The 72,089-nt window shown below is 32.9% G+C and overlaps 1 protein-coding gene across 12 annotated transcripts; it reads left to right on the top strand.

Moving 5' to 3' along the window:
- Positions 1 to 17,391: 17,391 nt before the first annotated feature.
- TC2N (tandem C2 domains, nuclear) lies at positions 17,392 to 71,067 on the top strand. 12 transcript variants are annotated; one of them, XM_074289620.1, is made up of 13 exons: positions 17,392 to 17,551; positions 30,580 to 30,633; positions 31,099 to 31,200; positions 34,157 to 34,387; positions 43,722 to 43,889; positions 45,389 to 45,480; positions 46,770 to 46,845; positions 47,555 to 47,655; positions 48,473 to 48,589; positions 49,281 to 49,472; positions 52,191 to 52,305; positions 68,048 to 68,247; positions 70,266 to 71,067. In XM_074289620.1, exons 3-13 carry the CDS (start codon positions 31,155 to 31,157, stop codon positions 70,374 to 70,376), a joined length of 1,449 nt encoding a protein of 482 aa, XP_074145721.1. In that variant the 5' UTR covers positions 17,392 to 17,551; positions 30,580 to 30,633; positions 31,099 to 31,154; the 3' UTR covers positions 70,377 to 71,067. The 12 variants fall into 12 exon arrangements, with proteins under 12 accessions (XP_074145721.1, XP_074145724.1, XP_074145725.1 ...); XM_074289623.1 differs by having other exon boundaries at positions 17,407 to 17,551; positions 30,577 to 30,633; XM_074289624.1 differs by having other exon boundaries at positions 17,421 to 17,670.
- The last annotated feature ends 1,022 nt before the right edge of the window (positions 71,068 to 72,089 follow it).

Genomic DNA, 72,089 nt, shown 5'->3' with positions numbered 1-72,089 from the left:
TATTAATTAATATGGTTGACATATAGTGTAGTTTCCCTATTTTTTTCTTCTGAGAGCTCAGGTGTTTCTGCAACAAAATCATGAAAATCTGGCAATTCATTTATTATCAATTTTTTGTTGTTGTTCAGAGTTATGCTTAACTTTGTTGGGTATGCTACTTTAACCATAACCCTAGTTCTTTTGCTCTTTCATATAAGTGTTCTAAGATCTGCAGCCTTTTAATGTAGCCATTACTAGGACTTGTATGATTCTAATTGTTGCTCTGTTGTATTGGAATTTTTTTTTTTCGTTGTTGCTTGTGATATTTTTTCCTTGAAAAGGATATTTTGGGTTTTGAAATTTGACTATTATGTTCCTGTAGGTTTTCCTGATAGGATCTCTTCAGGTGGTGATCAGTGAATTTTTTTTTTTTTTCTATTTCTACTTTTTCCTCTTGTTCTAATACTTCAGGACAATTTTCTTTACTTATTTTTTTGTATTATTGTTTCTTTTTCTTTTTGGTTGTTGTTTGTTTTGTTTTGTTTTCATCATAACTTTCAAGTAGTCCAATTATCATGTTTTTTTCCTTTGATCTGTTCTCCAAATCTATTATTCTTAAGAAATGTCTTACATTCTCTTTTATTTTTCCATTCTTTATATTTTGTTTTATGGTTTCTTGGTATTTTATTACTTTGTTGGTTTCTCTTTATTCAATTCTAACTTTCAAAGAGTCATTTTCTTCCTTCAGACTCTGGATCTCTTCTTTTTAGTTGTTTGATTTTCTTTTAAAAATCTTATTTTTCTTGGATTGTTCTTTTTTTTTCTTTTTAGTTTTTTTTCTTATTTGTTTTTAGTTTTTCCTCAATCTCTCTCATTTGATTTTTAAAGGTTTTTTTTTTGTTTTTTTTTTTTGGAGTTTTTCTATGAATTCTTTTTGAGCAGGTGATCATTTAAGATTATTCTTTGAAGTAGAAGTAGAAGTTTTTTTTAACTTCAGTAGTCTTCTCTGAAGACAAACTTCAGTCTTTCCTATTCCCATACTAACTTTCTGTGGTTAGGTTCTTTCTCCTTTGCTTTCTCTTTCTCTCTTTTAATTTGTAACAGACTGCTAGTGTAATCACCTCTAATCCTAGGGCATAGGGGATGGTATTTCTGGCCTCAAATTCTCCTTCAGTTCTCCCCACTGGCCCAGAAACTGAAACCAAGAACCCCATCCTCCATAAGGATCCCTTAAAGGGTTCCTTAGAGGATCCCAGCTAGTATCTTCCCTGTTCCACTGCTTCTGTTCTCACTAGGCTGGTTCCTTCTCACCCAGGTCCTCATCTTGGTCTCGTGTCCCTCATTAGTAGAGGTTCCCTCAATCACCCATAACTTCTTAATTGCCAAATAAAATTGAAGGGGATTGTGGTCCCTTTAAGAAACTGTAATTTCTATTGATCTGTGATTCCTTTCAGATTCCCAGCCTCTTCTGGCTGAGGCATAGCCTCCCCAGACAAGTTGATTCAATTACAAATCCTGGTCAAAAGCATCCCTTTGAATTCCAATAGGAGATCCGGGCTTGGCCCAGCCCCACTCTGACTTGCTTGGGCTGCCTAGCCCCCACTAAGATAATATAAAAGAGCCAAACAAAAACCCTCTTTTTGCAGAGTTCCAAATATGTCAGATCCATGCTTGGGATGCCAATGGCCTCTGTCCACTGGAATATTCTTTTCCAGTGTTATCTTCTCTTTATCCTCACCTATTTCCCTAACCAGACTTTATACCTCTCTGTCAGGATTTCTAACCCTTACTTCCAATCCCCATAATAAACTCATTTGATCAATCTAGGTTTTCAGGTCTGTAAATTATTTTACAGAGAACCTCTGCTCTGCCAGAAGGGAGTCCCCAAAACTCCCTACCCTTATGCTGAATCACAAGGGGTTGCAGAGGAGCCAAACCTCTCCATTTGGTTCCCTGAATCCTGAATCTGTGACTAGACCTTATCATTTAATTCCCTGACCACTAGAAACGCTAATCTCATTTTGGTTCCCTAAATCTAAACCTTATCAAAATGATATTTTAACAGTAAATATTCTCTTGACAATTCCTGAAGAAACTCTTGTAATTTGGAATACAGCATTTCCATCTTTGTGATTATTCGTCTTCTGGCTCTTCTACTGAGGAAATGTTTTACTTCTGCCTCCTCTATTTGAGGTATATTTTATTATATCCCCTTTCTCTTCTCCCTCTCTGATCCCTTTTCCTTGGAGATCTTATCCATTCTTAAGGCTTCAATAATTCACTTCTATAGAAGTAACTCCCAAATATCTATCTCTAGCCTTAACATTTCTTTTTTTTTTTCTTCCTTTTCTCCTTTCCTATTTACAACTTCTATTGTACTTGTCCAACTTAATGTTCCATTGATAACTCCAATTCAATATCTGAAAATGAATCTATCATTTGCTCCTTATATCTTGTTCCTTTTAATCATTCCATTTTAATTAGTGACATTACCATTTTCCCAATCACTACATCTTGAAAACCTTAGTTGAGATTGTTTTTTTTTTTTTTCACTTCTCTCCCTTACCAGTCATAATCAATTAGTTGTTATATATTATGGATTGTATCTATACTATTTCTCAATATAGTCCTAGCCCAGGACCTCATGACCTCTCATGTAACTTATTGCAATAGCCAATAATTTCTCTTCCTAGCTCTTCTTTCTCCTCTCAAATCCCCTACATATCACTGCTGGAATAGTTTTTCTAGAATGCAGATTTGACCAGAGCATTTGCCCATGCCAAAAAGTTCAATGTTTTCCCATTGTCTATTTAATAAAAAATAAATTTCTTAGTTTTATATTAAATTTATATAACTATACATATAAATATATATTTTATATGATAATATAATAAATATAACAATAAACTATATAAATATATAATAATAAATATATATGAATATATAAATAATATAAAATATATATTATATAAAATAAATAAATTTCACCATTTCTCTCTCAATTTCTCCTTCACACATTCTGTGTTCTACTCAAACTGGACTACTCACTGTTCCCTGAATTTGTCCTATTTTTTCTCTTTCTGTCCCTTTGCTCACACTAGCTTCAACACTTTCCTATATATTGCTCTAATAATCTAAGCCTGCTAAAGACCTGACCTTCAGGTTCACTTCAACAGGTTCACTCCTCTATGAAGTCTTTCTTAATTTTCCTACCTGGACATGATCTCTATCTCCTTCATTGTTACCTAGCTTACAAATATTTTATCATTTGTATTACTCCTACTTGCCTATTGCATTCTAATTTTTGGATAGTTATTTGTAACTTTGTCTTATCTGTCATATTAGACTGTATACTAAGGGAAGGAGACTATATCTTATTTATAATGTGTTGCACATAAAACATGTTTTTCTAATTGAATTGAGTGGATTGGATTGGATGATCTATATTTAGTTTTATGTTTTAATGTTCTATTGGTCATTGTAATTAATATATACATCTTGGAATGGCTATATTCTCTTTGAATTTTCTGCCTCCCCCAAAGTTGACCTCAAGCTTCAGTGTAAGACTAAATTGCTAAACTTGGTGTTTGAACAAAAAATATTACCAGGATGTTGTAACGAGTGTTTTATGCAAAGAGATTTAAAACAATAGTACAAAGAAAGTTGTGCAAACTTCCTTCATTCATTTCAGGATAATAGGACTGCAGAAAGTAGAACAGGGAAGAGGGCAATTTCAATGGAAATTCAGCGATTTCCCAGTTGATTGTTTTCAAAGAGCTACCTGTTTCAGCAAAGTTTTGAATAAGGTTATTCTAAGAAGAGCTCAGTTAGGAGAGTCAAATCAGGTTAAACACAATTTTTGGAGGTGTTGCTCTCAGGATTTAATTTTCAATGAACAACTTGGTGATCCAGATTTCTGGTGATCCAGAAAATGGATTGTTGGTTCAATTCAATAAGCTTATGAATCTGGCATCATAACTAAGTTCTATAGGATATTAAAGAGAACTATAACTTCTGTCCTCAAGGAACTTAAATTTAGTTGAAGAAATAAGACACACTCAATAATAATTTACGTTTATATATGATGAGGTTTAGATTTAGGGAACCAAAATGAAATTAGGGTTTCTCATGGTCAGGGAATTAAATAAGGTCTAGTGGCAGGTTCAGGGTTCAGGGAACCAAATGGAGAGGTTTGGTTTCCCTGCAACCTCTTGGGATTTGGCGCAAGGGTAGGGAGTTTTGCACTGAGAATGCAGTTCTCAGTGGACAGAAAGTCCTGGTAGTTGAGTAAGCCACAGAGGTCCATCTGCAAAGACCTTAGTTGACTGAAGCTCATTATATTGCTTGTCTTGGTGAGAGTTGGGAAACCGGAGCAGATCAGATCCAATGGGGGCTGGGACAAGGCGGAATCTCCTATTGAAATTCAAAGGGATGCTTTTGACCAGGATTTGTGAATTCCTGACCTGGCATCCCTGACTGATCTGCCTCAGCCAGGAGGGGCTGGGAATCTGAAAGGAATCACAAATCAATAGGAAATAGTTTCTTAAAGGGACCTTGGCCTGCTTCATATAGACTTTAAGGTTTGCAAACTTTACAACCACTCATGAGGTAGGTATTTACTTTATTACCTTGCCTTACACATGAGGAAACTAAGAAGTTAAATGAATATGGTCATGTTCATGCAGCTAGCTTACAAGTATAATTAAGTACTGAAATCAATACTGCAATGCTTCATTAAGGGAGATCTAAATATAGTTTGGGAGATTTCATGGGTTGGTATTGTGAGATATCTCAAAATAATGGGTAGGCTTAGACTTTCTTCAAATCAAGAAGAAATTTTATTATGTTGCTTGCTAACAGCAGGCTAAATCCATAAGGGTTTCTAACAAGGGAAAGGGGTATTAGCAATTAACAAGAGGAAAGATAAGTTTCCTAGTGGAATCAGAATTAACCAGGAGGAAGATGACATTAAGGCATGGCCAGTTCAGTGAGCTAATGATTTAGGGAGTTAGTCATTGTGATGCTTAGCAAGTACACTAACCCTAAAAAATAGCTAGCCAGTTAGTGAAGTACATAAGATTCTTTTATAGGAGAAAAGGGGACTGACATCATAACTTGGTTTTCTAATTGGATATAGTTAAGTATCATAATGATTTTGTTAATGAGAGGTATTCACAAGGAACAAAAGGCCCCTTAAATTTGAGATAATCCTATTGGCTCTCTTCTCTGCTTGCCTCAGGGAGTAGTTTGACTTTCAGATTATTTACAATAATTCTGGCTTTCTAATGGTACCTATCTGCCTTTTTGGCAGTTGGAATAAATTGTTCTCCTTCCCTGCATTTCACTTGGGGAAGTCTTCACAAGCTTGGGATAGACACCTCCCTAACTTACCTTAGGGTTTGAGATCCACTGGTTACCCTCCCCTCAGGTTTAGCTCATCTGCCAAAATGGTTTACCAGGGTGTGCCACTATGCATGCTCCGGCTTTTAGAGGTACAGGTGAGAGTCAGATGGTTCATAATGGACACCAAAGGTGGAAAGAAAAGCATCCCTATAAAGGGCGAGGCAGACCTCATCTAGAGGTGATAGCCTTCCCTGAACACACCCTACAATCCATGATATCAAATGCCTTCAATGAAGATAAATAAAGCATCAAAGTCAGTTGCCCCACGGATAGTAAATTCTTCACCTTGAAGAAGCTACATACAAAGATTAAAGTGGAGGGAATGTTGGTGAATGATTTTTTGTTTGCAGATGATTGTTGCATTCCCTGCTATAGAAGCTGATGGAAAAAAAGTATGGATCAATTCTCGACTGCTTGTGCTAATTTCGGCTTAACAATTAATACCAAGAAAACATAGATGTTCCATCAACCAGCACCATACCATATGTTATGTCAGTTACAGCAAATGGAAATATTTTGATTGCTGTGGATAAGTTCACTTACCTTCGCAGTATACTTTCCAAGGATGTACACAATGATAATGAAGTTGATACATTGCTAGAACTAGTTCAGTGTTTGGGAGACTCCTAGGGAAAGTGTGGGAAAGAAGTATGAGACTGACTGCCAAACTGAAGGTCTACAGAGCTATTTTGCTGACCTTATTGTTGTATGCCTGTAAAACCTGGACAGTATACCAGTGCCATGCAAAGAAACTGAATTGTTCTCTTTTGAATTGTCTTAGGAAGATTCTGAAGATTACCTGAAAGGGTAAGATACCAGACACCGTATCCTACTAAACTGCCAAGATTCAAACTACTGCAGAAAATGAAACTCCACTGGCCTGGCCATATAGCTCAAATGTCAAAAATACACTTGCCAAAAAGATTTTTATGAAGAACTCACACAGGACAAGGGCTCTCAAGGTGGTGAGAAAAAGTGGTACTAAATCATGAGATGCACAAAGTCAGGGAACTCAGCCCAAATGTTCATAGGGTCTATTTGTGTCCAATCCATAGAAGAGCATTCCAAGTTCATATTGGTCTGATCAGTCACAAGAGGACACACTAACTTTACTCTAAATACTGATGCCACTTTGGTCCTTTTTGATAAGGAAGGACAATTGAACTAAATTGAACCTAACACCTGCCTAGCTATAGGAATCTCATCAACATTTTCATTTATATTATTGTAGTTATTGAGTATTTTGTTAGTTTGCTTTTGCTTCTTTCACCCTGTATGAATACATATAGATCTTGTCATGTTTTTCTGAATTCTTCAAATTCAACCTGTATTATTATTATTATTATTATTCAATCTGTATATATTCAGAGACAATAGTTTCTCAGTCATTTCTAAATCAATAGTGATACACTTTTGTTTCCAGCTCTTTGAGAAGGATACTTCCTTCCTTCCTTCTTCCCTTCCTTCTTTCCTCCCTCCTTCCCTCCCTCCCTTGGATAGTTTAGTCATGTTTCTAGTGCAATTCTAAATTGATAAGAATAGTGGTTAGAACCATTCACAGCTCCATCAGGTATCTTATTATCATGTCTTCTTCCCATAGATTTTCAACATTGGATGATATTTGCCAATTTGTAAAGTGTGAGAGTTGTTTTACTTTTTATTTCTGTCATTTTTTCTGTGGCCAACAATAAGTCAGTTAAACTCTGTCAAATTCAATTTCTTCATTTGCAAAATGAGGTGGACACAGTGGATCAGATGTCCTGTGAGATTTTCTGGGTACTGATCTAGGATTCTTTGAAGTTGTCTTATTCTAAGTTTTATTTTGGGGAGGTTAAATTCTTTTTAATTTTATGCAATTAAAATCATCATATTTGTCTTTAAGAATTCACTCTCTAAGAAATGCAAATTAAGACAACTCTGAGATACTACTACACACCTGTCAGATTGGCTAAGATGACAGGAAATGATAATGACCAATGTTGGAGGGAATGTGGGAAAACTGGGATACTGATACATTGTTGGTGGAGCTGTGAACAGATCCAGCTATTCTGGAGATTAGTTTGGAACTAGTATCAAAAAGTTATCAAACTGGGCTACCCTTTGTTCCAGCAGTATTTCTACTGGGATTATATCCCAAAAAGATCTTAAAGGAGGGAAAGGGACCCACATGTGCAAAAATGTTTGTGGCAGCCCTCTTTGTAATGGCAAGAAACTGGAAACTGAGTAGGTGTCCATTAATTGGAGAATTATAGTATATTATAATATATGAATGCTATGGGATATTATTACTCTGTAAAAAATGACCAGCAGGATGATTTCGGAGAGGCTTGGAGAGACCTACATGAACTGATGCTAAGTGAAATGAGCAGAAACATTTTACACAGCAACAATACTATATGATGATCAATTCTGATGGACAGGGCTCTCTTCAACAATGAGATGATTCAAACCAGTTCCAGTTGTTCAATGATGAAGAAAACCATCTACACCCAGAGAGAGAACAGTGGAAATATAGTATGGAACACAACATAGCATTTTCTCTCTCTCTTTGGTGTTATTTGCTTGCATTTTGTATTCTTTTTCAGTTTTTCTTTTTCTTTCTTCTTGATCTGATTTTTCTTGTGCAGCAAGATAACTGTATAAATATGTATCTATATATTGGATTTAACATGCATTTTAACATATTTAACATGTATTGGACTACCTGCCAATTAGGGGAGGGTGTGGGGGGAAGGAGGGAAAAAGTTGGAACAGAAGGTTTTGCAAGGGTCAATGTTGGAAAAATTACCCATGCATATATTTTGTAGATAAAAAACTTTAATTAAAAAAAAAATTCTCTTTCTAGCCAAAGTTGTAAAAAGTACCTTCTTTCATTATCCTCTAATTTTTTTTTATCTTTTACATTTTATACTTGTTTCCACTTTGAGATTATTATGATATATGACATAAAATATTGGTTTAAAATATATTTCTTCCAAATTGTTTTCTAGTTCTCCCAGTTCTTGTAAAAAAGATAGTCCTTTCTACAGTGGTTGTTTGATAAACTCGAACATCAGGCTACTATTTCCCATTGATTTTATTTCTTGCTTGTCTAGTTTTTTCTACTTAACTTCACTGTTTTTTAATCAGATAGCTTTAATGATGATTATTTAAATAATACAGCTTGAATCTGGTAAAATTATATCTCCTTTTTATTATTTCCTTCAAAGTTAGAAATGTTTAGCTCCTTTAAATGAATTTTGTTATTATTTTATAAAGCATCCCTTTGTCATTATTGTTATATATTAAAATATATAATATAATATGCAATTATATTATATGTTAGGATAGCACTAAGTTTATACATTATTTTAAAAAAGTATTATTTTAATTTATTGATATAACCCAAGAATTATTACTGAATCTCTCTCCAGTTATTTAAGTCTTCTTTTATTTCTATATAGTCATGTATAATTGTATTTATATAATCTTCACTGTGTCTTGGTAGGTTAATTCTGAGATGCTATGTACATTTAGTAAGCTATTTTAACTAGAATTTTTCTTGTTTGTTCCTGCATTTTATTATTTTTGTAAATTTATTTTATCCTGCTTTGTATCCTTTCCAAAACTAATTATCTCAATTACTTTTTCCATCCTTCTCTAGATTTTTAAAATATAAAATCAAATCATATGCTTGGTTGTTGTTAATTCTTGTCCAACTCTTTGTAACCCCATTTGGGGTTTTCTTGGCAAAGATACCAGAATGGTTTGCCATTTCCTTCTCCAGTTCATTTTACAGATGAGGAACTGAGGCAAACAGGTTTAAAGTAAATCGTACAGGCTTATATAGTTAGTGTCTGAGGCTAGATCTAAAGTTAGAAAGACGAGTCAGGAAGATGAAAAACTCATCTTTCAGACTTCAGGCCTGGTACTCTATCCACTGTGCCCCTTGATGAACAAACAAGGGTAATTATGTGTCTTCTTTGCTGATAATATTTTAAATTTTGTTTTAGGATGATATCAAATAATAGTAGGGAAGGATGGGCAAATTTGTTTCCCCTTCTTTTGCATCAAGGAAACAGTTTTTCTTCGTTGCAAACAATGCTAACTTAAGGTTTTCAAGTATGCTTTTTTATTGCATAAAGAGGGGTCCTTCCATGCCCATGCTTTTAGGATTTTTAACATAAATGAATATTATGTTTCAATCAAAAGTTTTTTCTGGATCTGTTGAAATAATTAAGTCCCTTTTTTGTTTTCACAGATTATATGGGTATGTTGTTTTCCTGCTGTTGAATCATTCTTGAATTTCTAGCATGAACCCAACTTAATCAATGTGAATTATTTTCTCAATTCACTATCATTTCATTGTGAAGGTTTTACTTAATTTTTTTTGTCAATATTCATTAGTGAGAAAGGGCTACAGTTTCCTTTTTCTGCTTTACTGAATGTCAAAACTAAATTTGTTTTATAAAAGTAGTTTGGTGGTGTACTTTTTAATCTTTAATTTTGAGAGTAATTTTATAGCATAGGTATTAATTGCCTCTAAAATGTTTGATGGAAATTACTTGCAAACTGTTCTCTAAAGTTTTTTATTTGATATTTAGTTTATAGCTTGTTTAGCATCTTTTTCTGAGATTGGGTTGCTTGATCCCTCTATTCTTCCTTTTACTTTTCCTTATAGGAGAATTTAATCCAATGTAATATTTTATATGTTTTGTGGATACTTGTCAGCTTCCTTTAAATGAATCTTCATTTCCACTCAGTTTATTACAATTGATTATATTTATTATTTATTTTGGTAATTTAATTTTCCTCTCTTTTTTCAATTATCCTGAAAGGCAATGTTAACCAATATTAGTTTTTCCAAAAAAAAATTTCCAGTTTTTACACTGGTTTATCAGTTCCAGTTTTTTTATTTTCAGGTTTTTATATTTCCTTTAATTTAAAAAAATTTCTTCTTTTCCATTTAAGTTTGATAATTTAATTTCTAGCTTTTAAACCTTAATAAATTGATTCCTTCTCCCTGCATTACCCCTTTGCTAATATATAAACATAAAATTTCTCACAGGGATTTAAAAAAAAAAAAAAACTAGTTCTGATTTGTTGTCTCATAGTTTTGATTACCTTAATTATAATTATTTATTATTTCTATTATTTCAATTTTTACTACATGCTATTTAGGTTGTCATTACTAAATATTTATTTAATTTGGCATTTTTTGCTTTTGTTTCTCTTAGTTGTTACAATTTTCATTGTTTTCTGATCTACAAAAGTCAATTTTATTATTTCAGCTTTTTGTTCATGATTTCTTTATGCCCTAATATATTATTAATTTTTTTACAAAGGATATATTAACAGTTGTTAATTATATATTTTATGTATGTGATAGGTGCATATAAATACATCCCTTTTAAAAGTTGCCTTAGTTCAAACCTTACTTTTACAACAACTTATTCAGCATTATAATTTTCTTTTAAAGTATTTTTCTGTTAGAATTAACCCAAACTGAAAAAAGCATATCAAAGACTACTATTATTATGCTATTACCCAATATTTTTGCTTTTTTTTTTTTAATATCTATTGTCACTTATTATACATATGATTCATTTTAGGAACTTTTCATTGTGAATGGTAAATTCAAACATAATATAGTTTCTCTTACCTTTTTTTTTTTTTTTTTTAAAGATTGTCAATCTTTTTTGTTGATTTATCTGAGGTAATGATAGAAACCCCTGTTTACAGAATTGTGTTCTCCAAATGTTTATTTTTACTTTATGTTTTTGCTTTAAATGTATTTCTTATGTATAGCATATTGTTAAGTTTTTAATGCATTCTTTATTTTATTTTTTCTTATAGGGGAATTTAGTCCATTAATATTTAGTCACAATTTTCAAGTTTGTGTTGTTTTTTTTTCTGTCACCCTCCTTTCATTTTATCCATCTTTTCCCCAGATTAGAGAAAACTGTAGTATTGAATTCTTCCTGTCTCTTTTCTCATTCTTCTATTTAAGTGATTTTAATTTGTGATATCTCATTTTCAGTACACCCACTTTCTAATGTTTACATTTTTAGGATACTTTAGAATATTCCTTAGAGATGTTAATTGTCAACAGAAGTGGCAGGATATAATGGGAAAGCTTCTGTAACCTTATTATGGGGACCTGTTCATGTTATATATTTTTTTCTTTTTGGCTTATCTTTTTTTGAAATCATTCTATCCTTCTTTTAGACCTTGTTCAGTCCTTTCTAAGCTATAGCCACTCATCCTCTTAGGGATGAGTTGTGTCTCAATCATTTCCTTCCAAGCATAATTTTTATCTCCATTTTGTAAAATCTTATCTTCTGAAAGATTTAACCTTCGCTATCTCTAACTCCTCTTCCCTAACTTTGCTAAACAGAGTTTATTCCAGAACCTTCTTTTATCTGTGGGACTGATTCACAAAACTGCAAGATAACTTTCTTTCTGCTAATGGTAATCTCTCCCACTGCTCCTTCTGCAACCTGCCCCTCAATGTTCTAGTCTTTCTTATGTGATTATATGCTTTAGGATAAATTAAAACCTTTCTTCTTGTGCCCTAATGAGAATTTTCCTACCCCCCCCCCCACTTCCCATTCCCTCACTCCAGAAGATGAAATTATTGTCTGTATTATTCCAGTGCATATCTATGAATAATGACATTTAATTTTCCCACTGGAATATGGATTCACATTTTCCATTGTTTTGAATTTTTCTTGTTACAGATTTTGTGCTTCAGATTTCTCCTTAGTCCATTTTCTCTTTTTATAATCTCTGTGTCACTCAGATATTCTTATTTTTTAAAAAGAAAATTAAACCAAAATAACTCCCCCACTCTTCCCTTCATGAGCCTTAGCCATAGAAAAATAAGATTTCATTTCTTAGACTTTCATTACAATGTAGAAGCATTTAATATTCTATTTGATAATTTTTACAATTAATATTTGCTCACCTCTAGGTGCTTTAGGAAAGAATAATTTGAATTCTGTTCTTTTGTTAAATGTCTAATTATTTTCTTTGATGTTTTGACACAATTTTTCAGGATGTTATTGTTGAAATTCTATATAGTTTCTCAAGATGTACCATCTACTTACATAAAGGAGGAGTTTTCTCTATGGTTTCAAAAACATGGTATTTATATGTTCTTTTTCATGTTTCCCCCCCCCCCTAAAGACTATAATGTTCAGATTACCTTTTTTGCATCTTCTTTTCACATTTAGTAGTCTTGTTTTTTAAGCTTTTTCTGAACTGAAAAATATATTCTATTATTTTTTTCTTCTGACTGTGGTCCTCTCCAAGTCCTCCATCTTCCTCCTTTTTTCTCCTCCTCCTCATCTTTCAGAATTTATTGTTATGCATAGTGTTTGCATAACAATATAACACATTTATTGCCCTTTCCTCCTTTTTCTTCTTCCATTCTTCTCTTGCAAATTTCGTGGTGAAAAAAAAAAATTCCTCCATAAATATAGCCTGAAAACTTTTCTGCAATTTCTAGTCTTAGAGATTTGCCAGGGGCACTGGTGGTTTAAAGATTTCCCCCAGGGTCTTACTGGGTATTGCCTCTTTTAAGGATCTGTTCCTTAAGAGCCCTCACTTCTGTCCCAGTTTCTTTGGCATTTTCAATTAATTATTTGTTCTAGTCAGTCCTTCTGTGCATTCTTGGAATTGTTCATTTTCATTTCAGGGAGCCATGCAAAATTTGTTGTAATGTCTTCTCTTCCTTCAATTTGACTTAATTTCCTTTTTGTTTTTCTGGGAAGTTCTTGTCCTTTGATATAACTCTTTTCTTTCAATGTGTATCCATTTCTTCTGCTCAGCCTTTTTTTTTTTTTTTTCCCCTGTTTGTATTAGCCCCCCTGCTGATTTTTATATGGTATTCTTGATGCAAATGTGATTCTTGCTACAGGTTCTTTGCTCACTAAACATATATAAGGACTTTCCAATCCTTTAATAATAAGGTAGCTTTAAGAATGATTCTGTTTTTGAGCTAGTAAATAGTACTTAGTAATAGTGAAAAAAAGGCATTTCTTTGTTCCTTTGTACTTTTCATTGGTTTTTCATTTTGAACATGAATGGTTAATGTCAATTAATATAATTATTTATATTTGCCATAGTTTATGAAGATTGTCTTTTTTTGTCCAGTGTGCAGCACGTTATGCACAGTTTGCTTATTAAGTGTTTATAAGATAGAACTGAACCTTATTTTTCTCATATAATTGAGACACCTTCCCCAATATTTCTTCCTTTAACTGTGATGAAGAGTTAATTCCTTGTCAAAGACAATCCTCTTTTTTTTTTTTTTTTTTTTTTTTTTTTTTTTTTTCCCTTGAGGCAATTGGAATTAAGTGACTTGCACGGGATCACACAGCCAGAAAGTCTTATGTGTCTGAGCCCAAATTTGAACTTGGGTCCTTCTGACTTCAGGGTTGGTGTTCTATCCACCGCACCAAATAGCTGCCCCCAAAGTCAACCCTCTTAAGGAAGACCCTTTATCTTATATCTCTTGACTTTTCCAGGAGATTGTTACTATTCTCATCTCTGCTTTCTCTTTTATTTTTAATCTCTCTTTATGTACTGGCTTCTTTCCTTCTATATAATGTGTTTGATTCCCTGCTTCTTCTTTTTAAAAAAATTCAATTCTATTAAATTATTTATTTTTAACATTAATATATATATATTTTTTTGAGCTCCCAATTCTGTCTCCCCTTTTAGCCACTCAGAAGGCAAGGACAATTTATGATGCCTCTGATGTAATATGTTTTTGTGGTCCCCTGACCTTGGGGGGCAATAAGTCAGTAGTCCTAAATCTTATAGCTTTGGAATCTGCCTCAGGAAACTTCCATATCCAATCTGTCTGATTCTGATCACTCCCACAGATCAAACTCAAGAGACAATAGTGAATAAGACCACTCCTCAATACCAATTACCACTGGTAATTTTGTCAGTAATAATCTGATCAACTGAGAACTACTCTTTCCTACCTATGAGCCATAGAATTGGCATATCTATGTTTGAAAGGTGTACAAAATATCTCCTTTGCTTCTATTTCTCTGCTGAAATTCTACTAGAATTCCAGTCAGCTTGTAATGGTATTATAATTACAATAAAACTTTGCCCCTTGACTTGGATGGTTTCAAGCCTAGAAATTCTTTTGAGACACCTGGCAATACCAGTCTGGGACCCCAAACCCTCTTTACCAATTTCAACATTTCTAATTTCTCTCTTTCCTTTTCTTTTGAAATCTTTTTTTTTTTTTGACATTATTTAATTGAAAATGATCTTTTTTGTGATTTTTTTTTCAAGTACAGCCAAAAAAAAAAAAAAAAAAATGGAAGAAGAGATTTAGGATCATAGCTACCTTAGATTTCAAGTGAGAATTTTTCTTTTATTTTTAGAAATAGGGAGGGGTAGCTAGGTGTCGAAATGGATAGAGCACCAGCCCTGAATTCAGGAGGACCCGAGTTCAAATCTGGTCTCAGACACTTAACACTTCCAAGCTGTGTGACCCCAGGCAAGTCACTTAACCTCAGCCTCAGGAAAAAAAAAAATAGGGAGACATTGGAATTATGCCAGTAGGGCTATGCAACTGTGTATATCTCTTGACCCAGTAATACCAGTACTAGATCTGTATTCCAAAGAGATAAAAGGAAAAACAAAAAGACCTTATTTGTACAAAAATATTGATAGCAGATTTTTTTGTGATGACAAAAAATTGGAAATCAAAGGGATGTCTATCAAGTGGGAAAAGGCTGAACAAGCTGTAATATATGATTGTGATGGAACACTATTGTGTTGTAAGAAATGATAAGGGATAGTTTCAAAAAAACCTGACAAGACTTAACATAAATGAATATGATGCAAAATATAGCAAGAAGAACCAGGATCTAATTGTATATAATAACAATAAGACTGTAATGATGATTGACTATGAAAGATTTAAAAAAATTTTTTCTTGACTCTCTTTTTTTTTTTTGCAGGATGGTTATTATGAAAATACATAATTGATGTCATAGATTGCCAAAGGGGTCTATGACACAAAAAATTAGGAGCCCCTGATCTAGTTCAAGCTCCTCATTTTACAGATGAGAAAACTAGGGTCCAGAGAGATCAAATGACTTGACTGAAGTCATACTCTTAGCACTTGATAGAGTTGGAATTCAACTCCCAGTCATTAAACTCCAAATTCAGCTTGTTTATATTATATCCTGCTGCTAGATTATACAATATTACACAAAATTACAGTACACACAATGACTACAATATCTTAAATGGAAATAATGTAAAACAATTGAAATTAGATATTGTGAAATTTTTAAAAAAGCTTAGCATTAGAAGAGAGACATTTGATAATTTTGAAACATTTCATATAATGTCAACTTTTTTTGAATCAATTGATTTGCTGAACTCTTTTCTCTTTTCCTGTTCTTAAAAATATTTAAGGGTTTGTTTTCTAGGAAAGAACAGGAAGAAATAAATGGGAAATAAGAATATGTAAAAACAAAAGATAATAGAATCATAGAATCAGAGTTAGATGGGCTACATAGATCAATCATTGCTTGACCAGGCATCCCTCTGTAACATACTAGTCAATCAACCTTTCCTTGAATATTGTTAGGCTTCACATCTGCAGTCATATCCATACCACCTGCCTTTTTATCATACCATCTCCTACCTTGACTACATAAGAAAGAAGTATAACACATCTGCTAGTCCCAGTAACATCTTATTTTGTTTTTCTCCAGACAAGAAAGGTACAAACAGAAGGGACAGACAGGAAGGGAAGGGATAAAGGTGAAATGGGAAAAAAATATATGTAAGAAGAAAAAGACGACAATGGAGTAGAGAATATAGGCAGGGTAATTGCTAATAAGATTGTTTTGTTTCAATCCATAAATCAATCATTTCAATTAATAGATTAGCACCTCCGAATTTAGAATTTGTCAGTTATGAAATTAATTCATCAAATATTTACTTAACACAATGCGTGTGAAATCTTATATTACCATTGAGGTTAGGCAAGATACAAATAAGTATAATATTCAATATCTGCTTTCCAGATATTTACAATGTAGATATAAGTTGTAAAAAGTTAATTTAAAATAACAACCCAAAGACTTTAACAAAGTAACATATGCTAAATGTCAAATGACTGATTCCAAAAGGGCTTTGGAAGTTTGCGGGACAGAGATTGTTTACCTGGTGTAGTTAGGAAAGTGTTAAAAAGATAGGAGAGACTGAAAGATCTTAGAAAGTGCATAGAATTTGGATTAGAGGTGAGAGTGAGACTAAGAGAAAGTGATAAGATCCTATCCATATTTCACTTTGAATTTAACAATTTACCCTTTTCAGATTAAAAACAAACAAAAACCAAACACACACCTTTCCCACCAGTTACTGCCAATTTATGTGAAAGTGATATAGAACATGTATTATGAAGTAACAGGAAATCTTGGTTTTGGAGCTTTAAAATCACGGTTCAGAGGTTACTAACTCTATGATTTTGTCCTCAAGCTACATCTTTTTAAACCTCAGTATCCACATCTTTAAAATGAAAGAGTTGGGTCATATGATTTGTAAAAGTCCATCCTATTTCAGATTATCCGATCAAAGATGTGTTGTATGGATTTGGGGGTAGGGATGCAAAATTGAGTAGAATCGATTTTAAATTATAAAGACCTAGTAGATCCTTTCCGGATTTTTCTACTAGGCTGGAACCTAACAATATCCTTTTTATATAATATATTTGACGGAAAAAGGGTATCCCGGTGGAAAAACCTCTACCCTTATCAAAGTGCGTACCGCACCGTGCTTCTGTGATCTTTACCCTCTTTTAGCGTCTAGTCCACTGAAACACAGTAAAAAAGCCCCTAGCTTTGTCTGCACTTCACCCCTTTGGGGGTAGACTCCGGCTGAAAGATGTAGAAGGTACAAAGGGCGCAGGCGCAACTTCAGGTAAGTAATTTAGTTGTTCTTCACTCACTCCTGGCCACACCTCCCTAGGGGTGGGGCTGGGAGGAGCCCTAGGGGCGGCGGTGGTGGTGGAGCTTTCAGCTCCTGGCTCAAGTAGGTGTAGTGAACTAGAGCGTCCAGGATGCAGCGGTGGAAGCGTCATCCTTTGGGATACGTTGAACGAAGCAGCTAACGAACCGAGGTCTGCCGGGACGCGCCAGCTCAGGTGAGAGAACTGGTGCAGGTGAAGCAGGAGAGGGAGAAGACATCTCTGAGAACTACGAAGCCTGAGTCTAGATCCGGGCTGGGTGCTTCTGCCTTTCAGGAGCATTTTCCTTGGATGAGGTGAGAAAAAGAGGAAGCGGCTCCCGCTCCCCCTCCCTCGCCCCCAGCCTTCTGGCTGGTGCTTCAGTCCGAGGGCTCTTCACTCACCACCCCCTTCCCCACTCCAGCTGGGCGGGGCTCTTGGTCTTTTCTCCGCCCTTCCTCGCAGTCTGGTCTGGTAGGTTTTACTCTGGTGATTTTGGCGGAGGAGTTTTAATCCCTCGGAGTTTAGCTGTCAGTCTCTAAACCTTGCTTCCTATGGTTAGGAGAGTTAACACTGAAAGGCATTTTCGAGATTCCCTTACAATGGAAGAAACTGAGGATCTGAGGGGAATAAAAAAATTGACTAAAAACCACACAGGTAATAAACAGAGCGGGCAAGGTTTGAATGCTGGATATCTGACTCCAGCTCTCCAGGTCACTTGGCCTTAGTCCCCAGGTAAGCTACCTTTCTTTTAGGCCTGGAGAAGGTGAATGACGCTGGCAATTGTGACAAGAGTAAGGAACCTGCTCACGGCTCTTCAAAGTTTGTTCTTTGGTAGTGTTCACTTTTTACCCTCTCTCTGATAACTTCTTCAGCATCCCCGATGCCTTGAGTAGCCCAATAGTCAAGGCGACTTCAGAGCTCAGCTTAGTACAATTCCCTGACTTTACTGATGAGGAAAATGAAACCCAGGATAGGGAAAGGGACTTTGTCAAGATCCCGCAGCTATCTGCTCAGCAGAGCTCATTTCTAGTTTATTCCCCTTTTCGATATACACTGATTGTAACCTCAAAAGTCGTGCTCCTCCTCAAGCATTTGGCCTCTTCCAAAGGGGATAGAAATGATTTATTTCCATGATAACAGTTTGCTCATAGCCAATATTATACATTTTTAGTAATTTGGTTCTGCTTTTTGAAAGGGATAAAGCTGCTAGTTTCCTTTTGTGTTTATCATTTTTAATTCTTAAGAAATGACTAGTATGTATAATACCCTTCTATGTAGAGTCCCAGAACAAAGACCAGGAAATCTGGCTTTCACTGTCCCGGGTTTGCTCCCCTACGCTTAAACTGCTTAAGCATTTTTAGTTGTTTTTTTACTCCATGTAGGCAGAGCATGATTAAAGTTAGGCACTTTACTAGACTGTTTTGGGAACCTTAAATACTAGTGGCAAAGTACTTCGAAGTAATAGAATTGGAATTTCAAAGAGAAGATTTAGTCCAATCTCTTTACTTCAGAGGAAATGAAAACTTTCTTCATCTTTTATCTTTTTTTTTGTTCTTGGTTTCAATAAGGAAACTGACCAACATATTAGTACTAAGAACAAAATAGCTTGAGCATTCTGAAAGTTTTTGTATTAAAATTTTGTATCTTAATAGCCTACATATGTCTTGAGTTTTGTTTTCCTAATCGCATTGCTGTGAATACTACTGTAGCCAAAATAATTAAATTACTAAATTAAAAAAAAAGATGTATAAGTCAGAAAATCCCTGTCATTTGTAGAAGTCCTAAGATAACTTATTCTTAAAATGATATTTCATGAAATTTTTTTTTATTTCAAATCTTATAGAAAAATAGATTTTAGCTTTAGGTTTCTGAGTAACATTTTACTGTATAGTATTTGTTTAGGAATTATGGGGAAAATGACAACATTTCATACTGCTATAAGAAACAGTATGTAGTAAGTTGAATTTTCTTTATTGTGCAATGACATTAATATGAAGGTGAAATTAATGAGTTTTTTTCTAAAATGCAAAGGAGTGTATTGTTATTACTTTATTGTATTATTGTAATAAAAGTGCTAATTTTGAAAATTGTGAAAATTCTAGAAGATCTCTTCTGGAGCCAGATTATGTTGTCACTGACACATTTGGAATGTGAATTATCCTGGCACTTTTATGGTAGCAAGGATAAAAGTGTTGAAAGGGCATTGTTTTACATAAACTAAACTAGTTTTACTTTTAGGTATAGACTAGGTAAAGTGAAGGATAAAATTTGTAATTGTTCCTAGTTTGTTCTCCTTCTTCCTTACCCTCTGCCATAAGGTGAGCCTTTGTTCAAACTTGTCTTGTTAGGAGAGGTGAATTTTGATTTTGTAAAGAAAGTAACTCTTCAATGAAACATAAATTGAGGTATGTAGGGCTAGTATTTTGTATAACTATGTGTATTCTTGTTGCTGGAATTAACACTTGTTGAATTGATGATGCTAATTCTGAAGTATTGGGTTTGTCCATCTCTTGATAGAAACATTATATAGTTACTTCTGAGCCATTATTAAATTCCATGAAATTGGCAGTTTCCTCTACCCCTTCCCTGCCTCCCCCCATTTTAACAAGTGTATAATAGCACATGAATTTTCTGAAATATAGCCAACATCTGTTATTGCTGACTGCTCAAATATTTTAAACAAAACTAAATTGGACTTAAAAGGCAGGAGATATTAGATTAGATCAATGGTTCCCATTTAGTGGACCAGTGATGGTCATAATTTTTAGTGGCATTATATGTAGTAACTAATTGTAAAGAATATTGTGAGTAGTGTATTAAATTATTCTGGAGGCTCCCAATACATTTTTTTTTTTTTTGGTTGTTGTTGAAGGGGATTTGTAGGAATAAAAAAACAGCAGAAACCATTGTATTAAATAATGACTTCTTAGTTACTTCTCCCTAGTTCAACTCTATAGTTGAACAATAAGTGTTTCATTGTATTTCTTAAAAGTGGAAGCCTTTTCACTGTAATTGAACTATTTGCTATTAGATCTTCACACTTGTGACTTCTTTATAAGTGTATACAGATCATTAAATAATGTTTTTATTTGTAATCTGCAATTAAACTTGAAAATAAAGAACTTTTGATCCCATTGGAATTTTTGTACCCAGAATTATGTGTTCTTTGAACTGTGCAATTCACAGTAGTATTTTGAATTTAGTTTCTTCCAGGGTAAATATGAAGTTATTAACTTAATTTGAACAAATTTGACATCATTGAAGGATAGCAAGAGGTACCTTGAATATGATTTCTTGCTTAGTCTGTAATAAATTGGACATGGTTTTATAAATAAATGAACACATTTATAAAATTTGATATGTAATTAGAGGTTGTTATGATTACTGTTATTGAGATTTCTAATTCAGTTACACTGAGTATAGAATGATTAAGTACACTTTAGATTATTGATATATCTCTTTTAGCTAATCTGACATATAAAATAATATCTCAAGGTTGTTTTGTTTTAATTTGCAGCTCTCTAATTAATCTTAGGGTAATTTTTCATATGACCATAAATTGTTTTCTTTTCTTTTCCTTCCTTCCTTCCTTCCCTCCTTCCTTCCTTCCCTCCTTCCCTCCCTCCCTCCTTCCCTCCCTCCCTCCCTCCCTCCCTCCCTCCCTCCCTCCCTCCCTTCCTTCCTTCCTTCCTTCCTTCCTTCCTTCCTTCCTTCCTTCCTTCCTTCCTTCCTTCCTTCCTTCCTTCCTTCCTTCCTTCCTTCCTTCCTTCCTTCCTTCCTTCCTTCCTTCCTTCCTCCCTCCCTCCCTCCCTCCCTCCCTCCCTCCCTCCCTCCCTCCCTCCCTCCCTCCCTCCCTCCCTCCCTCCCTCCCTCCCTCCCTCCCTTCCTTCCTTCCTTCCTTCCTTCCTTCCTTCCTTCCTTCCTTCCTTCCTTCCTTCCTTCCTTCCTTCCTTCCTTCCTTCCTTCCTTCCTTCCTTCCTTCCTTCCTTCCTTCCTTCCTTTCTTTCTTCTTTTCCTGAGGCAATTGGGGTTAAGTGACTTGCCCAGGGTCACACAGCTAGTATCTGAAGTCAGATTTAAACTGTCAGGTCCTCCTGATTTCAGGGCTAGTGCTCTATCCAGTGCACCACCTAGCTGCTCCTTGTTTTCAATTTTTTATCCGAAAACTGATTGTTCATATTCTTTGACCATTTGTCAATTGGGGAATAATTGTATTCTTACAGATTTTACAATAGTTTTTCACATATTATGAGAGCTGAGAAACTGTCTAAAAAATTTTTCTGTTTTCCTTTTTATCTTGGCTATATTTCTTTCATTTGAACATTTTTAATTTAATGTAATCAAACTGATCAATTTTACATCTCATTCTGTTCTCTATCCTGTTTATTTGTAAATTGTTCACCTATCTATGTCTATTAAGTTAAGAAACTTAACTTATTAGTTCTTCAAATTTTCTTGTAATCTCTCTCTTTCTATGTCATGTATCCATTTTGACTTTAACTTGGCAAAAGGTGTAAAATATTGGTCTAAGGTGAATATCTGTTATATTACTGTCCATTTTTCCTAACTTTTTTTTTAACCAAATAATGAAATATTACCCCCTGAACTTAGCCTTTACACTTTACACTGTATATCATTTGCTGATATAAATTGTATGTCTACTCTGTTCCACTGATCTACTTTTCTGTTTCATAGCCATTGCCAGGTAGTTTTGATAATTACTACATTACAATCTTCTACTAAAAGTGATCTCTTAATTACCAAATCTAATTACCTTTTATTGATCTCCATCATTCTTTATCTCTCTAAGACATTTGAAACTATCAATTACTGTCTCCTGTGTGTCTGACCATTTTTCAGTCTCATTTGATGATTCTTCATTTATTTTTATTTTTATTTTTTACCTACTAACTCTGTTTGTCCCCCACTGTTATGTTTGGAGTCCATTTCTCTCTGTATAGACAATATTGTTTCACTAGGTGATCTTATCAGCTTCTAAAGAGTTAATTATCATCTCTATGCAAATGATTCTTAGATCTATGTATCTCACTCTAGCCTGTGTCCTGAGCTACAATCTCCCATTACAATTTGCCTTTTAACTATATTGGAGTTCCCTTTTCTAAACTTCCCTCTTATGATGAGGACATCCAATTTTATAGCCTTGATGTCATACATGAATGGATGAAAAAGCATTTATTAAATCCTTCTTACAGAACAGGACCTGTCTTGCTCCCAAGGAGTTTGCAAGCTTACATTCCAATGAAGGAAGACTATATGCAAAAGGGAATGGAAAAAAATGTTTGAGGTAGGAGGAGAGGTATAGGGAGAGACAGACAGTCAGACAGATAGCATGGCAGGGAGAGGAGGAAGGAAGTTGGAAGAGAGGGAAAGGAAGAAAAAAAGAGGAAGAGGGAGAAAGTGAGGGAGGCAGAAGAAGGATTTGTTTTGAAATCTAGAAAGTCAGGAACAGTATTGGGAGGAAAGTGAAAAGGAGAGCCCTTTTGCAAACTAGAGACTTCAGAAAGAACTCAAAAATGGGCAAAGGAATGGGAGTGGGCTTTGGGAGCCATATTCTAGCATTAGCAAGCAGTAAGTTATAGGATGTTCTAGGACAAGGGAATCGCAAGCACTAAGGGGAATTTCAGGATGAGATAGCAGAAGAGCCATGATTTTGAAGTCTATAAGATAATGTAGGGGGCTGTGTAGAGAATGAGCACACATTTTAATTGGGGGAGACTACACATAAAAGAAAGAAGTCCCACTTGGTAGGTGATAAGATCCAGATACCCATAAATTACTTGAATAGTTATTATGGCAATGCCAAGGGACTGTAGGACATAGTAGGCCAGATAAAAAGTCCAGGGAGATCTTTTAGAAATTAATCAAGAAAAGCCCACACCTAGGGAGGGAAAAAGGAAAGGTGAATACAGGATCCCAGATAATAACTCTTTCTGCCAATTAAAATTTGCCAGGTTGTCAGATTTTGTTTTTACTTTCATAATATCTCTGGCATAATTCCATTTGTTTCCATTTGCACAACCATAATAACTCTTGTTAAAACTTTTATTATTTGTAATTTTGACTTTTTCCATGGTCTTCTAACTGTCCACCTTGTCTCAAGTTTTTCTCCTTTCCCATTTGTTGTCCATCAAAATGATTTTCTTTATCTCTTTTTAAATTTTTCTTTATTTTTCATTGTAATGTTTTATTTTATTTTTTCAAATACACGCAAAGATACTTTTCAATATTCACCTTCACAAAATCTTATGTTCCAAATTTTTCTCATTTTCCTCCCTCCCCTACCTCAAGACAGCAAGCAATCTAATCTAAGTTGAATGTGTGAAATTTTAAAAACATTTCCATAGTTGTCATGCTGAGCAAAAAATAAATCAAAAGAAAAAAACAAGCAAACAAAAAATGGTGACAATTCTATGCTTTGATCCATATTGAGTCTTCATAGTTCTTTTTCTGGATGTGGGTGACACTTTCCAACCCAAGTCTATTGGAATTGCTTTGAATCACCTCATTGTTGAAAAGAGCCAAGGGCAACACAGGTAGTCTTCACATAATCTTGTTGTTACTATCTACAATGTTCTTTTGGTTCTGCTCACTTCACTTACCATCAGTTCATCTAAGTCTTTTCTAGGCTTTTTTGAAATTAGCATACTTGTAATTTCTTATAGAATAGTAATATTTCATTACATTCATAAACCATAACTTATTCAGCCATTTCCCAACTGATGGCCATCTACTCATTTTCCAGTTCCTTGCCATTACAGAAAGGGCTGCTGAAAAAATTTTGCTCATGTGGGTCTTTTTCCTTTTTTTGTCTCTTTGGGATATAGACCTAGTGGAGGCTTTGCTGGATCAAAGGGTATGCACAGTTTTATAGCCCTTTGGACATAGTTCCAAATTGCTCTCCAGAATGGTTGGATCATTAGTTTTTCCACATCTCCTCCAACATTCATCATGTTCTTTTCCTGTTATTTTAGCCAATCCGAGAGGTATGAGGTTGTATCTCAGAGTTGTTTTAATTTGCATTTCTCTAAAGAATAATGATTTATAACATTTTTTCATATAACTAGAAATGGCTGTAATTTCTTTGCCTGAAAATTGTTCATATCCTCTGACCATTTAGCAGTTGGAAAGTGGCTTGTACAAAGTAATTTTCTTAATATGCAGTTCTGAATGTTATCTCCTTTCTCAGTGAGCCCCAGTGGCTTGTTATTGTTTCCAGGCTCAAAATTAACTCTTTTGTTTGGTATTTAAAATTCTTTATAACCTGCCCCATTCCTACCTTTCCAGTTTTGTATTTTGCTTGCTCTTACACAATCTATGATCCAGCAACTTTGGCCTATTTGGAATTCTTTCAACATAATATGGCATTTGCAATCCAAGTGTGATTGTTATTCTCTATATGCCTAAAATGCTCTGCCTCCAAACCTCTACCTCTTAGTTTGTCTTGTTTTTTCAAGATTCAACTCAGATTCTACCTTCTTTAAGAAGCCTTTCCTACTGACCTCTGGTCTCTACTGATGCTAATGTTTTTCCCTCTCAGATTGCCTTCAGATTACTTCTTATATAACTTGTATGTATCTAGTGATTTGCATGTTACCTCCTCCATTGTAATGTAAGCTTTGTCATCATAGAAGTTATTTCTGCCTTTGTCTCCCCAACATTTAAGGGGGAGAGAAAGGGGAAGGGAAGAAGCATTTATATAGTACTTGCTAAAAAGCAGACACTTTGCTAAGTACTTTGCACAATGACTGTACTGTGGGTAATGAAGATGTGCATCCTGGAGGCTGCCAGTATGAGAGAGAATGACTAAATCTCCATTAGTTAGTTTTGAAGATATATCCAGTTCTGGCTACATACTCAGTGGGAAGAAACTTTCCCAATTCATGTGGTTGGAGAATACATAAATGTTTTCTCCTAGAAACAGATGTTTGGTATTTCACATATGGTTGCTTCCATGTGGTAAGCTGGCCATACACCAAAGCCTGGTTACACTTGCTTCCCAGATTTCACCTGAGTATGTGTCCATAAAATGTCACATCTCTTCCCCTCCTCCTTTCATTTATCTTTCTGTTTGAATAAGATATGCATTTCCATAACTATATTCTATTTATAGTCTATCCCATATTATCAGTGATTCTTATCTAGTCAAATATGCTTCATTGTATTATGGTCTTTAGTTTACTTTCCTTATTATTTGTATACATAAATAAATCTGTCTCCATATTCTTATTTGCATATAGACTTTTGAGGTCAGTGGTTTTATTGCTGGTTCCTTGTCTTCTGGGGATTTCCAGGAATCTATTATTTTATTTTATTTTATTTTTTTACCTTTCTTCATTGTAGGCACTTACTTTGTTATTGGATTTGTGGGTATTCTCTCTCCTCTCCCTTTCTCCCTTCTTTCTTTTTGATTAAAAATTTAAGACTCTCAGCTAGATATAATTTTATTAGATCTGATTAGGTACCTTCCATTTTTGACCAAGAACTCAATATGGGATGGTTCAGAAGTCTAAATCTCAGTCACAGATATATCTTTTGAATCAACTAAATAAACTTTGCCCTTTCGAAGTCCTTGCTTTTCAGTTTTGTGTTAATGGTTTTTAATACTTAATGCTTTCTTGATTTTTCTGGTAATTTCATTTGTGAACATAGAAGTCAGAAGAAGTAAACAAGTCTTATTGATTCTATACCTACTAAACATTTGCCCTCTTTTCTCTATTCTCATGTCTAGTTTAGACCCATCATCACTTTTTGTCTGAAATATTAAAGTAGCTGACTAATTGGTCTCTTTTTTCCTCTTCAGTTAATCGATGCAATGGCCAAATTAACAAATTTATAGCCAGATCTGACAATATCAGAACCTTACTCAAGAAGCTCTGGTAATTCTTTATTATCTCTAGGATAAAGTACTGATTTTTTCATTAGTCTTTTAAAGTCCTTCATTGTCTAACTCCATCCTATCTTTTGAGATGTACTGGACCTTATTCTTCTTTACTCACTCTATTCTAATCAAATTTTTTTTTTTTTTTTTGCTATTGTCCATACATGACTTTAAATTTCTATTTCCATACCTTTATATAGAATGCCCCCTTGCCTCTTTTGTAATAAAAACATTCTTTAGAGGAAATAATGGTAGCCAATTAGTTCCATGTAATATATTATAAATTTGGTTTATTGGCATGGAGGTATCAGATGGCTGATGGGAGTTTTTTTCTTGCTAGTATTTGAATGATGCTGTTAGCTTACTGATGTTCTTTGGTTTGAACAAAGCTGATAACTGGCAAAGCCATTACTTCTTTGTTTTGGGAACTAATTTGCACAATGATGCTTCACTTATGTATATATTTCATTGATTCTGAACAAGTTTTTGTTTGTTTTTGCTTCTTTACTCCCTAAAAAGTTATATATTTCTTTCCTCATGAGATAATTAAAGATATTGGGGTGTTGGGAAAAAAATTAAGATTGAAAATCCTTGAAGAAATATCTTTATGGTTCACAGTGGAAAGAAAAAGGTGGAAGAATTGATGGGGCTTTTAGGGAAGTAATAAAAACTTAGAAAATCTTCAAAACCAATATGCATTGAAGGAGCTATAGCAAATTTTCTGTGTTGATTTCCTGGGGACATTTATATCTCACAGATATCCCTGGAAGAAAACAAAAGCAAAAATAATACTTACCTGGTTCCTTTAAGTGATGGGGGTCTACTATGATGATGGCCACATGAATGATGGCCACAAGATGCATTATGGAGAAAGAATTTAAAAAAAAAACTGACAAATGATTGGATGTGAAAGTTGATGGAGAAAGAAAAGTTGAGGTTTCGAACTTAGATTAATGAAAAGTAGTAGTAAATCAAAAGAGATAGGACAATTAAGAAGAGGAGTTTTTGGCAGAAAGTCAATGATTTTAAAAAACCCAAACTTAATTGACTTTGAAATTCTTATGAAGATATTTGGAAATGGCCAGTAGATAGTGAGATATGAGAGTGAACTTTAGAAGAAAGATGGGCTGGATATTCATTCATACATACATGTATATACAAGTGTGTACATATACATGCATATATATATGTACACACACATGAATATGTTTCTATATATGGGGAGAGAGAGAGGAAAGATGTAGGAGTTGTTAATATAGAGATGATAGTAATGAAAAAATAGAGAGGGAAGAGAAGAAGCTCAAGGATGGAGCCATGTATATCTGTCAATAAAAAATGAGACAAAAATGATGAATCAGTTTATGACAGTAAAGAGAAATCAGACTAATAGGAAGAGGACTTGGGGAAAAAAAATGTGTCAAAAGAACCTAGGGAGAAGAGATCATATAGAGCATTTATTAATCTTTTTTTTTTTTTTTTTTAATGTCATGGGCCTCCTTTGGTAAACTGTTTTGCCTTTGCAGCTCTTCTCAGAATAACATTTTCTAGAAGCAGAAAATAAGGATTATAATTTTATTGAAATACAGCTATAAAAAACAAATGTTAAAGACTCCAGTTTAAGAATTTTCTATTCTAGGAAGAAGGGATAATCAAAAGTGTTAAAAGTTGCAGAAAGGTCAAGGATAAACACTGAGAAAAGACTGTTGGATTTGGCAAATAAAAGCTCATTAGTAACTTTGGAAATTGTCCATTTTTGGAATTACTTTGGTCTCTTTTTTTTTTTTTTGAGGTTTTAAGGCTTCAGTTTTCTTTTGAGATTAAGGGGTCAGAGGATTTAGTAACATATGTAGTATATTTTTAGTCAAGACAGTCTAGGAAACCAGAAATGGCAATATTGAATTAAGTAATTTTTTTTTGGGAACACAATTTTATAAAATTAATCCTGATCTTAAGAAACTTGGGACTCATCTCTATTTTAATTAATTTGCTTTTAACAATTTCTTTTTTTAAGAATCTAAAATTTAAAATTGTGTTCCCAAAAAATGATGTTAAAATGTAATTATAATAAAACCACAGAAATTGTGCTTACTTCCAATCTTCTGCATAATATCATTGGGAAAGGGAGTACCTGTAGGGGATAGGTAAGCTTTCCAGGACAACAAAAATTAAATCACTTACCCAACCTGTATGTTTCTGAAATAGGACTTAGACCCAAATCTTGATTGAGACAAACTCTCAATCCATTATGCCCTGCAATCTCAATAGCATAGGGATTTTTTTTGTTTGTTTGTTTGTTTTGTTTTGTTTTGTTTTTAGGAAGGGTGGCTATGGAGTTAGAAGAGAGTGATTACATTAAGTCAAAATATGTCATAGCATTGTGGTGTCATTTAGCTTACTTGAATTCATTTATACCTGCTCACTTGAAAAGATGGCTCTGGGTATTCTATTTTTCTTGTCAGCTATTAGGCAAATCCTAGCAAAGTGAACACTCAGCTCTTGAGGTTTTTTATGTTCTTACTCCCTTAATTTTCCTTTATCTTAACTACTTTTCCCTCTGCCCTGGTGTATGGAATACACATAACCCTGCTTATACACATCTCCAAGGACATTGTTTTTATGTTGGATGGGGATAGGAGGAGAAAGAAAAAATGCCATACAAGGAAATGGCACACCTGGTTGCTGGGGGTAGGGAGCCAACTAGTTGCTTTCTTGCCTCAGGGACAGGTGTGTGTGTGTGTGTGTGTGTGTGTGTGTGTGTGTGTGTGTGGTGTTTCAGAGTTGGGAAAACAGTCTCTCATGCAATTTAACCCCTTGATCAGTTCTTCATCTTTCTACATGTGACCGTTAGATTGTGTGAAGGGAAAGTTCTCTTTTAAGATTCCATTCTAATAAAGCATGGCATTTCTAGCTAATTAAAATTGTGACAGCATTTGACTGGAAGGATATTAATTTATTGTTGATGACATGAACTACTGAAACTAGCATATTATGCAAAACCCTCAAAACAAAATTATTGATCTCCATGCTTTGCTTATACCTTCTGTTAAAAATGATCACCCATCAGAAGAAAGTACTTTCTGATAAAAAAGATATCAGTAAATTTAATGAAGATTAACTTTATACTACTTTTACTTTAGAACTTAAACCCCTGCCTAAGATCTGAGTCTTCTGTCAGGATAGAGATAAAATTTGTTATTTAATTCTTATAGGGAATCCTATGATGAAACACTCTATCAGTTGAGGTTGGTGCCTTCTCTATAACTTACTCATGGTCTCTGTTTCTGTCTGTCTGTCTATCTGTTTCTCTCTCCCCTTCCCCCTTCTCTCTCTCTCTCTCTCCCCCCTTCTCTCTCTCTCTCTCTCTCTCTCTCTCTCTCTCTCTCTCTCTCTTTCTCTCTCTTTCTCTCTCTTCTTTTTAAATACTATTTTATTTTTCTAAATACATGCAAAGATAATTTTCAACATTCAACTTTGCAAAACCTTGTGTTCAATTTTTCTTCATCTCTCCCCTCTCATTTCTCAAAACAACAAGCAATAAGATATAGATTAAACTTGGGCAATTCTTCTAAACATATTTCCATATGCATCATGCTATGCAAGAAAAATCAGATTAAAAGGGAAAAATACAAGAAGGGAAAACAAGAATATAAACAACAATAACAAAAAAAACCAAAAAGGTGAAAATACTGTGCTTTGATCTACTTTCAAGTCTTCATAGTTCTCTCTGGATGTGGATGGCACTTTCCATCTAATTCTATTAGTGTTGCTTTGAATCACCTCATTGTTGAAAAGAGCCAAGTGCATTACACAATCTTGTAGTCTTTCCAGGCTTTTCTAAAATTAGCCTGCTCATTATTTCTTATAGAATAATAATATTCCATTACATTAATGTATCATAATTTATTCAACCATTCAATTGCTGATCATCCACTCAATTTCCAGTTTCTTGACACTACAAAAAGGGCTGTTACAAACATTTTTGCACTTGTGAGCTCTTTTCCCTTTTTAACGATCTCATTACGATACAGACCCAGTAGAAACACTGCTGGATCAAATGGTGTGCACAAATGGTGTGTCTGTTAGGGAAAATTTAGTTTGCTACCATATAATGGTGGAATAATTTTCTTTGTATTAGAGAAATCTTGCCCTAGACATCTGAATTAACCAGTTAATGAAAACATCAACAAGTGAAAGGTAGGCAGCAGAGAGAAGGAAAAAAGAACTGGCAGTAGCTGATCTGAAAAATACTTGATCATTCCTCTTCAACTGTTTATCAAGTCTTATTTGTCAATGAGCTTTAAAAATATTTATTTTTCTTCAGCAGAATGGGCATAATTGACTTAACTTCAAGAAAAGGAAGCATTGGTTTTTTTCTCTGGTAAGTTTTATTTCTGATATCTAGATTTATTGTGTAGGAAAAAGGGTCCATTTTCATGTATTTTAATTAGCACCTTATTATCTTTCCAACTTGATTATGGGAGTGTATTTAGGTTCAAATATTAAATCAAATATTAAAAAATGAGATCAGAATTTTTCCCATTTTTTCAGTTTTAATATTAAGATAACATTTTGATGACTTCCAGTAAGTGAATTTACCAGTAATTTATTAGAAAGAAAAGCTTATGGAATTATATAAGGGACACAAAGAGAGTGATGTTATATATACTTTCTATCTTCCCCTATTGAATGCAAACTTATTACAAGGAGGGATTGTTTTATTCTTTGTACTTGTATCCTCAAATGTTTAGTATAGTCCTTGGCACATAATTGTCACTTAATAAATACTTGTTGATGGATTGATTAATTAATGTTAAATATTGTTATTTTTTATTTCTACCAACAGATAAATTTATATTTGGAAACTTGTTTTTATTGCTATGATATTGGATTTTAAAAGTAATGGCCACAGAATTTGTAAAAAGCTGCTGCAGAGGCTGTTTCTATGGTAAGATAAAAAAGCATAACTGTGAATTATATATGATTATATCTATTATTATTAAGCAAAATACTAATTATTACGAATCCTAATTGTTATATAATAGTAAATACTTAACTAAGATTATTGGTAAGCTAATTAATATAGTCCTGACTTTCAAAGACTTGAATTAAGGACAGAGATGAGAGTGTCAAAGAAATCACTTTGGCAATTAATGTGACTAGCAAAGAAGCTCTGTTCCTGGTGTCCCTAGTTACAGTGTGGAAGGATTTTTCCATAGAAACAATGTCATAAATTGTATCGATAATGCATAGTACTATAGTTCAGTGTCCTTTTTATAGTTTAAAAAGCTTTTGTGGCTTAGGTTGAGAAACCCTATGTCATTTCCTTTCTCAGACAAAGTATCCTACTTCTTGATTCATAAACTATGCATGGATTATTCATGGATTACTTTTGGGGAGGAAATTAAGAAAAAAATGAATCTTTTATTCTAATTTATTTCAAGTTACTGTAACTATATGTACAATGTGCCACTTATAGTAATTTTTTTCCCTATGGGAAAATGTTTCTGAGTAGTTAAACTAGAAATGTCTAATATAAATTAATTTATAATCTCAGACATTATGAGCCACATAGAATTGGCATTTACTTATTTTATGTATATATTTTTTCTTTTTAGTCTAAAGCCATGACTTTGAAACAGTTTGCAATACTGGAACCCTTCATTTTGTTTATTTATTTATTTTTTTGTGAGGCAGTTGGGGATAAGTGACCTTCTCAGGGTCACACAGGTAGTAAGTGTCAAATGTTTGAGTCTGAATCCATTGTGCCACCTAGTTGCCCCTGGAATTATTTCTTTTTAAAAATAAGTTTTAGTTGATATTTTATGTTTGCTTCATGACCACAATTATCCCAAATATACTTCCCCTTCCCTCTTCTTGGAGAACCATTCCATATGACAACGTTTTTTAAAGAGAAAAAACTGATCAATATATTGAAAAATACCCTAAACATGTTCAATGTCTGAAGACCTTCCATATTCACAAAAGGTAAGATTGGAGTAATTTCTCATATCTCCTCATTCAGGTTCTGCTTAATCTTTATAAAGTTATTGGATTTATTTTTGACTTTTTTTGTTGTTGTTCTTTCTATGAACACTGTTTAGTCATGGCATAAATTTTTTTTGACTCTTGCTTATTTTAATTTGTATTGATTCATATAGATCTTTTCATGCTTTTTGTATTCACATAATTTCTTGTTATTTTATTACATTCATGTAGCCACATTTTGTTTAACCATTACCCAATAAATGGGATTCTACTTTGTTTCCAGTTCTTATCTATCATAAAAAATGCTGCTGTAATTATTTTGGAATATGTGGGGACTTTCTTCTTATGGATGACTTCCTTGGGATATAAGAAGTTTCTGATTCAAATAATGACGTTTCTGGTTCAAAGTGTATAGACATCTTAGTCAGTTCATATACATATTTTTTTCCCACAATGGTTGTACCATTTCAATGTTCTACCAAAAATGTATTAGTGTGCTTATCCTTCCACAACCCTTCCAACATTGATTATTGCATATTTTTAACATTTTAAATTAAAAAACCTGTTTTTAGGAGATGAGGTGCTTGGCTCACAAATAGCTCCAAAAGAGCAGCTGAAGTCATAGTTGTCTCTTCCTTTTCGTTTCCAACTCAGTGAGTTGTAGACTTTTAGGGTACTTTCGGAACTATCTCATCCAACCAATAACTATAGCATATAATAATAATAGTAACATTTACATAGTATTCTAAGATTTTTAAGGTGCTTTACATATAATATCTCAATGGATCCAAATAACAACCCTGGGAGGTAGATGCGATTGTTATCCTTATATAAGGTGATCATATTTCCTGAACTAGGAATTGGGATATACAATCTGACCCTTCCATTTATAAATGGGATGAGATTTTTAAGTTGGAATAGTATGAGGGAAAAAATTGATTGCAATATCCTTACTTCTTCTAATGAAGATGAGCAGATTATTAGGAGGCAATATGAAACAACTATAAAAAAGAAAAGTAGTGAGTTACAGTGGGAAGTGGAAAAAAGGTAGAGTATTTCTACTTTGGAATAATTTGGATTTTGATAATATGTGAAAGATCTATAAGTCAACATAGAGGAATTTCTTTACCAATTTCTCTAGATGTAATAGTAGGAGTATGTATTTAGGGAGTTGTTTGAAGCTGAACAACAGATAGATTAAGTCACTTGCTCAGGGCTTCCACAGCTGGTATCAGAGATGAAATTTGAACTTGTCTTCTCATCTTTAAACTTAGCACCTTATTCACTATGCCTTTTATTTTATTTTATTTTATTTTTTTACAAATATCAAAAAGGTTTATTCTCTTTTACAATTAAATTCTGACCTTGAATGATTACGGAATGATAATTCACATTCAAAACATACTTGAAGGTTTACAAAGTACTTTTTTACAACTTTGTGAGGTAAATACTACAAATAATTTTACTATCTCTAATGTTATATGTAAGAATTTTTTTTGTAGTGAGTGCTTACTTTATTTTATTTGTTTTGCATCTATTTTCTTTTTCTTTTTTTTATTTAGAATTTTTTTCACAGTATATATGCATGAGTAATTATTTTTTTATAATATTATCCCTTGTATTCATTTTTCCAAATTATCCCCCTCCCTCCCTCCATTCCCTCCCCCCGATGACAGGCAATCCCATACATTTTACATGTGTTACAATAAAACCTAGATACAATATATGTGTGTAAATACCATTTTCTTGTTGCTCATTAAGTATTAGATTCCGAAGGTATAAGTAACCTGGGTAGATAGACAGTAGTGCTAACAATTTACATTCACTTCTATGCCTTTTATTCTTAATGTAATGCTGTGTTGTTATTATATTTCTTGTGTTTTATTTTTATTATTAACATTATTATTTCTATACAGCTTCCACAGAAAAAGACTCTAAAGTAGCAACTCCAGAAGGACAAAATGTTACATGTCTACCTCCAATGTCTTCAGTGTCTGTTAAATGTCAAGTTGGCTGTCCAGAAGATTATCTCCTTTCCAAAATTCCCCCTGATGGCAAAGAAGTGCCCTTTGTTGTGCCCAGATTTAAATTATCGTATATTCAACCAAAGACCCAAGCAACTCCCTTACATATGGAGGAACTTCAAGGTAAGGGGTAAAATGACACAGGTTAAAAGGCCACATGTACAATATTTTAGTGTTGATATTACTTTTATTTTTGCATTCTTAGGATTGTTGATCTAGATCTTGTAAGATCCTGAAAGACTATTTAGTTCAACCTTCTTACTTTACATATGAAGAAACTGAGACCCAAAGAGGTTATTGCTTGCTTATTCCTACAGATTGTAAGCTTCCTAGGTGGGATTTGAACATAAGTTGTATGATTACAAAATCAGTGCTATTTTCACTATACTACACTCCTTCATTTATTGTAAATCTTTTACAATTAAATTTTACTGAAAGAACTTATCACATGTGAATATTGAACCACTGTCAAGTAATATTTGAAAGATCCTAGAAAATGAGAGTAGTACTATCAAATTGGAAGAGTGCAAATTTCCTAATTTTCAAAAAAAAGGAAAAAAGAACAGAATCACTTTATTAGGTCAGTGAACTTGATTTATGCTCTTGCAACAATTCTAGAGTAGATTCCTCAAATGATGAATATTTAAAAAGAATGAAATGATTCCCAAGAGCCAGCATAGCTTTATATCAAACTTTTACCTTTTTATGTGTGTGTGAGGAGATTACTAAATTAATAGATGAGAATGTGGTCTCTAATTTGCCTGCTTTTTTAGCAAGGCTTTTGATAAATTATCTGATATTTTTCTTTTTTCTTTTTTTTCCTTTCTTTTTTGCTGAGGCATTTGGGGTTAAGTAACTTGCCCAGGGTCACACAGCTAGGAAATGTTAAGTGTCCTGAGGCCATTTGAACTCAGGTCCTCCTGATTTCAGGGCTGGTACTCTATCCACTGCGCCACCTAGCTGCCCCATCTGACATTGCTTGAGGAGAGAATATAGCAATGTGAACTAGATAATGATATAACTAAAATGGATTCAAATGGACTTGCTTTTTTCAATGAGGTGATTCGAGGCAATCCCAATAAATTTGGGATGAAAAGTACCACCCGCATCTAGAAAGAGAACTATGGAGATTGAATGTGGATCAAAACATAGTATTTTTGTCTTTTTTTTTTTTAATTGTTTGTTTGCTTGTTCTTTTTTTCTTACTCATTTTTTTTTTCTTTTTTTCTTTTGATCTGATATTTCTTGCACAGCATGGTGAATATGGAAATATGTTTAGAAGAATTGCACATATTTAACCTGTGTTGGATTATTTGCTGTTCAAGGAAGGGTATTGGGGGGAAAGGAGGGAGAAAAATGTGGGTACAAGGTTTTGCAAAGGTGAATATTGCAAACTATTTTTGTACATATTTGGAAAAGTAAAAAGCTATCAAAAATAAATTCAGATTCAGAAATATTTAGATGGCTTAAATCAGAAAGTAGTTACATGTTCTACATCAACATGGCAGGTGGTCTCACCTTAGGAAAATGCTTTACCCTATGTTGTATAACTTTATCAAATTGATTTAGATAAAGGCATCAATGGTATATTCATTAAATTTTCAGATAATACAAATCTTGGAGGGATAGCTAATACTCTAGATAACAGAATAAACATCCAAAAATATCTTGACAGCCTTGAATCTAGGTTGAATCTAATAAAATGACATTCTATAAGGATAAATTGAGCAGTAGATCACAAGTATTTATTATGCACCTACTATGTTTCAGGGATTTTGCTAGGCATTAGAAATACAAAGAGAAAAAAAATTAATCCCTTCTCTCAGGGATCTTATAGTTGGGTACAAAAAAATCTTGAACTTAACAAATATAACATTAGAGAAACATTTTTAGATAGAATTTATTGTAAAAATGATTTGTTGATTTTAGTGGACTTCAAAGCTGGATATAAGATAGCAGTGTCGTGTGACACTTGTTGTGTATTGGTAGACATAGTTTCTGAGAATAAGTAGGCAGTGAGTACAGTGTACGCTGCCCTTTCCAGACCTCATCTGAAGTATTGCTTATCAATGTCCTTATTAAACTATAGCCACCAAGTGATGGGGATTTAGAGGAGGGCAGTGAGGATGCTGAATGGCCTGAGACATTGGTTGAAGGAACTGGTGGTATTAAGTTTGAAAAGGAAAGAAATCAAGGGACAATTGATAGCTGCTTTTAGGTATTTGAAGAGTTGTCATGTAGTAGAAGGATTAGACTTGTTCTAGTTGATCTCACAGTCAAATTGAGAGAGCAATGAATGGAGGTTGCAAAGTGGCAAATATAGGCTTGATGTCAGGAAAACATTTGAACAAGTAGAGCTGTTTCCTTATAGAAAGTCATAACAGAGCATCTCTGTATATAGTTGGTGTATTGTACAAAATATGGAATGGTTGTACTATTCCTGTTTTTTACAGTTGAAAAAGCTAAAGCTCAGAGGATAAGCTATTTAGTTCAACATCACTGTTGGTAATAAGTGAGTGGTCAGAAATGGCTGTAGCTGGATGCTGTACTCTTTCCCTCAGGCTTGGTGTAGTGCTCCAGAGCTTTCCACATGCAAGATATCCAGTTCTGATGATGTATATCAATTCCTCTGTTCCTGAATTCTCTGACCTGGCACTGGTAGTTCAAGACTTTGCAGCATTGATGCTTCTAGGTTGCAACCCTAGTAGACTTTTGCTCCTGAAGGACTGTAGCAAAACTGGTTGTTGAGGCTTGAACCAAAGGATTTGTGGCATTTGTGGCAAGTAAACTGAGAGCTCGGGGTACTTTCAGATAACTATTTTAACTCACAAGTCCCTCCTATGTGTTGGGACAGAATCTTCATATGATTTTGCTTTTAATTTTCAGAAGTCTGAAAATAAACATATAAAACTCTGTGGTCAATATGTTTGGGTTGTTCTCCTATATATAAAGTTCAATAGATTGTAAACTTCTTTAAGTTAGGGACCATATCAATCTTTTTATCTCCATCAATACTTTTTGCATGTAGTAGATACTTAGGTGATTGAATTGCATTAAAATTATGACTGCTATGGTGTCATAGAAAATAGAGGCATATCCTTACAGGATTTTGGTTTAAATCCTGCTTTTAACAGTTTGCAGTGTCAAGTTTCTTAACCTCTCATTGCCTCAGGCAACTCTATAAAACTAAGTTGAAAGTGAGTTTCTGACCTCCATTAGTAAAGGGAATTTTTTTTACTAAGAATTTCTCTTATTGATGAAGATTGTTGGTTCCTAAGTTTTCTTTTCTTTTTTTTTCTGGGTCATGAAATTAATGATGATCAACTAATCATAATTATTTATTTACATTTATAAGTAATTTAGAATTGTCTTCCATCATAACAGAAAATTCTACAACCATATTCCGTTATAAAGTTGTCAGGCCAGTATAATTCACTGGTGCCTAAAAGTGCATTATATCCAAACTCTATCCCAAAGTCAGGATAACCTGACTTTGCCAATTCTGAATCAATTTCTTAGCTCTGCTCCCTATTTTGAAACTTTCTTTTTTTTTCTTTCTTAACTTGGGCTGTTAAATATTAGAGAGATGTCAATTACTTTCTGTAAATATTTCACTGATAAGCAGTGAAATAAGCAGAATCATGTTGTTAGCATTTATAATCATCTGGCTGCTTCTGAAACACACAAGAAAAAAGATAAATGAGGAAGCTTAAAGTGATTTACATTTATAGGTCAAATTTTGCAAGATAAAATTCATTATCCCATTATTTTATCTATTCCTCTTTGAAAAAGGGGAAATCAGGCTAACTTGCTTTTTAATTTCTAAGCTTCACTTCTTGAAGTCTCCTTCATTATTTATTTATTTATTTTTGGGCATAGTACGAAAGAGTTGCATCATATATTATTTCATTTTGTTTATTCAAATTCAGCTATGTACACTAAAGGAAAACAAAGAGACAGAGAAAATTAACAATTTAAATGGTGGGTTGTTATTCCACTCAATAAAATTGTGCTTTAGAATGAGAAGAGAGAGATGAATCACTGTTTCTTCAATCTGTGGGGCACTGTGTAATTCTAATATCTTATCTTCCTACTTGTAGTGTAGTCATTTTGCTTAGGCTAGTATGAAGGACAACCTATATACAATTTCTGCTGATCTCTAGAAGATCCCTGTTTGGGTAACTTTGTGTAATGTTTGGACTAGCTTTCTGGAGGTTCTGCGGGTGGGCTTTGGTCTCAACAGGATAAACACCATGAGAATGATCAAGAATAGAGTCTAGAGCCTTATTCTGGTTCAGTCTCAGGCAGGAGAGCCACCAGGAGGATGGTCAAAAATGGAATGTCTCATTTTCAGTCATGCTCAGCCCTTAAATACCTTAGTACAATTATATCACTACAGCATACTGAATATGTATGAACTAGAGAACCATCATCTCATCAATTCCACTGAGTTAACACTTTGTTTCAAGTATACTTCTCCAGAGTTCCTGCCCTCTACACCTTTCTATTTCCTTAGTGTAACTAGGACATAGTTATGTGGTGATATAATCTCTTAATATAACCTGATTTGTGTATGAAGCCTGTTCAATGGTACTTTCCCCACTAATTATAAATTTTCCTGTTAAGTATTTTTAAACATCTGTATTTGCATTCTGCTTTTTACTTCTTGGAAGTCACTTCTTGTCATTTCACTTCTTGGAAGTCTTATTCAGGTTTTTTCCTGATAAAATTTATGTTCAGTTTTTTCTATAACAACTATCTCGCTATTCTTTGCTCTCTGATACAGATTGCCTTCTTTAAAAGAGACTAAGTTCCCTTTGTAGCTACAACAATCAGAGATACTACAGGAATCCTTTTCTCTGTGTATTATTAAGTACCAACTTAGCACTTAGTAAGAACCTAACATATATCCTTTTTTTTTTTTCTTTTTCTTTTCTTTTTTGGCTGAGGGAATTGGGGTTAAATGACTTGCCCAGGATCACACAGCTAGGAAGCTAATAAATGTCTGAGATTAGATTTGACTTCAAGGCTGGTGTTCTATCCATTGCACCACCAATTGCCCTGTGATGTATACTTTTAAGGGAGATTTAAACTATTTTCTTTTTTAAATTTGTTATTTATCTTAAAATTTTTCTTTTAAAATTTTTGAGTTCCAAATTTTCTCCCTCTATCTGACTCCTTCCCCTATTGACTGAGGCCAGCAATATGTCAATTATATATGTGAAAGTATGCAAAACATATTTCCATATTGGCTATGCTTTTTTTAAAAAGCAAGAAAAATAAAGTAAATGAGAAAATTATACTTCAATTTGCACTCAGAGTTTATCACTTCTCTTTCTGGAGGAATATAACATTTTTTCATCATGAGATCTTTGGAATTGTTTTGGATCATTGTATTGATCAGAGTAGCCAAGTCTTTCATAGCTGCTCATTGTGACATTGCTGTTACTGGGCACAATGATTTCCTAGATCTTTTTGCTTCATTTTTTTTTAATCAGTCAAATAGGTCTTTAGTAAATCTTAGTTTTTAGTAAAACTACTCTCATAATTTCTTATAGCAGAATATTACTCCATCACAATGATATGCTACATCTTGTTCAGCCATTCCCAAATGATGAATATCTCTTAGATTTTTAATTTTTTGTCACTATAAAAGGAGCTGCTATAAATACTTTTGGAATATGTCCTTTTTCTTTTATCTCTTTGGAATACAGATTTAGTTGTGATATCACAGAGTCAAAGAGTGTACTCAATTTTATTGCCCTTTGTTCAGAGTTCCAAATTGTTTCTCAGAATGGTTGGAGAACACTACTCCACCAGCAGTTCATTAGTGTCCCTATTTTCTCCTCATCCTCTCCATCATTTATAATTTCTAATAGATATGAAGTGGTACATAAGAGTTGTTTTAATTTGTATTTCTCTAATCAATACTGATTTAGAGCATTTTTTTATGAATATAGATAGCTTTGATTTCTTCTGAAAATTCCTGTTTTTGTCTTCGTTTTTTAGTAGTTTTTAGTAATGTCTGACTTTTGTGACCTTTTTTTGGGCGGGGTTTCTTGACAAAGATACTGGAGTGGCTTGTCCAGATCATTTTACAGATAAAGAAACAGGGTCAAACATGGTTAAGTGACTTGTCCAGGGTCACATAATTATAAGTGTCTGAGGCCAAATTTGAACTTAAGAAGGTGAGTCTTTTTGACTTTAAGTCCACCACTCTTATTTACTATGCCAGCTAGCTGCCCCTTATATGCTTTGACAACTTATTATTTGGGGAATGGCTTTTATTTTTATAAATAAAATTCACTTTCATACTCAGTATGTATTTGAGAAATGAAGCCATTATCAAAGAAACTTGCTACAAAGACTTTTTGATGTTACTTTATGGTCTTTGTTACCATTTAGCAAAATGTAGTTTACCTGATTATCTCTTTTAATTAGATCTATTTTTGCTTTTGCTTTGTCTGAGATCATGATTACTATTTTTTTTTTTAAGTTTAGCTGAAACATATTAGACTGTGACAGCCCTTTATTTTTAACTCTGTTTCGAGTGTATCTCTTGTAAATAACATTGTTGGATTCTGGTTTCTAAGTCATTCTGCTATTTGCTTCAGTTTCCCATCCCATTCACAGGCACAGTTATGATTACAAATGGTGTTTTCCCCTTCATCCCATTTTCCTTTATTTTTTCTTTTTTCTCTCTTTTTATCTTGACCCATTTCAAAAGTCTACTTTGGTTTTAACTACTATTTCCTTTAATTTGTCCTTTTTTTTTTTTTTTTTTTTTTTAATCATTCCTGCCCTCTCACTGCTTACTTTTATCTCTTCCTCCCATTTTCCTATTGGCTGTTACATTTTTATACACTACTAAGTGTGTAAAACTCTTTGAACCAATACTGACAAAAGTGAGGTGCAAACATTACCTGCCAGTCCTCTGCATTTCCTCTTCCAATGTAAAAGCTTTTCCTCTTTTGTCTGAAAAATTTCCCCATTCTCCTTCTCTTCACCTACTTCCAGTTCATCCCTCTCTTTTACCCTTTCATTTTTTAGATCATTTCAACATAATCAACATGTCATCTAAATCAACTCCTTTTAATTGCCTTAATAGTGATAAAATTCTTGTTACATGAACCATCTTCCCATGTAGGAATGCAAATAGTTTAACTTTATTGATGACCTTATGATCACTTTTTCATATTTAACATTTTACCCTTTTGTTAGGTTTTATGTTTGAATGTCAAATATTCGGTCTAGCTCTGATTCTTCTTCTTCTTCTTTTTTTTTTTTTTTTAAATCAGGTACTCTTGAAAGTCCTCTATTTTATTAAATATTTATTTCTCTCCCTCCCCGCCAAGGATTATACTCATTTCACTGGATAGGTGATTCTTGGTTGTAATACTAGTTCCTTTGCCTTCTGGAATTTCATAGTCTCATCTCTCTACTTCTTTAACATGGAAGCTGCTAAATCTTGTATGATGCTGTCTATGGATCCATGATATTTAAATGGTTTATTTCTAAATGCTTGAATCATTTTTCTTTGACTTGGAAGCTCTGGAATTTGATTATAATATTCCTGGGAGTTTTCAGTATGTGCTCTCTTTCAGGAGGTTAGTGATGAATTCTTACTGTTTGGATCTAAGGTATAAGGACAGTTTTCCATGGGGAATGATGTCTAGTTTCTTTTTTTGATCATCACTTTTAGATAGTCCAGTAATCCTTAAATTATCTCTCTTTCATCTATTTTCCAAGTCAGTTGTTTCCCAAAGGAGATATTTCACATTTTCTTCTATATTTTCATTCTTTCAATTTTGTTTCATTATTTTTTGATGTCTCATGGAACCAGTAGCTTCTATTTGGCCAAATCTGATTCTTAAAGATTTATTTTCTCAGTGAGCTTTTATGCATCTTTTTCCATTTGACCAGTTTTGTTTTTATTTTTTTAAGCTTTTTTATTTTCAAAACATATACATAGATAATTTTCAGCATTCAACCCTGCCAAACTTTGTGTTCCAAATTTTTTTCTCTCTCCCTTCTTTTCACCCCTTCCTCTAGACAGCAAGTAATCCAACACATGTTAAACATGTGCAATTCTTCTATACATATTTCTACAATTATCAAGCTGCACAAGAAAAATCCTAATTTTGTTTTTAAAGGAGTTCTTTTTTTTTAATGCATCTTTGTGCCTTTTTTCTATTAGGCTCATTTTGGGAGTGGTGATGGTGGTATTATTTTCTTAAGTATTTTTTGGGTGCTTTTTAAAAAAACTCAACTGTTGACTCTCTTTTCATGATTTTCTTGTATCACTCTCATTTCTTTATTCTATTTTCTTCTCTACCACTCTTGTATCTTTCTATAAATCTTCTCAAAATGTTAGGCTTGGGTCCAATTAGCATTTTCCCTTGAAGCTTTTTTTGGTAACTTTTCATATTGTTAACTTCTTCTGAGTTTATGTCTTGGTCCTCCCTGCTACTGTAATAGCTTTTTATGTTTAAATTTTGTTTTTGTTGTTTGCTTATTTTTCCAGCCTATTTCTTGATTTTGAACTTTTTGTTATACAAAGATGGGTTCTTCTCATAGTGGAGTGGAGAAGTACTATCCCAGGTTTCAGGCTTTTTTGTGCTGTTATTTTTAGAGCTAGTTCTGGTGGACTGTAAGTTTTCAGTGCTTTTAAGATGGTGTGGTTGTTTTTCTGATCTGTTCTCTTGTTTTTACTTAAGAAGATCTCTTGATCCTCTGCAGGCACAAACACTAAGGCAATCTTTGTTTTGGAACTGTGACCAAAACCCCAGCTTCCTTGTGACCAACATCAATCATTTCTCAATACTGGAAATGTGACTTAGAACTGCACATGGAGTTGCTGTAATAGAATTGCTAGTCAATGATAATTGTACAGAGTGCCAGCAAAGGGGCTGCTATAGTCTCTTTCTGAGAGGTTGTCTGACTCCCTCATTATCTTTGGGGAAACTGCTCTTACCATTATTATAATGGTGTGTATAGGCTCCTAAGCTTTCTTAGGTTGGAAAAATGCCTCTTTGACTTTTTGTTGACTTAGCCACTCCAAAATTTTGACTTGTAGCAGTATTTTAAAATTGTAGGGGAATATTGAGAAAGTTTAGCTGAATTACTTCTAATCTGTCATCTTGAGTCCGTCCTCTTCTAATCTTTATTTTTAAGAGTAATTTTGACTAGATCTATTTTTTTAAAGCAACCTTATGGACTTTAGAACCTAACTCTCAGACAAAACACAATTCCTGATACTTTTCTATTACTTTGTTCCTCTAGAGAAATGAATTATTACTTCTCCAACTGTGATGGAAGTCAAATGTTTAAACTTAAACTAGTTATGAGAAAATTCCTGAATTTGTCTTTTCCATACTTGTTTCATCTTTAGAACTACTTAATAATGTTTGGTGAAATGTGCCTATATTGTATATTTAATGGATGTTATGTTTTTCAGGTTCTGCCAGAGCCTCCTTTAGAGATCGAAAAACAGAACTTTGTAGTTCACCCTTGGATGGATCTAATTGTGACATATATAATCCAGTTTTCATGCCTCAGCATGTATCGCCTGACTTAAACAGGCGATTTCCTCCGAACAGTGAAGCTCTGAGGCTGTATGGGTCAGGTAAGAAGTAGTGTTCTACTGTCTTTACACTCTTCCCTCAGCATATACAGAAGCAAAAGTTAAGCACAATACTATATAATAACATTCATGTCACTGAAAATAAAGCTTAACAAGTTGTTGTTTGGATATAATGAAAATGGATACTTTTTATTTAGCAATTTAGTATTGTAAGCATGGTAGTGTGGAAAATACTGATGACTTTGCTGCCAAAGACCCTGGATTCTAAGACTAGCTCTGCCACTTACTAATATTATTTGTTACTTTTGGCAAATCATTTAACTGGGATTTTCTTCTGTAAAATGAAAGGAGTTGGACTAGATGACCTCCAATGTTCCTTCTAGTATGAAATTCATGATCCTGTGATATTCTTTATGGATAAGGCATGTACTAGGAACAAAATTCAATTTCCTCTAAATTTTCTTTGAGAGAAAGAATGCTTTCTTTAATATTATAGTATATTAATTTACAAATCCTCCTATGAAAATGTTATTTTCTTTTTCCTTATGGAAGAAGAATGTTGTATAACTTTTAATAGTAGAAATACCATCTGTTATATTTTGATAACTCTACAAACCTTTTGATTAGTGTAAACAAAGGAAGTAAATATTACATAATAGATGGTAGAAATTTTCCATTTCATTTTTTGTATATGTGAATGTCTGTAAACCTTTGTTGCTTAATTTCTTAAGCTTGCCTAATTACCTAACTTGTTTTTAAGCATATGTCTATAATCTAATTGCAATAATAGCATACTGTAGTGCTTTTAAGGTTTACAAAATGCTTTATACACATACAATGTTTTAATGTCCAAAAATCTAATAATATAATTATTTAATCTTAAAAGACTTTGAGTCAGGAGAATTTTAAATTTTTTAAAATCTTTTTAATCTTGCTTCTGATATGTACTAGTTTTGTGTCCATGACAAGTCATTTAACTTTATTGGATCTCAGTTTGACATGCAGTTTTCTTTTGTGTAATCTGACTTTAATTTTGACCATTGTTCTGAATGGTCAGGATTTTGTTTGCAAAGAAATATCGCATTAAAAATTGATTCTGAATTGGTAACAGTGTTTTCCTATCAATGTAAAAAGGATTTCATTTTATTAGTTTGCCAGATACAGTAACCTTTTGATTCTCATTGAAAAAAAAGTATTCATATTATTCAGATATGAAGCTTCTGATTAATATTATAAGTGTTTGGTATCTTATATTTTTTATAACTCCCCTGGTACACATGGTGAAATGAATATCTGCTAAGGTTTATGTCGAGTTAATTGGGAGAATCATATATAGTTCATGTTATTTTTTACTTCTTTATTCTTTGTATATCTGATTTAATTAAATAATCTAACCAAACTCAAACTATACTAACCTTATTTTTGATAGAAAATAACTTTTTCAGAAGGTATGGTTTTCTATCAAGAAAGTAATATAGAAGCCCATTTTTCCTTCGTGAAGTAAACAAAATTCCAAATGTGTTCTTTATTTCTTTTTACAGTTTGTGATTTAAGGAGCCCCAAAATGCCTGGGTCCCCTGGACTAAGCAAATCTATGTTTGATCTTACAGGTTCATCACAGCGATTCATGCAAGTAAGTTGTTAAAATACATTTGCAAATACTTATTTACATATTAAAATACATCTATTAATTGATTTTTAGACTAAAGAATTAGAGGAATTAATACAGCTTAGTAAAGTGCAATGAGAACAGTAAATTATGATGGAATCCCTCTTAGATTTATTTGCTTCAGCACTTGATAGCATCATTTCAAGAATTTTTCAATTGACAATTATAAGTATTTTTATTTTTCTTGGATCTCCTATTTCTTATTTGGTACATACTTAGGGAAACTTAAGTTGCCTGGAATTTAAACTTTGAGATGAAATTTCTTATTTAAGTTTTCTTTTTTAATGTAACTACAACTAAACCAAAAAAAATCATTTTATTGAATATGAAGTATCTCTACTTGGTGCCAATTGAGATAGCAAGAAAAATATTGTTAGTGCATAGCAAACATTTAAATAATTTTATTTTCACATATTTTGCATATAGATATAACTTTCTAAGGCTATGTGTCAGAGAAGGTAATGATATATATTCTTAAAAGAAATTAGGTACTGGAAGCTCTTAATAAAAGGTCACTGGTTTAGTCCAAAAAATAACAATCTCACACATTTATTTGGAATAAGAAAAAACCCAGTTCATTATCTTAAAGTAATTGAATTTTATGAATAGCTGAGTTTTAAGGTACTGTTATATTCTAGAAAAAGTTTTATTTTTTTCTACAACATTTATTACATGTAATTATACCTTTAGCATATTTATTTCTTCTTATAATATTACTGAGCTGAGCATAAAAAATGTTTTCATCATTTGACAAAAATGGAAAACTGTTTTCAAGCACTGAACTTGGAGTCAGAAGAAATAAAGGTCAAATCATCTGCTACTTTTATGACCATGAGAAAGCTATTTAACCTCTCTGAATCTTGTTTTCTTCAATATTAAAATGGACCAATAATACATGCCTTATTACCTCAGGGTTGCTGTGATGATTGCATGAAATCAGGTATGCAAAAAGGGCTTCATAAACATTAAGGTGCTGTGTAAATATCATCTGTTATTAATAAGTTCTTCTGCAACAATATAAATAGCATTTTAGGTGAAGAGATTTCCCTCTGAACCACATTTAAGTTCCAAAACTGAATGATAACTTTGATGGAGTGATTCTTAAATATCTACAACTATGAAATTTTGACTTTTGACCTCACAAATTAGTTTATTTGCAGAATGGAACTGGAAGTAGCTATCATATTTTAAATGAGAGCTTTTTAAAAAATGTGACAAGAGGTTTTTGAATAATGAAAACATTTTCATTTTAGAGATATGATTCAATGTCCAGTGTACCAAGCAGTTCATCTTCAAGGAAGAATTCTCAGGGCAGTACTCGAAGCCTGGGTAAAGTATAGAATTTTATTGCATTTGTCACTGAGTCAATTTCAAAGTAGTAATTAAAAACTGCTTGTGATATGGTGAAGATTGAGTGGGAGGGAAAGTTTTATATGTTCATAAAACATTGGAAGTATCACCAAGGTGATAGGTGATATTAGGAAGTTCAGTTGGCCTATGGAGTCTGGATTTCTGCTTTTAGTCATACAATATCATCACACAAATTTCTGTGTTGCTTGTGTTAAGTTTTTAATTGAGGTTCCTGAACCTTACGTTGCAATGTGGCAGAAATATTCATTTGAAAGTTCTTTCTTGGTTCTAATTTATATACCCACCACTGTATTTTAAGATCTGCCTGTATATTTCCTTAGTTTTTTAATACCTTGGAAACTAATCCTATATTATGAATTAAATTTTTTTGAGTGACAGCTTTTTTTTTTTCTTGTTTAAACAACTGAAATATCAAGACAATACGATAAAGCAACACACATTTAAGTGTTTGCATTGGGGTTACAAAGGAAAGAGAGAGGCATTTTTGTTTGTAAATTAAAAAAAAAATAGGCTCTGCCCTTCAGGACCTTATATTTCAACAGGGGGAAAACATGCATGGTAATATTTGTTGAAGTCCAGAAAATCAAACTGGGTAAAATGAGAGTTTATATAGAATTTACTTTTAGATGTCATTAGTACAAATGTTATTTGTACCTTCTCACTTCAGATACAATCACATTATCAGGAGATGAAAGAGATTTTGGAAGACTGAACATAAAATTATTCTATAATTCTTCAGTAGATCAGATTTGGATCACAATTCTACAGGTAATTCATTATAGTTGTTTTCCTGACTTTGTTACAAAATGAATTATCAAATTCTACACATTATCTTCTTACAGTTTACTATTAAACAAATAACAAGACTCCTATTCATGGGAGTTACCTTTTTTTGTAATATGTTACAAAAGTACTCAATCAAATTTGTATATTGTTTTCATTTTATCATATTTATTCACTGTGATATATTGCCAGTCTGTAGGAGCATTATGGTGTAGTACATAGACTGCTAAGCCTGGAATCAGGAAAACTTGGGTTTTCTGACATTTAGTAGCCCTGTGACTCTTGGAATATTATTTAACTTTAGTTAACTACCTAGAATTTCTCTACAAGGCATGTAGCCAGATTTAATCTGTTGATCTGTTGAAAACTGTTGGTTTACATTTGTATCTTATGAAGGCAACTAGGTAGCTAAGTGGTACAATGGCTAGAATGCTAGAGTTCAAATCTAGCCTCAGACACTTAGTAACTGTGTGACCTTGGGCAAGTCACTTAGCCTACCTGTCTCAGTTTCTTCATCTTTAAAATAAACTGGAAAAGTAAATGCTAACTGCTTCAGTATTTTTGCCAAGAAAATACCAAATAAATTTACAAAGAGTTGGGAATAATTGACAACAAACAAAGGCAATTGATATATACTCACTTCCTTATTATTTTAATTTGGAAGAATTAAGAAATTTCATTGTTTAGCTTAATTTAAAATTTTTCTTACAGCTTATATGTATATAACAATTAAGATGCTAAATATGAACTATATATTTATAGTCTTAATGACTACTAAAACACTCCTTTTTGAATGTTTTAGTGCAAAGATTTGAGTTGGTCTTCCAGCTATGGAGAAAATCCTACTATTTCTATAAAAGGAATATTAACTTTGCCCAAACCAATACATTTCAAATCTTCAGCCAAAGAAGGATCCAGTGTAAGTGACCAGTGTGTTTCTATATGAATTTCATTGTTTCTTTCTTGTTTTCTTCAGTTGTGTCTGTAATGGACTATGGAAATAAGTGAAAGAGTAATATGTAACCCATATGAGTTAAATGCTATTCTGAAGCTCAGAATCTTATATTTTAAATAATAAATATAAAGGTATCCTGGGAAAAATATGTTGTATAAAACCATTTTGCAGCTTTTTATTTGAAAGTGCTATGGAAATGCAAACTACTATTACATATGAGCAAGTTAGTAAAGAAGTCAATTGTCATGATTGTTTGACTATAAAAGATTAATATCTAGACCACCCCCTAAATCTGTATAATTTGTATAATCTGTAGTTTTTCTATCCATAAATCTCATTAAAAAAATTACTGATGTTTCATTCGGTTGTCTTTGAAGATGCAGTGTGGTTTAGTAGGACCATTTGCCTAGGAGTTATAACATCTACTTTCTAATTTTAGCTCTGTTACTTGGTAGCAGAATGACATTAGCTTCTTTCAACCTTAGTTTCCTCATTTTTATTAAAAAATATTTGAACAAAAAAAAATGAAAAGAAATTAACTATTTAAATTCATATCTGTGAAGATTAAAACAACAGAATATTTGTGATAGTTGTTTGTACTTGTAAAATCCTTTTCAAAAATAGTTTAATTGCTTTGATTTTTTACTTTTCCTAGGTTATTGAATTTATGGAGACTTTTGTATTTGCTATTAAACTCCAAAGCCTGAAAACTGTTAGGCTGGTATTTAAGATCCAAACCCAGACTCCCAGGAAGAAAACCATTGGAGAATGTTCATTATCTCTCAGAGAGCTTAATATTCAGGAAAAGGATTACTGTTTGGATATAACACCTCCCTCAAAAGTTTCAGTGAGTAATGACATTATATAACTTGAAAAGTATTTTGTACGTCATGGATTTTGTAGGAGCAAATAAATGAATAATAGACAACCAGGATTTTAAATATTCTTCCTGTTAAATAAGCTTACCTATTTAAGGATGAATGCTTTACATGAAGCACCATTAAAGTTTTTTTTTTTTTATTGTCTCATATTTTAGGAGACAGGAATCTATCCAATAAATTTTATTATAGTAACAGACAACAGCTGGTTGCTTAAGGAAAGCAAGAATCATAAATGCCAGTCCAAATCAGAGATTGCTCTGCAGCTATCTTAGGCATGTTGTTCTCATTGCCAGAAAGTAACATACCTGTCCACAAATTTGGTACAATAAAATAATTCCTGGCCTCATAAATGATCTTCCCATAAATAATACTAATTACTTTTAAGAACTACTACTTGCTTTCATTAACTTGACAGCCAGATGTTGGTTATAAACTTTTACTTATCTGTAAGGATTTAATTCAAGAGTTACCATGTAGACATATTATTGATTTCTATGAGAGTCTCCCAAGGTTAAAACTTGGACTATTTATTTAGCATTTATACTCCATCTGTCTGCAAAAAGAATCAATGTATAATTTAAAAGTTTATAATTTAAAAGACAATACAAAATGAGATATTTTGAGATATAGGTAGAACATAGGCCATATAAAGGAAATAAGAGTAATAGGTTTTTGTGTACTGAATTATGTTTCTTGGAAGTGAAGGCACTACCACCTTTCCCCTCCTTTTTCTATTCTACATTGTACATAAACTCATTTTGGGGCATTTTTTTCCCCATGGAATTATGCTTAAACCTTTATTTTACTTATGTATTTTATTTATTACCTGATCTCTCTTTTAAAAAAGGAATATTTATTGAATAACAACATAGATAAAACTTATTCAATACTTTTACAAAAGTCAGAGCCAAGATTCAAATGGATCATTCCTTTTTCATATTGTTTTAAAGGCTGAAACTTAACACAAATCACAAGTTAGTAAAGTTTGTCTTTCTGGGTTTAGTGTTTATCGTTTGGATTCTTTGTTTTTGGTAATCCAATGTAATTCAGTGGGAAATTTAAATCTATCTGTGCTATATAGTTAACATGTTTATTCAATGGTAAGTCATAAATATCAGATCTCTCAAATGAAGATAGGTAAATGCTGAACTTCAGAAAATTTATGACAATTTTCATAATGTTCAGGTGTTGGTTAAAATGGGAACCATATGCTTTAAGTACTAGATATGCGCAAAAGAAACACTTGTAATTCTCTTATGAAAGTTTGAGCCAGACTTATATTAATGTCTAGACAGAAGACGCAGTAATTGTTCCATGGGCTGAAAGGAGTTTTCTTCTGAAAAATATCTTAGACCTTAATCTCCTTACCTCAGGTCTAGAGGCTACTCTAAATCATCTTCTACTCATCTGTCAGGATGATTTTCAAGAAGTGGAGGTCTGATCAGATCATCTCTATTTAAGAAATTTTAGTGACTCCCAGTTTTCTAGAGCAAATATAAATGCATCAGTTTAGTTCTTTCAAACTCAGTATTTTGGCAGATCATTGAGAATCATCATTACAAATATCAGCTATCATTGTACAGTATATGGATAAAGAAAGTGTAAGGAATTGAGAACAAACTTCTGATACTCTAACATAGCTTGGATGTTTTTCTTAACTTCCTTTTGAATGATACTTTATTTCTGAGCTCTTTGCCTTTGCACTGATTGTTCTTATTGCCTAATTTCATTAGGGTTAGGGTTAGATTCTCTAATTTTTTAAAAAATTCAGTTCAAGAGCCACCATCTACATGTTCCAAAATTGTTATTACCTTCCCCTTCAGTTCACCTTATCTCTAAATACTAAAATAGATGTTATTTCAACAAAAATAAAAGATAATCAAGATAACCTTAGATAGATAAACCAATTATTTATTAAGCATTTACTTTGTGCCAAGAATTGTGCTAAGTTCTGGGTATACAAACTAAAAGACAGTTCTTTCCTCAGGCAGCTTACATTCTAATAAATTAAGAAAATACATAAAAATGAGCTAAGAAAAATGAGAGTAGGCTATCTATGTTGGACAACAAGGTGAAGAAGTCATCTGAGGTGTTGGGGGCTGGTCTGGATTTTAAGTGAGGATGAATGGCATGGAAACTCATTTCAACTATACTCTCTAAATGCAAGAAAATTACTACTCCTTCATTTTTCCATTATTGCCTTTTTTTTTCTTCATTGAGTTTCCTACATTTTTATAAGAAATTTCTTATATTAGTAGTGTTTTAGCTTTTATAGTCTTTTATTCAAATCTATTCATCTATCAAGTAGTGTCTTGAATTTCCTACCTTGTCAGTATATTCTCTCCTTGATGTATTCTTTGAGGGTGGGTGGGGGGAGTGGAGAAATGGTTATTTAAATTTTCTAGGTATTTGGATTCTGACCCCTTTAATTAGCCATATGTATACTTTGAAAATTCCAAGATGTACACTTAGAAAATATTGGATTCTACAAACACACATACCCATCCACCATTATCATTTGGGTATGTGTGTTTGTAGAATCCATGAAATTTAACTGCATAATCACAAGCAACTTTGGTTTTGAAAACTTACAGAAGACAATATTTTCTAAGTGTACATCTTGGAATTTTCAAAGTACACATATGCCGTAATCCTAACTATAAAGTAACTGTTTTATTACTCAGGTGTGTCATGCGGAACTTGAAGTAGGAACCTGTTTTCAAGCTGTCAACAGCAGGATTCAGTTACAAATTCTTGAGGCACAACATCTTCCAAGCTCATCTACTCCTCTAACTTTGAGTAAGTTCAATAACAGTGGGTAAAAGAATACTTAAAAAAAACAAACTACTAATAAGAGACTTTTCTGATTCCTAATATCTAGGATAAAAAGCTATTGTCATATGATCCTTTTTTAATGCAAAGATTGTTCCTTTAATTTTTGCATTTGTAATTTAAAAATATGAACTTTTTATATTTTGATAATGATTCTCTCAGATTTTATCCTTTTTGACCACCCCTCCCTCTAGGATTTGACACTATCTTGAAGAATAGGTAATACGAAAAATATTCATCTTATACCTTCTATATTTTTTTTCTACTCTGTCTTTAGCTGAAGGGAATTTTATTAATTTGAAAGTTTTACCAATATCTGCAACTTGAAGTGTGAAAAATTGAGCCATTTTGTTTCCCAATCAGAATCCCTCTAATATCCAAATTATTCAAAGTATTCTTAAACTAGTCTCTCAATTTATCATGAGTCTTTCTAATTCTTAATCTCATATTTCACCATTTTCTTTCTGTTTCTTCATCATATCTCTTGGATTCATTATTTCTTTTGTATGTTTCCACAGCTAATAATAACTAATAGTTAACATTTATATAGCATTTTAGCATTAGTAAAAAGTTTTACAAATATTAAGTTATTTTATCTTCACCTTTGGAGGTAGGTACTATTATTATACCCATTTTACAGATGAAGAAAATGAGGCAGAAAGTGGTTAAATGACTTACCCATGGTCACACAGCTAATTGGTATCAGAGGCCAGGATTGAATTCAGATCTTTTCTTTTTGATTCAAAGTCTAGCCCTTTCTTCCCTTGTTAGTCAACACTAAATCTTAGTTTTTCATCCTTTCAGAATAATAACTTGAATTTATATAGTACTTTTTAGTTTATAAAATATTTTTCTATGCTGTAGCACCTTTGAAGCTCAAAAGAATTTTTATAAAGCAGGCAAGACAAGTAATATTATCATTCTCATTTCACAGACAAGGGCATTAGAATTCACAAATGTCTTAAAGTCATAGAGGGGTTTCTAGAATAAGATTATAGCTACAAAATTCATAGTCTACTAATTTATTTTTTATTTTCCAAATCCTTGTCTCTTGTTCGTATACAGATAAAGATAATTCCTTTGATTTTTTTTTTTTTTTTTGGTTTGGAAAAATGACTTTAGAAAAATAATTAAAATTTTTCCATCTCAACTTTGTCAACAAGCAGACACAACATCATGAGACATATGCGAAATCTAGGTTTATTATAAGAGAAATGAAGATGTATGTGGAACCCAGAGCTCACAGTCCTTATAGAAGTTTACATATTTATGACAGAGCAAGAAAAGAAAGAAAAAATAGGAATGGGCTTGCTATGGGAGAGAAAGGTACAGTAAAAATTGGAAAAGGGACAAAACTACTCTTGATGGGAAGGAACAAGTTTATGGCAAAAGCCATATATATATATATATATATTTTTTTTTTCCATTGGGAACTGCAAGAATATTTCGTTATAAGGGTCCACTTATCTACAAAGGACTTAGTTGCACAAGCATTTTCCTTGTCTGGCATAGACTGACTGGTGCTTGTCTTGTCTCCCAAGGACATGCAAGGAATATGGGATTCCTTGCTTGGGATGCAAACATCAAATTATGTCAGTTGGGAGTGGTGCTGCTGCTGCTGCTTTATCCTTGACACATTTAGGGTATCCTGCATGTTCTGGATCTAGTGTTTCTGAAAAACATGGCAACTTAAAAAAAGATAAGTTCAGAGACCTCTTAAAAACTTTAAAGTTCTTATACTGAATGCCATATCTTATATATTATATCTTCTCTAGCATCTAGTTAGTAGTACATATGGAATAATGTTTTCAGTAAAAAAAAAAAGTCAAAATACTAGTAACTAATCCCTTCTCCCAAAGAATATTGATCTTGAATAATAATGCTTAAAGAAAAGCAATTTAATTAAATGAGAAGGTGGGGGTAGTTGTAGATTATGAAGATTTTGAAGGAGACTTGAGCACTTTAATATGCCAAAGTTTAATTAAAAACATAATAGTTGAGGCAAATAACCCAAGGGAGAAGATTAAACTTGAAGCGAGGAATACCTGATTTCAAATTCTTTACCCTCTGCCTCAGTTTCCTCATCTGTAAAAATTGAGATAATAGTGGTGTCTACTTTCTAGGATTGAGGTAATTCTAAAATGAGATAATATTTATTTTCAAAAGTAAAAAAAAAAATTGATTGCCTTTTACTCAATTCAAATGGGTTGCTAACCTTGTTCTTATGCATTTTTATGGGCAGGATGGTATAGTAGCAAGAGAACTGGGACTTGAAGGCAGAAGTAGTTTGGCCCTGGTTCTGCCATTGTACATTTTTGAACAGATTGTTTAAATTCTGAAAACTACAGTTTCTTTGTAAGTAAAATGGGTGTGATAATCCTTGGTCTGCCTTCTTTATAGTACTGTTTGTGGATTATATGAGATAAACAATGTAAAAGTACTCTTTAACCATAAAGTAAAAAATAAATATCAGCTGTTTTATTATCATTATGCTTATTAGGTACAATTATGTGTTTTGTCTTTTGCTGAGAGGAACAGTACATTGGCAAAATGGCAGAAATGAAAAGTATGGAGAAGAAAGAAAGATTTTACCCCCTTTAATTTGGCAAGGTTTTGGAAGAGAATAAGTTACAGAACAATTGCTGGTCTTTATTGGTAGAGGGAATTACTTCACTGGGAGTTTTCTTTGCCAATGAAATCATAGATCTGGACAGAAAAGGCTAACTTTGGCTCTATATAAGGGACATTTTTCTGAAAATTAGAGCTAAAAGTGCAATTGGCTGTCTCAGGAGATAATGAGTTCATCATCACTAGAGGCAGCAGCATTCTAGTAAATATTGAATGGTTAGTTCTCTAAAATGACATGGCATTCTTAAGTTTAATCTGCATTATTGACATTTTCTCCATTATTTTTAAAATCTCAATAAAGAAAAACAGTTTTTCCCTGATTTGTTGCATTTATCAATTGTTACATTAAAAAATTAGCAATCAGCTCTTCCTAAGTGGGTTGAGATGGCATTTTGGATAGACTATTGGATTAGTTCCTTCTAGCTCTAAATCTACGAACCCATCCTGTTCAGATATGGTTTTGATGAAAAGAATCTTTCCAATGCTCAAGATTCTCCTACTTTGTGAAATCTCTTTTCTATATCAGGATGTATGTAGAAGTGTAGATAGTCTCCACATTATAATTGCTCTACTTATTAAGTCATCTGTGAGGAAACCAAAGTTGACCTGATTGACTTGCTATCTGTCCTGCAATTACTGTTCCTCTCAGCACCCCTCAGAACTGGACCTGCAGAGATTGCCTCATCTTTTTGAGGCAATATATTCACCCAACTTTGAAACTCTTGTCTGGGGATGAGTTATTTTGATAGTTTGGTGGGTAAGTAAAAATGCAATTAAATCATTAATATCCAGCTGGCCATGGACCATGTTATGTTGCTTATGTTTTCTATCAGAAAGCCATAAGGCTTTCTTGGGCAACTTTTCTCTGCATATCACCCTTTTCGCTAGGCAAAATAGAAAATTAATATCATTATTACAGGAGTTGGTATGTTAATTGACTTCCCTTTGGCTCTACTCAATTCTTGTGATTCTAGATCAAAAGTCCTTCCCTAGTGACTATGTATTATATTTTATTAATATGTAAACTTAAGAACTATCTCACTTTTGTATATGTCCTCAGTAGTACTCATCACAGTTTCTTACATATTACAGTAAAGGCAATTATCAGCAATAATAATAATGATAATATTTAGGTTGTGCTTGCTACATGCCAGGCATTTTGTGGAGCACTGTGCAATCATAACCTCACTTGATCCTCTCAACACTCCTGGGCAAATTGAGGATTAAGTAACTGGACTCAAAATCATACAGCAGGTAAATATCTAAGGCTAGATTTGAACTGACTCTTTCTCCTGTGTCTGATGTCATCCTGGACCAGAAGAAAAAAGGAGATTCCTTTTTTTTCTCACTGGTATCACTCAACAAGCATTCTTTTTAAAGTTTGCTCCATCTTGTCTACATCACCTGATCCAGGTCTTTGTTGCAGTAATTTGCCAGTATCCTAGGGCCACTTTTTTGCTTTCTTAAGGAGTTTATTACTTATTTCTCAATTTTCTTTACCTCAACCATTGTTGTCAGACTCATACTTCAATATGCATGTTAATTTTCTGTTAAAAATGTATTTTATTGATTTTTTTCTTTTATATTTGTCTCAGTCTCTCTCCTGATTAATTTCCCCTTGTAAAGAACAAATAAACAATTAAGCAAAAACATTTGATGCAGAAATCTTGTCTGATAAAATAATGTATAATACTCTGAAAAATATGACACTTCTTTGCTATGGGGAAATAGCTATGTTTTTTTTTAGATCTCTTTTCCAGAACCTTAATCAGATTTTCCATTACTCAGATTTCAACTTTATTTTACTGATCTTTTAATTAGCATAATTGTAGTCATCATTCTATTTGTTCTGCTTATTTCATTTTGCAGTAATTCAAAAATTTTCAAATATTTATTCCTTATGTTCTTGTTTTTTTTTTTTTTTAATTTACATTCATAGTTTAAAAAAAATTCCCATCAACAAGTAGGGGTAATAATAGTTAAAGAGTTAAGTTAGAAGTTATTAGCTACCACATATAGTGCTGTTATTTGGAATATATTGGAGATTTATTTTTGTCTATTTTTTGGGGGTTATGTGCCAAATCAATGGATTACTGGGTCAAAGCAATAGATAATTTAGTTAATCTTTCTGGCATAATTCCAAATTAAAATTCAGAATAGATTAGATTTCCCCCCCCCCCCCCCCCCTGGGGGTGACTCGGCAGGCACCAGGGGGTGTGGCCTCAGCTACCTCCTGAGAATAGTTAAGAGACTGACAAGTGGGTGGATACGGCCCAAGGCAACACACACTGCCTAGCTTAGCTGGAGGGAGTGGAACTCAGCTCCAGGAAGTCCCAGAGAAGCGGAACCTTTGAACTAGGGACCGCGGTTTCTGGCAGACACTTCCAGTTTGAGCGCAGGGGCTTCTCACGTCACCTGCTGCAAACATCCACTCCCCACCCGGACACATAGCCTGGGCTTCTTGCTGTCTTCACTATTCTACGCCCTCGAAGCACAGTAGTGCTAATCACCTCTGAGACACTCCCAGGGAGGGGGTGTGGAACTCTCTCCCAGAGCTCTCTCTTAGCGCGGGCGCAGGGGCCGCTGCATCCATCCGGTCTGGGAGGAAGCTGGTAAAGAAGTAAATAATTTCCTACCCCAGGGACAGACCCCAAAACATTTTTTAAGTATGAGCAAAAAAGCTAGAAAAACTATAGATACCTTCTATACAGAGAAAGAGCGGGTATCCAACCCCGAGGAAGTTAACAGCAAAGATTCAGAAGATAACAACCTAAAGGGGAACGATTCCTGCCCCCCATCACATAACTCTCTCCTAGAAGAAGCTCTTAAGAAATTGAGGGAGATCGAAGAAAAATGGGGCAAGGAAAGAGAAGTTATGATAGAGAATAACAACGTCCTGAAATTGGAGTTGGAAAAAATAAAGAATTCACAGGAGATGCAGGGAAACAAAATTAGTGAATTAGAAAAGGTTAAAAAAACACAGGAAAGTAGGATTTCTGAATTGGAAAAGATAAAAAAGTCTCAAGAAAATAGAATTTCTGAATTGGAAAAAGAAAATAATTCTCAAAAAAAAAAAATTAGGGAAATGGAAAAAAATTCAATAGAGCAAAATAATTCATTTAAAAACGAAATTGGACATTTACAAAAAGAACTAAAAACTGTGAAAGAAGAAAATAACTCCTTAAAAGTCAGGATGGAACAAATAGAAATGAATGATTCACAGAGAACCCAAGAATCAGTCAAACAAAACAAAAAAAATGAGAAGCTGGAGAACAACGTCAAATACTTACTGGGAAAATCTATAGACCTGGAAAATAGATCTAGGAGAGATAATCTGCGGATTATTGGACTTCCAGAAAACTATGACCAAAAAAAGAGCCTAGATTCTATTTTACAGGAAATTATCAAAGAGAACTGTCCAGAGATAATAGAAACAGAAGGGAAAGTAGATGTGGAAAGAATTCATCGAACTCCTTCTAAAATAGACCCTAAAAAAAGAACACCACGGAATATTGTGGCTAAGCTGCAGAATTACCACACAAAGGAGAAAATCCTGCAAGCAGCTAGAAAAAAACAATTTAAAGACCAAGGTGCCACAATAAGGGTCACCCAAGATCTGGCTGCCTCCACATTAAAAGATAGAAGGGCCTGGAACCTGATATTCCGTAAGGCAAAAGATCAAGGACTGCAACCAAGAATGAACTACCCAGCTAAGTTTAGCATCTTTTTCCACGGAAGAAGATGGTCATTCAATGAAACAGAGGAATTCTATATGTTTCTAAGAAAAAAACCAGACTTAAACAAAAAATTTGATCTACATCCACAAGACTGAAGAGAAACAGAAAAAGGTACACAGAACCCTTGAGAACTGTAACTCTGTTGTGGGTATATAAAAAATACTCAAGGATAATTTGATTTTACTGATATAAAAGAAAAAAAGGGGGGTGTAGTAAAGGGAAGGAGGTCGGTTCAGAAAAAGGGGAAGAAGTGATAAAAAGAGGGAAACTACATCCCAGGAAGAGACATAGAAAATACACCATATCTGAGGGAACTTAGTGAGGGGGAGAATCATTGTGTGAATCTTACTCTCATCAGAAGAGGCTCAAAGAGTAAATAATTAACATATTTGTTTTTCAGAGAATTTTCTCTCATCTCATTAAAAGGGGGGAGAGGAAAAGGGAAAAGGAAAAGGAGAATAAGTGAAGGGACTTGGAGGGAGGGGGGAGGGATCCTAAAAAAAAAAAAAAAAAAGAGGGAGGGTTGCGCGTCACAAGGGGGGTCTGTAAATTAAATATCGGGGAGGGGGATCAGGGGGGTCAAGGGAAAAAAGCATAATCTGGGGATAATACGATGGCAGGAAATACAGAATTAGTAATTTTAACTGTAAATGTAAATGGGATGAACGATCCCATCAAACGGAGACGGATAGTAGATTGGATCAAAAAGCAGAACCCTACAATATGTTGCCTACAGGAAACACACTTAAAGCAGGGAGATACATACAGAGTAAAGGTAAAAGGTTGGAACAGAGCCTATTATGCTTCAGGTAAAGCCAAAAAAGCAGGGGTAGCTATCCTTATCTCAGATCAAGCAAAAGCAGAAGTAGATCTCGTTAAAAAAGATAAGGAAGGAAACTATATCCTGCTGAAAGGTAGCATAAATAATGAAGCCATATCAATACTAAACATATATGCACCAAGTGGTATAGCATCTAACTTTCTAAAGGAAAAGTTAAGAGAACTGCAAGAAGAAATAGACAGTAAAACTATAATAGTGGGAGATCTCAACCTTGCACTCTCAGATTTAGACAAATCAAACCACAAAACAAACAAGAAAGAAATTAAAAAAGTAAATAGAACATTAGAAAAACTAGGTATGATAGACCTTTGGAGAAAACTGAATGGCAATAGGAAGGAATATACTTTCTTCTCAGCAGTTCATGGATCCTATACAAAAATTGACCATATACTAGGACATAAAGATCTCAAAATTAAATGTAGGAAGGCAGAAATAATAAATGCCTTCTTCTCAGATCACAATGCAATAAAAGCTACATTCAGTAAAAAGTTAGGGGTAAATAGACCAAAAAGTAATTGGAAACTGAATAATCTCATCTTAAAGAATGACTGGGTGAAAGAGCAAATTATAGAAACAATTAACAATTTCACCCAAGATAATGATAATGATGAGACATCATATCAAAATCTTTGGGATGCAGCTAAAGCGGTAATAAGGGGAAATTTTATATCTTTAGAGGCTTATTTGAAGAAAATTGAGAAAGAGAAGATTAACGAATTGGGCTTACAACTTAAAAGGCTAGAAAAAGACCAAATTATAAACCCCCAACCAAAAATTAAACTCGAAATACAAAAATTAAAAGGAGAAATCAATAAAATTGAAAGTAAAAAAACTATTGAATTAATAAATAAAACCAAGAGTTGGTTTTATGAAAAAGCCAATAAAATAGATAAACCTTTGGTAAATTTGATCAAAAAAAAGAAAGAGGAAAATCAAATTGATAGTCTTACAAATGAAAAGGGGGATCTTTCCACCAATGAAGAGGAAATTAGAGAAATAATAAGGAGTTACTTTGCCCAACTTTATGCCAATAAATTTGATAACTTAAGTGAAATGGATGACTTCCTCCAAAAATATAGGCTCCCTAGATTAACAGAGGAGGAGATAAATTGCTTAAATAGTCCCATTTCAGAAAAAGAAATAGAACAAGCTATTAATCAACTCCCCAGGAAAAAATCCCCAGGGCCAGATGGATTCACATGTGAATTCTACCAAACATTTAAAGAACAATTAGCCCCAATGTTATATAAATTATTTGAAAAAATAGGGGATGAAGGAGTCCTACCAAATTCCTTTTATGACACAGACATGGTACTGATACCTAAACCTGGTAGATCGAAAACTGAGAAAGAAAATTATAGACCAATCTCCTTAATGAATATTGATGCTAAAATCTTAAATAAGATATTAGCAAAAAGACTTCAGAAAATCATCTCCAAGATAATACACTATGATCAAGTAGGATTTATTCCAGGAATGCAGGGCTGGTTTAATATTAGGAAAACTATTAATATAATTGACCATATTAATAATCAAATTAATAAGAACCATATGATCATCTCAATAGATGCAGAAAAAGCATTTGACAAAATCCAACATCCATTCCTACTAAAAACTCTTGAGAGTATAGGAATAAATGGATTATTCCTTAGAATAATCAGGAGTATATATTTAAGACCGTCAGTAAGCATAATATGCAATAGAAATAAACTGCAACCTTTCCCAGTAAGATCAGGAGTGAAACAAGGTTGCCCACTATCACCATTACTATTCAATATAGTACTAGAAACGCTAGCCTCGGCAAGAAGAGCCGAGAAAGAGATTCAAGGAATTAGAGTAGGAAATGAGGAAATTAAACTATCACTTTTTGCAGATGACATGATGGTATACTTAGAGAACCCCAAAGACTCTGCTAAAAAGCTACTAGAAATAATTCAAAATTTCAGCAAAGTGGCAGGATACAAAATAAATCCACATAAATCCTCGGCATTTTTATATATCACTAACAAAATGCAACAGCAAGAGATACAAAGAGAAATTCCATTCCAAACAAATGTTGATAGTATAAAATATTTGGGAATCCATCTACCAAAGAAAAGTCAGGAATTATATGAGAAAAATTACAAAACACTTGCCACAAAAATAAAATCAGATTTAAATAATTGGAAAGACATTCAGTGCTCTTGGATAGGCCGAGCGAATATAATAAAGATGACAATACTCCCCAAACTAATCTATTTATTTAGTGCTATACCAATCAGACTCCCAAGAAACTATTTTAATGACCTAGAAAAAATAACAACAAAATTCATATGGAAGAATAAAAGGTCAAGAATTGCAAGGGAACTAATGAAAAAAAACTCAGAGGAAGGTGGTCTAAGTGTACCTGATCTAAAGCTATATTATATAGCAGCAGTCACCAAAACCATTTGGTATTGGCTAAGAAATAGACCGGTAGATCAGTGGAACAGATTAGATACAAAGGACAAAAAAGGGTACATCTATAGCAATCTAATCTTTGACAAACCCAAAGATTCCAACATTAGGGATAAAAATTCATTATTCGGAAAAAACTGTTGGGAAAACTGGAAATTAGTATGGCAGAAATTAGATATGGATCCACACTTAACACCATATACCAAGATAAGATCAAAATGGGTCCATGATTTAGGCATAAAGAGGGAGATAATAAATAGATTAGAGGAACAGAGGATAATCTACCTCTCAGACTTGTGGAGGAGGAAGGAATTTATGACCAGAGGAGAACTAGAGATCATTATTGATCACAAAATAGAAGATTTTGATTACATCAAACTAAAAAGTTTCTGTACAAATAATACTAATGCAAACAAGATTAGAAGGGAAGTAACAAATTGGGAAAATATTTTTAAAAACAAAGGTTCTGACAAAGGTCTCATTTCCAAAATATATAGAGAACTGACCCAAATTTATAAGAAACCGAACCATTCTCCAATTGATAAATGGGCAAAGGATATGAACAGACAATTCTCAGAGGAAGAAATTGAAACTATATCCACTCACATGAAAGAGTGTTCCAAATCACTACTGATCAGAGAAATGCAAATTAAGACCACTCTGAGATACCACTACACACCTGTCAGATTGGCTAAGATGACAGGAACAAATAATGACAAATGTTGGAGGGGATGTGGGGAAATTGGGACACTAATACATTGCTGGTGGAGTTGTGAAAGAATCCAGCCATTCTGGAGAGCAATCTGGAATTATGCCCAAAAAGTTATCAAACTGTGCATACCCTTTGACCCAGCAGCGCTACTACTGGGATTATATCCCAAAGAAATACTAAAGAGCGGAAAGAGACATATATGTGCCAAAATGTTTGTGGCAGCTCTTTTTGTTGTAGCTAGAAACTGGAAGATGAATGGATGTCCATCAGTTGGAGAATGGTTGGGTAAATTGTGGTATATGAAAGTTATGGAATATTATTGCTCAGTAAGAAATGACCAGCAGGAGGAATACAGAGAGGGTTGGAGAGACTTAAATCAACTGATGCTGAGTGAAATGAGCAGAACCAGAAGATCACTGTATACTTCAACAACGATACTGTATGAGGATGTATTCTGATGGAAGTGGAAATCTTCAACATAAAGAAGATCCAACTCACTTCCAGTTGATCAATGATGGACAGAGGTAGATACACCCAGAGAAGAAACACTGGGAGGGGAATGTAAATTGTTAGCACTAATATCTGTCTGCCCAGGTTGCATGTACCTTCGGATTCTAATGTTTATTGTGCAACAAGAAAATGATATTCACACACATGTATTGTACTTAGACTATATTGTAACACATGTAAAATGTATGGTATTGCCTGTCGTCGGGGGGAGGGAATAAGGGAGGGGGGGTAATTTGGAAAAATGAATACAAGGGATAATATTATAAAATATATATATATATATATAATAAAAAAAAAATTAAAAAAAAAAAAAAGAAAACTGAGAAAGAGAAAAAAAAAATAAAGCTATTTTGGGAAATGTAGGCAATTAAATATATATATATATCAATAAAGTTAGATTTTCTTAAAAATAAAGTTATTTTGGGAAATGTAGGCAATTAAATATATATATATATATCAATAAAGTTAGATTTTCTTAAAAATAAAGTTATTTTGGGAAATGTAGGCAATTAAATATATATATATATATACATATAAATAAAGTTAGATTTTCTTAAAAATAAAGTTATTTTGGGAAATGTAGGCAATTAAATATATATATATATCAATAAAGTTAGATTTTCTTAAAAATAAAGTTATCTCTCACTAACAAAAAAAAAAAAAAAAAAAAAAAAAAAAAAGAATAATTGAGTTAATTCATATTTCCTCATCAAAATACTTGTCCTGTTGTCTTTACAATATGGATAGTCTCATATATTTTCATATTTTAAATTTGTTTGGAATGAGATGAAACTGCAGAGTTTTGATTTATATTTCTTTTTATCATTAGTAATTTAATCCATGCTCATCTGTAGCATATTATCTATCTATCTATCTATCTATCTATCTATCTATGGAATTCTTATTTTTAAAACTGTTTATATCCATTGGCCATTTATTTTTTATAAAATGATGCTATATCTTTGTATCCATTTCTATATGTTTTGGATATTAAACATTTTTTGGTAATATTCAATGAAAATAAATTTCCTCACACTTATTTATCTTTGAATTAAATCTTTATTGATTTGATTTCCCTCCCTTCCCCAGTCTTCTTAATTGCAGTTGGAATTGTCAGTTTTATATTTTATAACATACTCTTTTCCTTGTTTGGTTAATAATTCCCTCTATTCCTCAGCCATTTTCTTCTATTTTTTTTTTTTTTTTTTGTCATGCTATAACTTTTTTTTTTTTTTTAAGGTGTATTTGTTTTAAACTTATTTTAGAATGTGGTGCTAGAGGGTTTGTTTCTGGTTTTCTTAGCAATTGTTTAAAAGTAATTATTCCTTGGTAATGCATGTTTTTGGTTTTATCAACCACCAGACTACAGTTTTTTGTTGTTTGTTTATTTATTTATTTATTTATTTTTGTTTGCTCCATTGATGTACTTTTCTTTTCTTTTTTTTTTTTTTTTTTGGTGACCATTTTCAAGTAGTTTTGATGACAACTGTTAAATTTAGGGTCTGGTAGTGTTATGGTCTCTTTATTTGGACTTTCTTGCATTACTTTTGAAAATTTAGATGCTTTATTCTTCTAAATGAATTTTCTCAATATATTGTTTAGTTTTAAAAGGTATTCCCTTTAAAGCATTATAATTTTTATTTTACTGACATAGCTCAACCAGGAATAGTAAATATCTCTATAATTATTTATATCTGTTGTTTTTCTCTTAAACACTCTAATCTTTCAGGTTATCAATCTCTAAAAGTACATAGCATCCCTTCCCCTCCTAAAAACATAGGGGTGATCACATCCTATATTTTATTTTTAACTCTGATTATGCTAGCTTTATAATCCTGAATTCTGAAGTTTCTCTTTCTAACTTCCTGCTCTTCCATTTTTTTCACTTCTATCTTAAACTCCCCATGATGTTTAGTACTCCCATAACTCTGTTTCACAGTCCATTATGCTACATTATAGCCTCACTTATCTCTCTTCACCATCTGTACTATAGTAAACTAATTTCTACGATCCTATTTCCTTGAATCCTTTCTTCTTTGTCATCTCATCTTGTCAAACCATAACTCTTGATTATCCCTACTATTTGTATTGTCTGCTTTAACTTGTCTGTTGCTACATACTCTTGGAGGAAATACCAAAATATTGCTGACTGGGGTCTACCACACATTTGTTTTGTAATTGCACCTGGACTCTCATTCATACATAATGGTCCTTTTATTTTTTATTTTTTCCTCTTTGCAGCTGTTTCAAACTCTTTTTTTCCTCCCTCAAACTCTCTCTTTTGCTTCCTAGCAGATGACTTCAACTCCTTTTTTTCCCTTTTTTTTTTTTCCTGGGGTTATACATGTATATTAATTTAAAAAAATACACTCAACTCCTATTTTTACTGAGAAAATAGAGGCCATCTGCAGGGAGCTCTTGTTTTTCCTTTAAATCATATCTTTTATGATTTTATATATGATTTATGCCCCTTTGTCTTTTTTGTTCCATTCTCACATCTTTTATTCCATAGTCTGATCCTTCTTGTCTAAGAACTTCTACCTGAGCTTTTGACACACTGTTTTCTCTAGAAGCTTTTCCTTTCTCTTTCCTTATAATTGTCATCTACTGGCTTCTATTTTATTTCTTTACATGCTGCTAATATCCATGTCCAAATCTCTCTTTAATCCTTCACTTGACTGCCATTTTCCTCAACTTATCATCTTATATCTCTTCTATAGCCAAATGCCTTAAAAATACTGTCCAGAATGCTTGCCTTCCACTTTCTGATTGCCTGCTTACTTGTTATTTAGTCATTTCACTCCTGTCTGACTCTTTGTGACTCCATTTAGAGTTTTCTTGGCAAAGCTATTAGAGTGGTTTGCCATTTCTTTCTCCAACTCATTTTACAGAAGAAGAAACTGAGACAGAGTTAAGTGACTTGCCCAGAGTCAAACAAGTAGTAAATATCTAAGGCTAGGTTTGAACTCAGGAAGAAGTGAGAACTCATTTCTTGATAATTTATCCTTTAATACTACCAGTTGACTGTCATTGTTTTTTCTGACATTACCAATGATCTTTTTGAAAGTTAATTTTTAATTGGTTATTTTCCCATGTTATCATTTTTGTATTTCCTAGGTTTCCCCTTTCTACTTCCAGAAATCTGTCACTTATGATGGCTTTTTTTTAAATAACAAAGAAAAACTGGAATAAGAGAAGAAAAGGAAATCAACTAAATTAAACAATATATCCAAACATTAATATGTTATGTTTGACACCTTTGAAGACATTTTCCTTGTTGCCACTCTCTCCCACTTCCACCCCATTTTTTTTCCCCCACAATGGAATGGTGAAGGGAGATGACTTCTCATCTCACTGTCTCCTCCCTGGATTTTTGCAACTCTATTCTCACCTGGTTCTCCTACCTTCCTAACCACTTTTTGGTTTCCTTTGGGGACTTTCCCTTCCCCTCAATATATGTCAACTTCTATTGCATTTTAAATTTCTGAAAGGCAGGGATGGCTTATTTTTTATTTTTTTATTTTTTGGATTCATAATATTTTATGGAGTTTTTTGAACATGTTTGTTAAGTTAAATATTTTATTTATAAATATAATTATGGAAAAGTTCACTCATAATGCATCCATTTAGTTCTGGTTTATCTTTGTGGGACATTTGTTAGTGGCTTGTCTGATTTCTCTTTCTGAGAATGTCCTATTTCTTAATTTTTTGTGAGTATCATAGATGGCCTTGTTTTATTAATTGTTTTATTTTTTATCTGGTTATACATGCATATTAACTGTTTAAATATGAATTTTTTTATGAATCATGTTGGGAGAGAAAGATCCAAAAAAAAAGTAAAAACCAGGAGACCAAAAAACCCCAAAAAACAAAAACCCCAAAACCCCTCCAAAAACCAAAACCAGAAAAAAAGCAAACTATTTGTGATTTATTTTGTCAGTTCTGGTATTTCATATTTTTAAACGTGTTCCTCCATTTATTTTGGGCACCTAGGTCGTGCAGTGTATAGAGTACTGATGTAAGTTCAAATCAAGTCTTAGACACTTAATAGCTGTTTGACTCTGGGCAAGTCACTTAACTTTGCTTGCCTTAGTTTCCTCATCTGTAAAATGAACTGGAGAAACAAATGGCAAATTATTCTAGATTTTCTTCTAAGAAAAAAAAAATTAAGAATTGATTTTAGGACTAGGTGATTAGCTTTTTCTTTGATTAATTGGCTTTATCCTTCTGCTAAGACCCAAATGGGGTCACAAAGAGTCATATACCACTAAAATGAGTTAACAGCAAGAACAGCCACTACCATTTAACTTTTCATTTTTATTGGCAAAACATTTTTTCTTTGCTATAATACTATTCATACTACATAGAATTTTGTTAATACCAACCACATAATATCTGATTATTTTCTTGATTTTATCATTATCTACCATTTCTTTATTGTTTTAGTAATTTAAGTTTTTTTAAAGTTTAAGTTTAATGATGGCTTAATTGATTTTGATGATGCTCTTCCTCTGCTCCCCCCCCCCAAAAAAAAAAAAAGCTTTCAAGTTTTAATTTGTAATCATTTAATATGAAAAGATCATGTTATAATAATAGAAAGAATTTTGAATCCAGAAGTTAAGGGCTCTAGGTTTGACAATAACTGTTTACAAATAAGTTACTTAATGTTAGGGAACTAGTTTTTCAAGTATAAAATAAGGGCAATAATGTACATATCCTCTGTCTTATAGTATTTTGAAAAAGAAATGTATACAGTTACTTGAAAATACATTGACCTATAATTTCTCAATTAAAAAACACACAACAAAAAACAAAATAACCCTTTCCCAATTTTTTATTTTACAGATTTCTTTGTGAAGGTGGCAATGTTTAGTTCAGGAGATTTGATTTATAAGAAGAAAACACGTCTACTAAAATCCAACAACGGTAGAGTAAAGTGGGGAGAAACGATGATTTTTCCATTTACACAAAATGAGAAAGAAATTAATTTTCTTATCAAGCTTTACAGTCGGAGCTCAGTTAGAAGAAAACACTTTGTAGGACAGGTTAGTTTTGATTTTTAAAAAAATCTTTTGTGACTTTTATCATTTTGTCATCTATCTATATTTCATTGCATTTCAGACATAATTCATCAGCATAGGGAAGTTAAAGGGAAGCCCTTAACTATAGGCACCTAGGAGGGGCAGTGGCCATGACATTGGATCTGATATTTGGAAGACTCATGTTTTTGAAGCCAATTATGGCGTTATTTACTAGCTATATAATCTTTATATACAATAAAGCTGTATAATATCACTTAACCTATAAAATGGACATAATAATAGCAACATCTGTCTTCCAAGGTTGTTGTGGGAATCAAGTAAGATAATGTTTGTAATAATTACAAAAATAACATTATCTACCTAGGTCTTAGTGAAAACCTAGCAATTCAGATTAATACTACAGGGGCAGCTAGGTGGTGCAGTGGACAGAGCACCAGCCCTGAATTCAGGAGGACCCGAGTTCAAATGTGGTCTTAGACACTTAACACTTCCTAGCTGTGTGACCCTGGGCAAGTCACTTAACCCCAGCCTCAAAAAAAAAAAAAAAAAAAAAAGATTAATACTACACATTTTGTATTGTATACACATTTTATATATAAAATATCATTACATTTAATGTAAATGCTTCAGCTTGTCAGGATTTCTATGAAAATAGGAAAGATTTTTTATTTTTATGATTAGTAAGCTATCATTTTTACACCAGGAACTCTACTAATAGAATTGAATGTTATAGAAGAGGCTGAATCGAACTATGGTTCTTGATGATAAACTTTTACAGAGGAGGGAAAATATGTTTTAAGTGAACTCTTATTTAGATTTGTCATTTGGTTCTTTTCCAAATCATATTTTATGATTAGTCTGGGCCTATTTACATATGAGTGAATAAATTATGTTAGACTTGGTAGCTTGAAAAAAAAGTTGTCGAACTTTCACTAATATAGGAAATAATGTTTAGATAAGATATGTCTTTGTCTATTTTATAATTTTCTATCATGAAAGTCTATATGATATTACTCAGACACTATAATAAAAATATTCAGTAATTTATATAATAAAGCCTAAGATCCTCTTAAGTCTTGTGATTCTTCACACAATTATCTTCTTTTTCTCTTTTTTATAAAAGATCAGTAGTTTCATTATGTACCTTTATGCTTATCATGACTTTTATCTAGATTTTTGGGGAAACATAGGAAAATGTATCAAATTACTTGTAATATAAAATTTTGATTCTTTACTAGATTAACAAAATCTGGTACTTGTATCTTTGTTATTTTTAGTGGTATATATGATTCTCAAAACATATATATTTACCAAGACTTGCTATTAATCCCAGAATATATACTCTATATTTATTCTTCAGTTCATAATTTATTTTTGTTGATATTCTTTAGCCCTTATTTAGAAAGTACTGTTCATTGCTTCAGGGGGCCATGAAACCCAGAAGTACTTTAGGTAAAGAAAGAAAGAAAAAAAAAAAAAGCATGGTGCTGAGACCTTGGAGAATTATAAAATTATAAAATGTTAAGAGAAAAAAAAATATAATTTAGAAACAATCTAGTCTACCCCTTTTGTTTTGTTTTACTTTTGTGTAAATAAAAATGTAAAAAGTTGGAATAATTTCTGTACTGTTAGTAACACAGCTTGCACCTTAGAACTCAAATCTCCTAAACACTAGGTAAATGCACTTTCATTTACACTATAAATCACTTTGAATTGGCAGTGTTTTCTTCTGGAGTCATACAGAATATCTGTCACCATTTTCTTGTCCTCTTCCAAATTTTGATTCCTGGCATGTTCAAGATCTTTTCTAGAATGAACAAACCCAGATCTTTTACTAATTTCTCAAAATACCCAAAAGTTTCTGGAGCAATTAAAATATGCTTAATTGATAATATGCAAACCAAAAAGAACAATCTAGTTTTTCTTAAGAATTAAGACTTTTTTTTTTTTTTTTTTTTTTTTAGGACCAGGTGATTAGCTTTTTCATTGATTAATTGGCTTTATCCTTAACTCTTTTACAGATTTGGATAAGTGAAGACAGCAACTCTATTGAAGCTGTGAACCAATGGAAAGACACAATTGCAAATCCAGAAAAGGTTGTTATCAAATGGCATAAATTACATCCATCTTGAAGATTATAGCAATGAGTTTGCTAGAGGACTTTGAAATTCTTGTAAAAAATTTTTTTGATTTAAAAAAACCTAAAAATCATTTTTGAAAGGGAAAATCATTGCCTTTCATGATACTTCATGTGGTGAAACCTCATAAATAATGATTGTAACCAGAAAAAGAAAGATCTGTGTAAATTATTTCAGATCTATGAGAAAACAGGCAATAAAATGAAAGGTAGATATTAGTAAAGCAACACAATAAACTTCAAATTAGATGAGAACATGGAATACAAATCTTGATTTTCTGTGTTTACCATTTTTCTAAAGCTCTAATCATATTTTCAAAACTTCATATGTTAAAATCAAGTCTTGGATAACACTACTATGAAACTGGAAGACTTTTGCTGCCAAATACTTCCTTCAGAGTAATCACTATGTCTCTATTTTGTGGGATATCTTCATATACATTCTTTCTCCCAAAAGGCCAAATATTTTTAATGAAATATTTTTCCCTTGACTTTTTCATTCTCTGTGAAGAAAATTTGACTCATATTTTATAATCTCTTTATTCATAATGCATGACATTGCCACCTTATAACAGCTGTGTGATCTCCAAAAGCTAATGGACCTTTACCCTCTGAAATAAGAGCTTGAGTAAATGAAATTAATCCTCAGAAGATTGAAATTTAATTAAAAACCCAGGATTCATGGATTTTCAGTGGCTTCTCAATTTGGCTAAATGTATGTGCTTTCATCCTTCAAGTATTTTACTGATCATTTTGTATTAAGTTAAAATGAGATCAGCATCCATGTGGCCAATCCTAATTAAAAGAATGAAGTGAGGATAAGTGGAAAACTCAACATTTGATATAAATCATTTCCATTTTTTTTTTCCTTTTAAACATGAATCATTTTTCTCATGAGTTGGAATATTTGCTTATGTTTCCATACAGATAGGCATAGTTACCCAAAGCTGAAATTTATTGCAGGAAGTTGTTTTCCAGTGTTCATTAGAATTCATTGTATAAGAAATTTCATCTTAGACAAAAGAAGTTTCTGGCAGAAAGAGAGAGACAGACAGACACAGACACAAAGACTAATGTAGGCCAAGTACTTTGCAATCACTTTGATTTCTTCTCTCGACAGCTGTGATTATGAGCATTCTGTCATAACTTAGCCATATAATTCTTGCTTTATTTTGTGTATTCTTTATGTAATTACAGTTCATTAATTTTTTTTATAAACCCACTTACTACAATATATATTTTCCACTGCAGCACTTGTTTTCATTTACTATCCCTTTTCCCTCAAAATACATTATATTTCCTTCCCTTCTCCTGCCTTTTGCTTCTGCTTCTTAAGCTTTGCAGTATTTATCATGGAACTGGTCTGTACAAGGGAATCGAGGATGGTGGTGGGAGGAATTCCTTGACATCTTGCATGCTAACCATTTTTTTTATATGGAGAAAATAATCATAGAACAGTGTTCACAATGACCTTGAAAAAAAGGATGTCATATTTGTTAGCAATGCATTATTTTTTCCTAGAAATTAGTATTGTATTAATGCATGCTTTGGAAGTATACAAATAGAAAAATTTGAAGAAAATTATTTTAGCAGTTTTGTTTCATCTATTAGTGTTAACTATCATATTTTGCTTTGCATCTGTTAATTAATTTGAGTCAGATATTTTTCTTGTATTTAATGTCTTTGCTCTTGTATTTGTATCCCCAGT

This window comes from Sminthopsis crassicaudata, chromosome 2, assembly GCF_048593235.1.
Source record: "Sminthopsis crassicaudata isolate SCR6 chromosome 2, ASM4859323v1, whole genome shotgun sequence".
Classification (NCBI taxonomy): domain Eukaryota; kingdom Metazoa; phylum Chordata; class Mammalia; order Dasyuromorphia; family Dasyuridae; genus Sminthopsis; species Sminthopsis crassicaudata.
The sequence above is the reverse complement of the archived record's forward strand: the minus strand, read 5'-3'. Positions and strand labels throughout refer to the sequence as shown.

Coding starts and splice junctions, on each gene's coding strand:
- TC2N (XM_074289620.1), top strand. CDS start 31,155: ATGGCCACAGAATTTGTAAAAAGCTGCTGCAGAGGCTGTTTCTATG. Junction 52,306..68,047: donor ATCTACTCCTCTAACTTTGA/GTAAGTTCAATA, acceptor TTTATTTTACAG/ATTTCTTTGTGAAGGTGGCA. Junction 68,248..70,265: donor GAAAACACTTTGTAGGACAG/GTTAGTTTTGAT, acceptor ACTCTTTTACAG/ATTTGGATAAGTGAAGACAG.